Source organism: Musca domestica, unplaced genomic scaffold (assembly GCF_030504385.1).
Source record: "Musca domestica strain aabys unplaced genomic scaffold, Musca_domestica.polishedcontigs.V.1.1 27, whole genome shotgun sequence".
NCBI classification, from domain to species: Eukaryota; Metazoa; Arthropoda; class Insecta; order Diptera; family Muscidae; genus Musca; species Musca domestica.
This window is the reverse complement of record NW_026712286.1, coordinates 7,378,021-7,450,109: the sequence shown is the minus strand read 5'-3', so window position 1 is coordinate 7,450,109 and position 72,089 is coordinate 7,378,021. Positions and strand designations below refer to the sequence as shown.

The following is a 72,089-nucleotide window of genomic DNA, read 5'->3' as shown; positions in this document are numbered from 1 at the left end:
CCTTTTGTCCTTTAAAAAATCTTTAAAAATGCACGTTTTGAGGTCCTTGAAAAACATGTATTTAAAAACTTAATTTTTAAAGAGACCTGTTGTCCTCAGAAATTAAAAAAAAATATTTAAAATATTTTTTAAGAGGGTTAAAAGTTCCTAAAAAATCTTTAAAAAATCCATGACTAAAGGTCTTTGAGGCCTTGAAAAATGGCTATGAAAAAAATATATATATGTAAATTCCACTCTGTTTAAGGGGCCATATTGCATTAAAAAAAATTGAAATCCTTGAAACAAAAATTCTTTAAAGGATTCAAGATTAATTTACGGTCTATTATCTATCCTTCTAATTATTCTTAAAAAATCCACGATAAAAAGGACTCAAATCCTTGACAAAAAGAAAAAATACACGGATAAAATCCTTAGAAAACATTTTTAAGAAATCCCCTTTTAATCCTTGAAGTCCTTATAAAAATTGTTTGTTTGCAATAAACTTCATAAATTATATCTCTTTCAATTCCCAACATTGTGGAAAGGGGTAATCCTTTCTATTCTCAAATCTCCATTTCGAAGCAAAGAAATAAATGTTTATTCATTTCAAGTGACGACAAATGCTTGAAATATTCCGAAAGAAAAACGCATAATACAAAGAGTTTTCCATGGAAATGATATTAAATTTCCAGTCCGAACAATTCTCAAGCTCTTGAGAGAAGCATTTAAAATTTTGTTTAGAATTTTGTTATTGTTTAGATTCGGAATTTGTTGCCATAACCAAGCGTTGGGGATGGCCATTCAACAAAATAAACCCAGAAAATATTCAAGTGTCCTCGTGTTCAAGTGCATCAAAAATATGTTTTGTAAGTATGTCTGTCTGTCTGTCGGTATAAGTGAACAAATAAATAATATTTATATTGTTATTTAAGAAGAAGACTGAAGAATAAGCAATTGAGGGGAATTTTGTAAAGAAAACCATTAGATACAGGGGGATATTAGATGGTAGAGCGGGAGTGGAAAGGAGAGAGAGGGAGAGTATAAGAAGGAATTATTTCATGTATCCTTTGTTTGGAATTCAAATCGTTGATTTGAAAAGTATTTATTCGGCAATTTTTTTAAGAAAGGATAATGAAAGGATACAAAGGAATTAATTGTCTGCTACATGGATATAAGTCCGAGAGCATGCTAACCCTGAATATTCAAGGAAATACTTTGAAGAAAGGAGGTAAGAGTTTGTCCTATTCAACTTCAAACTTTGAGATAAGAGAAAATTATGCAAGACCCAACAACTCTCCTAGGATGGATCCCGGACCCCATTGTTTTTATACCCTCCACCATAGTATGGAGGGTATATTACATTTGTCATTCCGTTTGTAACACCTCGAAATATACATTTTAGACCCCATAAAAGAGTATATATTCTTGATCAGCATAAAATTCTATGTCGATTTAGCGATGTCCGTTCGTTTGTCAGTCTATCCGTCTGTGGAAATCACTCTAGCTTCCGAACGAAATGAAGTAGGTTGATAAAATTTTACTCAAATGCATATTATGTCTGCAGGACTTTTGGTATTGAAAATGGGCTATAGGACAGAAAATGGGCCATGTAGGTCCACGTCTTCGTATAGCCCCCATATAACGATACCTCCCGATATTCGGTATTTTGATGATTTTAGCGACATTATTTTCCGAAACTGTTTCAAATTTGGCATTCGAAGTTCGTAATAGATTCCACAGCATAAAACAGAAAATGGGCCACGTAGGCCCACGTCTTCGTATAGCCACAATATAACGGTACCTCCCGATATTCGGTATTTTGATGATTTTAGCGACAATATTCACGGGATTTGTTTAAAATTTGGTATTTGAAGTTCGCAATGGATACTACAGCTTAAGACAGAAAATGAGCCATGCAGGTCCACGTCTTATATAGCCCTATAGCTATATCTCCTTATATGAAGTATTTTGGTGATATTAGCGTTACAAATTATGACAGAAAATTGTCTATGCTGGTCCAGGTCTTCGCACAGCTCCGATATAACGGTACCTCCCTACATACGATATTTTTATGATTTTAGCTACATTATTCACCGTTTATTTCAGGTTCCGAATTTGAATTTGGCAATGACTTATGACAAACAATGCCTATGTGGGTCCACGTCGTATAGATACCAATAAAACGGATATATTCGGTAGTTTTTAAATTTTAACAGAATTTTTTAAAGGATTTCATTTCCAAATTCGTTCCAAATGGTGGAGGGTATTCCAAGTTCGGCCTGGCCGAACTTTATGCTTTTAACTCGTTATTATTAAAAATGATATATATCCTCTTTAGCCATACGGCTGAGGGTATAAATATCAATGGGGACTTTTTAAATATTTTAAAGAAAAAATTTAGGATATGAGAGTCCTTAAATGTGGTTTAATAAATAGTAGGTCGCTGATTTTTTAAACGTTTTTTTTTTAATTATTTATTTTCTTTTTTTTTAAACCAACAACGGGTATTTTTACATAATTTAAAAGAAAAAAATCCAGGATATAAAAGTCCTCAAATATGGTTTAAAAAAATTATCCGAGATATATTTTCTTGCTAGGAAAAATGAGCATAGCAGCAAATTTTCGTTCTGACTTTTCGCATAACATTGAAGGTAAATATTCCTTTTTTTCTCATATTTTAAGTCAGGGGTTTGTATGAAGTTGTTTTTTTGAAACGTGTAGCATACTTTCAGGCGTATCGTTTTTTTTTTTGTCATTGCATTTACCATCAAATGTTAAAATTTTTGCACATTGTTTTTTGGAGCCCCGTTGTTTATTCGTGATATAAATTGAACACAAACAGAATTCAATTATTGACAGCTGTTCGTCAGCTACACTTTGCCAAAGTGCCATGGCACTCACTCATGATGAGGACGAGTACGGCGATGACGATGATGATATTTCCAATTTATTTGGAAAACAATGTTAAGCTGGAACAACATATACATTTGCCAATATGAGAGAGAGGGAGGGAGTGGAGTGGAGAGTCAAGGCATGTTACCTTTTTGAAATTAATTTTTTTGCTACTTGCTATTTATCTGTTGGCTCTGGGCCAATATGGCATGAAAAAAAAAACACGTTGGCTTTATTTTTGATGATGAAGTTCTGCAATATTTTTTTAAAGGTTGTTTGTGTTAAAAATTGAAGAGAATTTATCCCGGAACTTTAAGCAATAATTTTCCAATATTTGCCCCAGTTTATTTTGACCCATATTTTTCTTTAGCAAATTTCCCTACAAATCACTTTGTTTACCAAAAAATTTATAGCTTCCTTTCTTCCTGGCAAAAAACAGAAAAGAGAAAACTATCAATCAAGGAAAACTTATCAAATAAAAGAGGAATGTTACAAAGTTGCAATATTTTCAATTTTTCCTCCTCCCCTCTTCGTCCTCGCACACAACAACAGAAATTTGAAAAGGAAACCATATTCAACATTGTGGGATATTCAAATTTTCCTCCATTATTTTTTTTTTTTTTTTTGGAAAAATTGACAAAATTCTGCAATTCCATGTAAATGTAATGGCAGAATAAACTTGATTTTATGCTCCAAAGTTGGGTCCTTTGTAGATATCTATTTTTAGAACTTCCTGTTTGGCCACCGCACACACAAAAAAGAGACGTCGACCACAACAAATGCATAAACTTTAAGAAGAAGAAGTGTAGTAAATTTTCTTTAAGCAGCAAGGCGAAAAATACGCCAGCAACAAGCTTCCAAAATTTATTGTGGCAAACCATGGCAACGGATAATAACAAGCGACAACAAAAACAACAACAACAACGAAGACACTGAATGGTGCCAAGAACGGATGTGAATGAAAGTTATAAAAGCAAGTTATGGTCTTGAAAGGGGTGAAGATGGCAGGGTAGAATATTAAGATGAGGTAGAGTTTAAGATTTTCATTGAGTTGCGAGGCTTGTAGGTGAGGTGCGGGAAATTTGCCATAAAAGTTCATTTTAGTTTAGCTTTTTATGTGGTCTTTATGATCCCATCAAACTTACATGTTAAAGGGGGGGGGGGGGGGAGCCTAAAACATTGTTGCCACTTCCCTAGAGGAGGGGAAAAGACCAAAAACGCATCTTAAATAAACGTCAAATATTTTTTAATGATAATATTTAAAATAAAAAAAGCATATAAAATAGAGTTCCTAAAAATATATATTTTTAAGGAACATCATACATGGATTTAAGAAAAAAATTGAAGAGGAAGGAAAATATTTTCAAATATTTTTTTATGGATTTAAAAAAAAAAAAACATTAACTATTTTCTAATAATAATATTTTAAATACAAAAAAAAAACATCTAAGATAGAGCTCCTAAAATATATATATTCTCAAGGAACTTCACACGTGGATTAAAAAAAAAATCAAAGGGGATAAAAAATATTTTTCAAATATTTTTTTACAAATTTTTTTTTCAAAAAAAAAAAAAAAAAAATCTAAGGAAGAATTCCAAAAAAGTATTTTTTTTATTAATATCAGATCACAATTAAAAAAATCGAAGAAGGGAGAAAAATATTTTTTTCAAAGGACTACTAAGCACAGATTTTTTTTAAAAAATATTCATATTTTAATGTTAATTAAAAAATACAACTTTCAAAAATATTTCCGTTAAGGACTATAAAACATGGATTTTATTAAAAAAAATATTTTTTAGAAAAATTAAAAATTGTGGATTTTTTATTTTTTTTATTTTTAAAATGTATTAGCAAACATAGATTTTTGTAGAAAATATTTTTAAGAAGGATCGTCGTGCATGGATCAAAAAAATATTTTTTTGGAAATATTTTAAAAAAACTTCTAAGGTAGAGTTTCTAAAAAATATATTTTTTTAAGGAACATCAAACGTGGGTTAAAAAAAATAGATGGGGAAAGGAAAGCATGTTCTCCAAGTTTGATAGTTATCATTTGAAAAATAAAAAAATTAAGATTTTTTAATTTGTAAAAATTAATTAATTAATTTTAAATATATTTTTTTATCAATATCTAAATTTAATTGTACTTCGGGCAAATATTTTTGAAAAAAAAAAGTTTTTTTAATATCAAAATTCGATTGTACTTTTCAAGTCATTCATCCGACAGCTGTTAAAATTATTCCAGTGATAGCTCATTATATTGTTTACAACCGTACAAAAGCATTTTGGTGAGAATTTTCCCGGAAAAAATTTATTCGTGATGGAATTCAAGCGTGATGGAATTGGCTGGAAAACCACAAGTGGCTATCGTTAGAGCACTTCAGCATTTAAATGTGAATTAATCGTTTGCGTCTCGTACCATCGGACGGAAGAAGCAAGAATGGTTCGAAAAGTATAGAAGCGACTTGATCGCGACCCGCATCGCCGTGGCCGAAAAATGGCTCGTGAGGTGAACATATCTCAATATTCCATTCGACAAATATTGAAATATGAGCTCGGGGTAAAGCCATTGAAATTCCAAATTCCAAAAAGTGCAAGAACTTACACCGCAACAAAAAGAAAATAGACTCAGAAAAGCTAAAGAGTTGCTTCACTGGACCGAAAGTGGTGAACTGCCGAATTTGGGTTTCTCCGATCTCCGATGAGAAAACATTCGTTATTCAGCAGTTTATTTACAAACTGCACAAAATGATTGTGTTTACTTGCCAAAGAGGTCAGCTGAAAATGTGCACCTTCGATGGGCCACCAGAACTCAAGCGTCGGCCATGGTGATGGTGGTAATGGTGGTGGGCCGCCATAACAGCCGATGGTCGCTCTCCACTCGTATTAAACGACCTTGGCATAAGAATAAATGCCGAATATTATCGCGGAAATATCCTGGAGGGTATATTAAAGTCTTGGGCACGCAAACATTTTGGCCGCACACCTTGGAGATTCCAACAGGACTCAGCACCATCGCACTCAACACGCACCGCCACCTAAGAATGGTTACAAAATAAGGTTCCTCGCTTCAATTCCAGCGCACAATGGCCACCAAAATCTCCGGATACCAATCCGTTGGAGTATTGTGTCTGGAGTACTTTTTGAAAGCATGGTTGGCACTAAAAAATACCAAGTGTCGATCACCTCAAGCAAGCGCTTCGCCGGGAATGGGCCAAAATAACGCAGAGCAACATTCGGACATCGTGTGACGGTTTCATTGGTCGTTTGAAGGCCATAATTCCTGCCTAAAATTATTTTAAAATTTGATGCTATTTCCGACATATTTTGCTTTCATTCAATAAAATTAAAAAAAAAATGTTAAAATTATGGTGTTTGACTTTGTTGCAGTTTTTTTTATCTCACCCTGTAGAATTTTACTAGATCTTTCATGAAGATGGAACTACTCCTTCTGGGGGTCAAAATTTTAAATAATTATAGCTCTTATAAAACGTCAAATAAGCATCCGATTTTTTCAAGCTCGGCACATCCCAATATTTCTATTAAAATCACATCTCTTGTGAAGATGAAATATAACGGACCACTCCTTCTAGTACCTCCCTCATTGGGGGCTAAATTGTAACTCTCATAAAATGCGAAATGAACATCCAATTCTGTTCAAATTTCACATATTTCAATATTTCTGCTAGCACGAGATCTGGTGTGAAGATAGATTAGAATTAACCACGCCTTCTGGTACCTGCCCCACAAAGGGATAAGCATTTTTAATTATCAAAAAGCTCATAAAATATGAAAATCAAATTTCTCACATCCCTATATTTCTATTAGCACAAGATCTGGTGTGAATATGGAATGTATCGGACCACTCCTTCTGGTACCTCCCCCATAAAGGGTGAAAATTTTGAATATCAATGAAGTTCATAAAACCTGAAATTAACATCCGATTCCAGACTTCAGACTTGGTATATCTCAATATTTCCATCAACACAAGAACTGTTATAAAGATGGTCGAGATCGGAACATTTCTTCTGGTACCTCCCCCATAAAGGATTAAAATTTTGAATAACCAAAACGATTATAATATCTGAAATAAGCTTCTGGTTCTCTCCATATATCACACATCCTATTACTTCCAATAACAAGTAATCTGCTGTGAATATGAAATGTATCAGACCACTTCTTCTGGTGCCTCACCCACAAAGGGCCAAAATTTTGAATATTAATGAAGCTCATAAAAAGTGAAATTAACATCCGATTCCATTCAGACTTGGTATATATCAATATTTCCATCAACACAAGATCTGTTATAAAGATGGTAGAGATCGAAACATTTCTTCTGGTACCTCCCCCATAAAGGATTAAAATTTTGAATAACCAAAACGATTATAATATCTGAAATAAGCTTCTGGTTCTCTCCATATATCACACATCCTATTACTTCCAAAAACAAGTAATCTGCTGTGAATATGGGATATATCTGTCCACTCCTTTTGGTACCTCCCCCATAAAGGGTGAAAATTTTGAATATTAATGAAGTTCATAAAACCTGAAATTAACATCCGATTCCATTCAGACTTGGTATATCTCCATATTTCCATCAACACAAGATCTATTATAAAAATGGTAGAGATCGGGCCATTTATTCTGGTACCTCCCCCACAAAAGGAAACATTTTGATTAACGATATTTGAAAATAAACCACTGGCCCTTTCGAAGGGAATTTTTCCCCATGACTTGTAGTCTTTTAAATTTGGAGTCCAAAGAATGGTTCCTAAGGGACCTCAAGACCTTTAAAAGTGGATTTTTAAAAAAATAAATTTTATTGCTACTCCTAGCCTTTCAAAAAAACATTTTTCAATTTTTTCAATATCTACTTCTCTTCATACCCAAAAATAGCTTTCGATGTTTATTATTAACGATAATGGATGTAGTGGCTTAGGTCTATTATTTTAACTTGTTTATTTTGTCATTTTGTTATCTTTTTTGTCTTTAAATACTCCAAAACTGTCGTCATCTTATCGCCTTTTGAAATCAACAGAAAATTTCATTTATTAGCGTAAGCCTCCCTCTCCGAGCCATTATTTCTATGAGTGTCTCCCATTAAATAAACATGACTTCTCTAATGAATATTTCCAATTTTTTTTGCCTCTTCAGACATTTCTATATAAAATAACAACAACAACAAAAATAATAATAATAAGACATTCCATCATTAAAGTTGTTGACAGAAGATAAACAAAACGGAGGCACACACCTTGACAGTTTGTTTTGTTTGTTTTACGGCCAGGAAGAGTGGCAGAAGGACAAAATTGGTAAAAAAATATTAAACGGATATTAATAAATTAATGGTCTTTAGAAAAAGAATGGAAGAAAGAATGTAACAACAGACGTCACAAATTTAAGAAGAGGTGGGGGAGGAGCAAAAAAACACATCACAACAATGCCAATATGTCCTGATGTTTATTTAAAAGGACAATAATTACATTAGGCCAATGGATGAGCAAAAAAAAGGACTTGAAAAATAAACAAACCAAGGAAAAAAAAAAAATGAAAATGAAAAAAAAAAAAAAAAAAACGGGCAATGGAAAGCTTTGAAACCCAGCCACTACAAAACCTAAACATTTTGGGGATAAAATAAATTTTATTTACAAGGATAAGAAAAAAAAGGAAGCAAACATACGAAGATCATAATAATTGTCTAGTCCTTCGAAATGTAGGTAGCATTGAAAGACACTCCAACCCAAAAAAAAAAAAAAAAAAAAGCAAGTAAAAGCTGTAAGTTCGGCCCGGCCGAACTTTGAATACCTTCCACCATTTGGAACGAATTTGGCAATTCTCAAAAATAACATTCAAATGCGAAACTTAACAAAATCGGTGAATAATGTAGCTAAAATCATCAAAATACCGAATATCGGGAGGTTATATGGGAGCTATACGAAGACGTGGACCTGCACAGAAATTTTTTTGTCATAGGCTGCAGTATCCATTACGAACTTAAAATACCAAGTTTGAAGCATTTCCGTTGAATAGCGTCGTTAAAATCATCAAAACACCGAATATCGGGAGGTACCGATATATGGGGGCTATACGAAGAAGTGGACCTGCATAGACAATTTTCTGTCTTAGGCTGTAGTATCTATTACGAACTTCAAATATCAAATTTGAAACAATTCCGGTAAATTATGTCGCTAAAATCATCAAAATACCGAATATCGGGAGGTACCTTTCTATGGAGGCTATACGAAGACGTGGACCTGCACAGACAATTTTCTGTCTTAGTGTGTAGTATCCATTTCGGACTTCAAATACCAAATTTGAAGCAATTCCGTTGAATAACGTCGCTAAAATCATTAAAATACCGAATATCGGGAGGTACCGGTATATTGGGGCTATACGAAGACGATGACCTGCACAGACAATTTTCTGTTTTAGGCTGTAGTATCTATTTCGGACTTCAAATACCAAATTTAAAACAATTCCGGTGAATAACGTCGCTAAAATAATCAAAATACCGAATATCGGGAGGTACCGGTACATGGGGGCTATACGAAGACGTGGACCTGCACAGACAATTTTCTGTCATATGCTGTAGTGTCCCTTACGAATTTCAAGTACCAAATTTGAAACAGTTGCGGTGAAAAGTATCGCTAAAATCATCAAATACTGAATATCGGGGGTTCCGTTATATGGGGGCTATACGAAGACGTGAACCTATATAGCCCATTTTCAGTTTTATGCTGTAGTATCCCTGACGAAATTCATATACCAACTTTGAAACAATTCCGTTGAATAACGTCGCTAAAATCATCAAAATACCGAATATCGGGAGGTACGGTTATATGGGTGATATACGAAGACGTGGACTTACATGGCTCATTTTCTGTGGTAGGCTGTAGTATCCATTACGAACTTCAAATACCAAATTTGAAAAAATTCTGGTAAATAATGTCGCTAAAATAATCAAAATACCGAATATCGGTGGGTACCGGTATATGGGGGCTATACGAAGACGTGGAGCTGCACAGACAATTTTCTGTTATAAGCTGTAGTTTCTATTTTGGACTTCAAATACCAAATTTGAAGCAATTCCGGTGATTAATGTCGCCAAAATAATCAAAATACCGAATATCGGGAGGTACCGTTATATGGGGGCTATACGAAGAAGTGGACCTACATGACCCATTTTCAATATCAAAGGTCCTGCAGACATAATATACATGTGAGTACAATTTTATCAATCTACTTCAATTCGTTCGGAAGCTAGAGTGATATCCACAGACGGAAGGAGGGACGGACATCGCTAAATCGACATAGAATTTTATGCTGAAATGTATATTTCGAGGTGTTACAAATGGAATGACAAACTTAATATACCCTCCATGGAGGGTGGAGGGTATAAAAATATGGAGTCAGCCATAATAAAAGCTAGTAATTATTTCCCTACCCAAGTAGTCCCCAAAGAACTAATACCATCATAACAAAAGTTTGGCCAAGAGTTTTCCATCTTTTTCCTTCGTGTTTCTGGAGAAAAACTCTTCAGGATGCCCAAATAAAACTTATGGTAATGATGCCTGGAAAATATTGCCTTAGTCTGACTAATATTTTATTAAAGTGGAAAGTTGCTACTTAGGATTTAGGTCACATAACAGGCGATTGGTTGTGGCTAAGTGTTTGTGTGTGTGTGCGTGTGGTTATTGGGATAAGGAGAGGAATATGACCCACCACTTAGCGTAGAGGTCAAGTTTTTGTAACTTCTTTTTATTTTTGCCATCTGCTGTTGTCTGCAACAACTTAAGGCCGAAACAGGGCAGACAGGAAGTTGTTGGCACGTTTCTTTTTTTTTTTTTTTGCTATAAATTTAATATGAAAGGGAAAATTTAACGATTTTTATGGGCGGGGAAATTAAAGTTTTCTGATAGTCCATGGAAGAAAATGCTTTTTAAAATCCTTGAAAAAATCAATTTTTAGAGGGCTTGAAATTCGTGAAAATATTCAAATTAAATCAAGATTTAGGGGACTAAGAATTTTTGAAAAACTTTTTAAAAATCAAAGACTATGAATTATATATTTAAAAAAATTATATATGAATAGTAATAATAATTTTAATAATAATAATAATAATAATAATAATAATAATAATAATAATAATAATAATAATAAAAATAATAATAATAAATTAATAAATAACCCAACTCCTTAACTTTTTCAATTCAAAGGAGATTTTTTACACGAAAACAATTTCTTTAGGAAATAGAGTTCGGAGAAAATTCAATTTTACAAATATTTTGGTCATTTTAAAAATTTGTTGAAAATCCAAGTTTTGGTCCTTGATTTTTTTAAATCTACATGTGGGGACTTTGCATCCATAAAATTAATTCTTAAAACCATTTTTGATACTTGAAAAGTACTCTTGAAAACATCCATAATTGGTGGGAGGGGTCTGCGAAACCCTGAAAATTTTTCATTAAAAAATCCAAGTTTGGAAAAAATATTGTACATTTGGTTCTTGAAAAGTTTTATTAAAATATCAAGGTTTACTACGCAAAATATCCTAAAGAAACTCGTAAGAACTCCATATGTACAGGACAATTTAAAATTGAAAAGGTCTCTTTACAAAATCCACTCTTAAAGGCCTCCAAGTCCTCCTGAAACATTCTTTAAAAAGTAAGAAGATTTTAACCTTTGAAAAACAAAAAATCTGTAAAAAATCCACATGTCATCTTGACAAATACTTTGAAGAATCTCTTATTAAAAAGCTTCCAGGCCCTCTAAGAAATTCAAGTAAAAAAGTCTCCAGGTTCCCTAGAAAATTACTTTAAAATTTAATTTAAAGGTCTCCAGGACCCCAAAAAAAAAAAAAAATATTTTCTTCAAAAATCTACAGGTCCTTGAAACAAATGTTTAAAAAATTTACGTTTAAAGAGCTACAGACCCTTGAAAAAAATATTTAAAAAATCCAAATCCAAAGATGCGAAATGACAATTCTAAAAAATCAGCGTTTAAACAGCTCAAATTCCTTGAAAAATCTTTAAAAAAATTCATATTTAAGAGCTACAGTTTCTTGAAAAGAGTTCTTTAAAAATACCCTTTTAAAGAGCGAAAGGCCCTTGAAAAAATTCTCTGAAATATCCACTATTAAAGAGCTACAGGTCCTTGAAAAAAATGCTCTAAAAATCCATGTTTAAAGAGCTAAGGTTATTTGAAAACAATCTTTAAAATATCCAAATTTCAAGAGTTACAGGTCCTTGAAAAACATTCTACAGGTCCTCGAAATAAAAGTTGAACATTTTTTTTTTAAAAAATGCACCTTTAAAGAACTACAGTTCATTGAAAAGATTTATTTAAAAATCCCCCGTTAAAGAGCTACAGGTCCTTAAAAAAATTCTCTGAAATATCCACTATTAAAGAGCTACAAGTCCTTGAAAAAATGCTTTAATAAATCCATGTTTAAAGAGCTATGGTTCCTTGCATTTTTTTTAAATATCCAAATTTCAAGAGCTACAGATCCTTGAAAATCATCCTTTGCATAATCAACATTAAAAGATCTACAGGTTCTTAAAAAAGTCTACGTAAAAAAGGCTACAAGTCCTTGGATTGTTTTTAAATCCAGGTTAAAAGAGCTACAGGTGCTTGAAAGTTTTTTAAAAAATGCAGATCCTTGAAAATAATCTTAAAAAAATAAGTTTAAAAGAGCTACAGGTCCTTCAAAACAATTTATTTTAAAAAAATCCACATTTAAAGACTTCCAGTTTCTCTAGAAAAAATATTTTAAAAATAAAAATAAAAATTTAAAAATAATAATTCAAGGGCCTTTATATCTTCAGTAAATCTATTAAAAATTTAATGTTTATTTTTGAAAAAAAAAAAGAAAATCCTTAAAAAAGCAAATAATTATGGAAAAAAAACTTTAAAAAATCCACGTTTAGATGTTTTTGGACCAATAAAAATGTTTCTTTAAAATTCACTTTTAGAAACTCTTTTTCAAAAAAAATATTCAAACTCTACGATTAAAAAGCTAAAGGTCCTTACATTTTTAGACGCAAACGTTAACTGAGGCAGAGACCCTACAACAATACTTTAGAAAATCCAGGTTTAGAGGACATTTGATCCTAGAAAAGTATTTTTTTACATTTATTCCTTAAAAAAATATTCTTTTAAGAATAAATTTTTAGAGACATTTATTGTGTTTTTTTGGGAATATATAATCTTTGAAAAATATAACTTAAAAATCCACATTTAAAGGATATTTGATTTTTGAAATCCATGTTTAGAGGACATTTAATTCTTGAAAAATATTCTTAAAAAAATCGACGATTAGAGAATATTTAGTCCTTGAAAAAAGTTAAAAACCACTTTTATAGGATATTTGGCACTTGAAAAAAATATCCTTTTAAACAATTAACCAACCTGGAAAAAATATATATTTAAAAATCCAAGTTTAGAGTTACATGAACCCTTTACTACTAGTTTTAAGTATTCCTACTTTTTAAGTATTCCTATTTAAATCTACTCCAAAAATATATTTTGGGTTCTAAAATACTCGATTTTTTTTGGGTAATTCACGACAAATTTTCTTTTCAAAATATGCGAGTAAAGAACTTTAAATCCCTAAAAAATATTCAAGTTTAGTGGAGAATAAATCCTGGAAAAAATTCTTCAACAAATCGGTGTTTGGAGGACTAGGAGTTATTATTAAAAATTTAGAGTATTGTTTTAGTCTTTGAATTTTTGTTTTTTAATCCAAGATTAAGACTTGTTTGGTGCTTGAAAAGATTCTTAAAAATTCCGGGTTCAGAATTCTTGAAAATATGTTTTTAAAAATCCACATTTGGCCCTTGAAAAATAGTCTATAGCATTCCACTTTTACATGACATTTGGTCGTTAAATTTATTTCTTTTTTTTAAATCCGCATTTAAGAGACATCTGATTATTAAGCACTATTATTTAAAAAAATCAAACTTTAAAGGACATTTGGTCCTTGAGATATATTCTTCAACAATTCCACATTTCGTCCTCTTTGCAAATAGTCTAGACTTTTGTCTATGAAAGCCCGAAAGACAGTCCTTTTAAAAGAACTCTTGCTCCTTGTTCCCTCCCTTCCCTTCCTGTTTTATATTTTCTTACCTTCCATTAATTGTTTATGTTTAATAAAATTAAAACTCCATTTTTTATTTTTTTTTTCTTTCCAAAAACACAGTTTGTATTTTTTTTCTTTTAAACATTTATTTTCAGTTTTTTTGTTGTTATTTTTACGAATTTCTGTTTCATTATTATTGTTATTATTTCTCTTGTGACTTCAGTTTAGTTGTCTTTGTTGATGTTTTTGTTTCTTTATAGTTTTTTTTTGTTTTTGTTTTATGTATATTGTATATATAGATAGGTAGTTGTGTATATAGATGTGTGTATATGTATGCGTATATAGTTTCCTTGTATGTGTTATAATTTTTTTGTAATTGTTTTTTTCGTACGTTTTTCTCGGTATCTGTTTTTATATTTTTTTAAAATTTATTTATATTTGGGGGGAGAAATTGCACAGTTTAATGCACAAGTTTTATGTTCATTGGTTATTTTCTGAGTGTTGTTTGGCATTGGTAATTGCATTGTTTTTTTTTTGTTTTAATTATTTTTTATTTTATTTTTTAATTTTTTACATATATCATTTTAACATATGGCCACTTCAAAAACAATTATAAAAGTTATTATTTTTATTTTTGCAGTTCATTCATTTAGTTAAAGTACAAAAAAGTTACTTTTAGTTATATTGACGCTACCAATTAGTTTTGGATATTTTTGAATATTTTTTTTTTTGTTTTCAAATTTTTAGTGTTTCCTGGAACAATATTGTTTGGAAATGAATTTAAGAAATTTATTTTAATTAAAAAAATACAAAAATATTTTAAAGAGGGAAAAATGAAAGAGAAAACAAAACGAAAGAGAGAGAGAAAAAAGAGGGTGACATGCTGATATCCCAGACTTCGAAAAAGTTTGAAGAACATATGATTTTCACTGAATGGAAAAGTTTTATAGAAGAATGCTTCCAAAATTCTTCTCTAGTGTACCAGCCGGTCAATCCAGATTCCCTGACCCAGCAGAAATTCGACATAGATTCTCTGACCCATAAAATCGTTAAAAATCCAATTTTAGAGGAAATAAGACCTTAAAAAGTATTCTTTAAAAAATCCACGTTTGGAAGACATTTGGTCCTTAAAAAGTATTCTTTAAAAAATCCACATTTGGAGGACATTTGGTCCTTAAAAAGTATTCTTTAAAAAATCCACGTTTGGAGGACATTTGGTCCTTAAAAAGTATTCTTTAAAAAATCCACGTTTGGAGGACATTTGGTCCTTGAAAAGTATTCTTTAAAAAATCCACGTTTGGAGGACATTTGGTCCTTAAAAAGTATTCTTTAACAAATCCACGTTTGGGGGACATTTGGTCCTTAAAAAGTATTCTTTAAAAAATCTACGTTTGGAGGACATTTGGTCCTTAAAAAGTATTCTTTAAAAAATCTACGTTTGGAGGACATTTGGTCCTTAAAAAGTATTCTTTAAAAAATCCAAGTTTGGAAGACATTTGGTCCTTAAAAATTATTCTTTAAAAAATCCACGTTTGGAGGACATTTGGTCCTTAAAAAGTATTCTTTAAAAAATCCACGTTTGGAGGACATTTGGTCCTTAAAAAGTATTCTTTAAAAAATCCACGTTTGGGGGACATTTGGTCCTTAAAAAGTGCTCTTAAAGATATCCACGTTTGAAGGACAATAGGTCATTAAAAAGTATTCTTTAAAAAATCCAATTTTAGAGACATAAGACCTTAAAAAGTATTCTTTAAAAAATCTACGTTTGGAGGACATTTGGTCCTTAAAAAGTATTCTTTAAAAAATCCAAGTTTGGAAGACATTTGGTCCTTAAAAATTATTCTTTAAAAAATCCACGTTTGGAGGACATTTGGTCCTTAAAAAGTATTCTTTAAAAAATCCACGTTTGGAGGACATTTGGTCCTTAAAAAGTATTCTTTAAAAAATCCACGTTTGGGGGACATTTGGTCCTTAAAAAGTGCTCTTAAAGATATCCACGTTTGAAGGACAATAGGTCATTAAAAAGTATTCTTTAAAAAATCCAATTTTAGAGACATAAGACCTTAAAAAGGTATTCTTTAAAAAAATCCACGTTTGGAGGACATTTGGTCCTTAAAAAGTATTCTTAAAAAAATCCACATTTGGAGGACATTTGGTCCTTAAAAAGTATTCTTTAAAAAATCCACGTTTGGAGGACATTTGGTCCTTAAAAAGTATTCTTTAAAAAATCCACGTTTGAAGGACATTTGGTCCTTAAAAAGTATTCTTTAAAAAATCCACGTTTGAAGGACATTTGGTCCTTAAAAAGTATTCTTTAAAAAATCCACGTTTGAAGGAAATTTGGTCCTTAAAAAGTTTTCTTTAAAAAATCCACGTTTGAAGGAAATTTGGTCCTTAAAAAGTATTCTTTAAAAAATCCACGTTTGAAGGACATTTGGTCCTTAAAAAGTATTCTTTAAAAAATCCACTTTTGGAGGACATTTGGTCCTTAAAATGTATTCTTTAAAAAATCCACGTTTGGAGGACATTAGGTCCTTGAAGCACATTCTTTAAAAAATTCACGTTTGGAAGACTCTAGGTCCTTCAAGCACATTCTTTAAAAAATCCACGTTTAGCGGACATTAGGTCCTTAAAACATATTCTTTAAAAAATCCACTTTTGAAGGACATTTGGTTTGCATAGATTCCTTCGCCATTCTGACCCTCTTCAATTTACATCTAAGGACAATCGTGATCATGTTTCTAAGGGGTCTCTTTAGCTCGTCCATTGGGAGGTCCTTCAGCTTCTCTAATCGGCTCCCGCCCGCTTATCTATGAAGACAGCCTATTATAGCTCGACTATAGAGACGATATATATTATAGCTTGACTGTACCTTTAACTCGTCTAAATAGAGACGACCTTTAGCTCGTCTATAGAGACTCGTCCTAGCTCGTCTATAGAGACTCGTCCTAGCTCGTCTATAGAGACGCGTCCTTCAGCTCGTCTATAGAGACGCGTCCTTCAGCTCGTCTATAGAGACGCGTCCTTCAGCTCGTCTATAGAGACGCGTCCTTCAGCTCGTCTATAGAGACGCGTCCTTCAGCTCGTCTATAGAGACTCGTCCTTCGGCTCGTCTATAGATACTCGTCCTTTAGCTCGTCTATAGAGACTCGTCCTTCAGCTCGGCTATAGAGACTCGTCCTTTAGCTCGTCCTTCAGGTCGTCTATAGAGACTCGTCCTTCAGGTCGTCTATAGAGACTCGTCCTTCAGGTCGTCTATAGAGACTCGTCCTTCAGGTCGTCTATAGAGACTCGTCCTTCAGCTCGTCTATAGAGACTCGTCCTTCAGCTCGTCTATAGAGACTCGTCCTTCAGCTCGTCTATAGAGACTCGTCCTTCAGCTCGTCTATAGAGACTCGTCCTTCAGCTCGTCTATAGAGACTCGTCCTTCAGCTCGTCTATAGAGACTCGTCCTTCAGCTCGTCTATAGAGACTCGTCCTTCAGCTGGTCTAAAGTGGCTCATCCTTCAGCACGACTAAATACAGACGACCTTCAACTCGTCTAAATAGAGACGACCTTCAACTCGTCTAAATAGAGACGACCTTCAGCTGGGTTAAATATAGAAGACCTTTAGCTCTTCTAAATAGAGACGACCTTTAGCTCGTCTAAATAGAGACGAATTTTAGCTCGTCTAAGTAGAGACGTCCTTTAGCTCGACTTAATGGAGACTACATTTAGCTCGTCTAAATAGACTCGTTGGCTCGTCTATAAAGACTCCCCTAAAAAGGGAGAATGGAGTCTCTCTTCAGCTCGTCGAAACAAACCACATTGAGGTTGTCGAAAACAACTCGGGGACTTCCTACAGCTCCTCCATAGAGATTGCATTCAGCTAGTCTAAGTTGACTTCCATCAGCTCGTCCATGTAGGCTTCTTCAGTTCGTTTCTTTAGCTCGTCGAAATATACTACCCCCCGCTCGTCTGAGTAGATTTCAAGTAGATCTTCAGCTTGTCTACAAAGGTTCCATGTTTCTTCAATTCGTCACCATGTCTATGCGTAATAGACCTCCAGGCCCTTCAACTCGTCTAAAAGTAGACACCCTGACCTTACACCTTCTGCTGGTTTATGGGGAGAGAATTCCTGACCCTTCAACTCGTCTATGAAATAACGTCCCTCAAACCCTTCAGCTCGTCTAAAAATACACGTCCTTCAAACCCTTCAGCTCGTCTATGAATAGACGTCCTTGCGGCCCTTCAGCGCTCGTCTATGAATAGACGTCCTTCCGACCCTTCAGCTCGTCTATGAATAGACGCCCTCTGGCCCTTTCAGCTCGTCTATGAATAGAGACGTCCTTCCAGCCCTTCAGCTCGTCTATGAATAGATACGTCCTTCCGGTCCTTCCGGCTCGTCTATGAATAGAGACGTCCTTCCGCCCCTTCCGACTCGTCTATGAATAGAGACGTCCATCCGGCCCTTCCGGCTCGTCTATGAATAGAGACGTCCTTCCGGCCCTTCAGCGCTCGTCTATGAAGAGACGTCCTTCCGGCCCTTCAGCTCTTCTTCAACTCGTTTATGGATAGGGGAATCCTTGGCTCTTCAGGTCCTCTACATAGAAGTTTAAGACTCCATGTCTTCTATAACGAATTTTTAGCCTCCCTCTCTTCTCAACAGATGCTCATAAAGTCATCAGACCTGTAGCTCATCAGAAAAGGCTGCCTGACTTCCAACACGCCGCTATGGACTATCTGCCCTCCAAACGGTACATAACGACTCGTGGGGTTTCAGTCGTCTACATTGGTCGCTTGTTATTCAATTTTCTGGGAAATCAATTGAAAAATTAAATTTTTTATAAATTTCCAATTTTTTGTTCGGAAACATGTTTTTGAATTTAACCCCTATCCATTTAATAATTCCAAAAATTCTACAATTTTGAGGTCCTTAAAAGATAGTTTTTTCTTTATTTCTTGCTAATATTTTTATAAAACATTTTTTGAATTTTTGTTTTGTTTTATTTTATTATAATTTTTTTATGTCATTTTATTAATTAACAGCCATTTATAATTTAGTTTATATTTCATATTATTTATATATCATTTACATACATATATAAAAATCAAACCATTAGTTGTTGTTTTTTTGTAATTTCTTATTAATTTTTCTTAAAACTAAGTTATACACTATTTAATAATTTTGAGTATTTTTTTTTAATTTTTTTTTTAGTTACCTTAATTTTATAAATTTTTTATTTTAAATTTTTTTTATTTATAATTTATAATTTTTATTTATAGTTTATTTTTTAATAGTTATCTACCATTTTTTTCTGCAAAATAATGTGTATTCAAATTGATAGTCTAATATCTATAATTGCCTAAAATTGTTGTTCCTTGTTGTAATTTGTTGTTGTTGTTGCAAATTTTGTTCTTGTTCTGTTATCTAAACTTGGTTTGTTATTTGTTTTAAGCAAATATTTCAAATTAGCCTATCAAAACGGGGCTCAATAAACTACATTATATTGCATACTTTTAGGTACTGATAGTTCATTTCTTTTTTCATTTTATTGAATGTTTGTGTGAAATTTCGTTTCACATTTTCTTAAAAATTATTTATATATTTTATATATATTTTATTTTTTAATTGGCCTTATAATAATTTTATTTATTTTTTATATATTTACAATAACTTTTGTTTGTAACATATAACAATTCTATGATAAACAGTACAAAACTATAGACTTAAACTCTAATTATTTTTTTATTTTATTTTAACATTATTTTAATTTTTAATTATTTTTTAAATTTAATTTTTTATGTATTTTACTCATTAATTATTCTCTTTATATTCGTTGCTATTTATTTATAAAGTTTATTATTTTTTTCTCCTTGTTTGGTATCTAAAGAATTTTTCTTTTTTTAATTTTACTTTTACTTATGGATTTCCTTATTATATTATGTGGCTGGTCTTCATTCTCCTCTTCTTTTTTTCAGTTTCTACTTTTACAGTTTAGTTTGTTTTTGCTTTGTGAAAAAATACAAATAATTTTCTTGAGATTTATGGCGTTAAGGGGGTGGGGTGTTATCTTGTGATTTTATCCTGCAGCTGCCATCCTTCTGATTTCAACGCATTTTTTTCTGCTTCTTAAAAATGCGTCTCAATAATCTGAAAATAGAAGGAAGAAATAATGGAAACATAATTAAAAAAATTATGATAGGTTAGAGAAAAAAAGGGAATGGGATGAGAACAACTATCTACTTCAAAGCCACAAAAATTTTTTTCTATAGAAAAAACCCATCTCAGGGACCTGAGGAAATTTTTTCTATAGAAAAAACCCACCTCAGGGACCTGAGGAAATTTTTTCTATAGAAAAAACCCACCTCAGGGACCTGAGGAAATTTTTTCTATAGAAAAAACCCACCTCAGGGACCTGAGGAAATTTTTTCTATAGAAAAAACCCACCTCAGGGACCTGAGGAAATTTTTTCTATAGAAAAAACCCACCTCAGGGACCTGAGGAAATTTTTCTATAGAAAAAACCCACCTCAGGGACCTGAGGAAATTTTTTCTATAGAAAAAACCCACCTCAGGGACCTGAGGAAATTTTTTCTATAGAAAAAACCCACCTCAGGGACCTGAGGAAATTTTTTCTATAGAAAAAACCCACCTCAGGGACCTGAGGAAATTTTTTCTATAGAAAAAACCCACCTCAGGGACCTGAGGAAATTTTTTCTATAGAAAAAACCCACCTCAGGGACCTGAGGAAATTTTTTCTATAGAAAAAACCCACCTCAGGGACCTGAGGAAATTTTTTCTATAGAAAAAACCCATCTCAGGGACCTGAGGAAATTTTTTCTATAGAAAAAACCCACCTCAGATACCTGAGGAAATTTTTTCTATAGAAAAAACCCACCTCAGGGACCTGAGGAAATTTTTTCTATAGAAAAAACCCACCTCAGGGACCTGAGGAAATTTTTTCTATAGAAAAAACCCACCTCAGGGACCTGAGGAAATTTTTTCTATAGAAAAAACCCACCTCAGGGACCTGAGGAAATTTTTTCTATAGAAAAAACCCACCTCAGGGACCTGAGGAAATTTTTTCTATAGAAAAAACCCACCTCAGGGACCTGAGGAAATTTTTTCTATAGAAAAAACCCACCTCAGGGACCTGAGGAAATTTTTTCTATAGAAAAAACCCACCTCAGGGACCTGAGGAAATTTTTTCTATAGAAAAAACCCACCTCAGGGACCTGAGGAAATTTTTTCTATAGAAAAAACCCACCTCAGGGACCTGAGGAAATTTTTTCTATAGAAAAAACCCACCTCAGGGACCTGAGGAAATTTTTTCTATAGAAAAAACCCACCTCAGATACCTGAGGAAATTTTTTCTATAGAAAAAACCCACCTCAGATACCTGAGGAAATTTTTTCTATAGAAAAAACCCACCTCAGGGACCTGAGGAAATTTTTTCTATAGAAAAAACCCACCTCAGGGACCTGAGGAAATTTTTTCTATAGAAAAAACCCACCTCAGGGACCTGAGGAAATTTTTTCTATAGAAAAAACCCACCTCAGGGACCTGAGGAAATTTTTTCTATAGAAAAAACCCACCTCAGGGACCTGAGGAAATTTTTTCTATAGAAAAAACCCACCTCAGGGACCTGAGGAAATTTTTTCTATAGAAAAAACCCACCTCAGGGACCTGAGGAAATTTTTTCTATAGAAAAAACCCACCTCAGGGACCTGAGGAATTTTTTTCTATAGAAAAAATCCACCTCAGGGATTTTTTTTCTGTAGAAAAACCTATCCTCAGGGATCTAAGGAATTTTTTTCTATAGAAAAAATGTCCTCAGGGGTATAAGGATTTATTTTTTGTAGAAAAACCCAACTTCAGGGACTTGAGGAATTTTATTTGCTATGAAAAAAGTTTCCTCCCTCACCAATCATATGCCTCGAACCATCTTTCCACATATTTGTTTTATGCTGAGACATGGAAAAAAAGCGTTCAAACGCCTCTAAAATCATGCATTTAAAGAGAAAATAATAATCCGCCTAAAAGTAGGCCATGTGTCTTGGAGATAATTTATATTTTTATTCTCATTACAGCTGGAAACACTCACAAAGGCTGGCATGTGTGGCCAAAAAGAAGGCTTACCAAATAGAAAAAAAAACAGACAGATCTGTTTTAATTAATTGTTAGTGGTCTTTAATAATAATGGCATGGCACATGTGATTACATTTACAGGGTGACACCAAAATAAACGCACAGTTTTTGAGAGGCAAGAAAAAGTACCAAAAAATAAATTTTAATTAAAATCCTCCAGGACCTTTAATAGCCACAAGAATTCCAGAAATTATTAATAAAATGCTATTTCATTTTTCCTACTCATTACTACAACCCCTCCTCCCTCCTCCTCCGTGCATCCTAACAATATTTCACACCAAAAATTTAACATTTAATTTTGTTGCATTTTTTCTCCCCTCTTTAGAAAAGCCAAGCAAACTAAGTCCTCCCCAAAACTAATCTCTATCGCCATGTGTTGTTCACATCAAAAATAACATTGCCTATATTTAGGCGTTTAATCTTTATTCTTCTGTTTCATGTTTCATAAAATGTAGATCCAACAAAATAACAATAACAACAATAACAATGCCTAGTTATGCTCACATAACAATAACGATAATGAAGTTTTTACTAACAACAATGATAAACTTCATGGGTATGATAATGGCAATGCCTCCGCTCCCCCTAACAAGTAGTGTCAATGTTTTCTTTGATGTAGATAATACAATAACAACAAGTCGAACACACAACCACAACAGTTTTGCCTCATGTGGTTGTGAATGAATGGCTGTTTGACAAGAAGACTCTTTAATACTTAAATGATGTCAGCTCATGCAAAAAATATATTGGATGAATGGTTAAGTATGTCCGGAAGAGTAGGAAAATTTTCCATTTCGTCATAGAGGCGGGAGAGAAAGAATTAAAGAGTCAGGAAATCAAATAGAAATTTAGAGGGATTAGGATTGAGGATCTGTCTGCAGCTGACCGGAGAGGTGAGGGATGTGTCTAGCCATTGACGAGATTAAACAAATTGAATATTTAAAGGGTCTGGAGGGAGTCCACCTATAGGGTAAGATGAAAAAACTACAACCTACTTCAGACTGCTGTCATTTTTAAGCCACTCGTCCGACAGTTGTTAAAATTATTCCTCGTTATGTTGCTTACAAGCGCACAAAAGCATTTTGGTGAGAATTTTCCCACCTCAGAACCTGAGGAATTTTTTTTCTATAGAAAAAACCCACCTCAGGGACCTGAGGAATTTTTTTCTGTAGAAAAAACCAACCTCAGGGTCCTGAGGAATTTTTTTTATAGAAAAAACCCACCTCAGGAACCTGAGGAATTTTTTTCTATAGAAAAAACCCACCTCAGGAACCTGAGGAATTTTTTTCTATAGAAAAAACCCACCTCAGGAACCTGAGGAATTTTTTTCTATAGAAAAAACCCACCTCAGGAACCTGAGGAATTTTTTTCTATAGAAAAATACACCTCAGGGAACGGAGGATTTTTTTTCTATAGAAAAAATCCACTTCAGGGACCTGAGGAATTTTTTTCTTTAGAAAAAACCCACCTCAGGGACCTGGGGAATTTTTTTCTATAGAAAAAACCCACCTCAGAGACCTGAGGAATTTTTTTTATAGAAAAAACCCACCTCAGAGACCTGAGGAATTTTTTTTCTATAGAAAAAACCCACCTCAGAGACCTGAGGAATTTTTTTCTATAGAAAAAACCCACCTCAGGGACCTGAGGAACTTTTTTCTATAGAAAAAACCCACCTCAGGGACCTGAGGAATTTTTTTCTATAGAATAAACCCACCTCAGGGACCTGATGAATTTTTTTCTATAGAAAAACCCCACCTCAGGGACCTGAGGAATTTTTTCCTATAGAAAAAACCCACCTCAGGGATCTGAGGAATTTTTTCCTATAGAAAAAACCCACCTCAGGGACCTGAGGAACTTTTTTTCTAAAAAATCACATATTTTTAAAGAAAAATCTGAAAGCTCTTTCCACCACCATCAATTTGCTGCCAACCGCCAGCAAACACAGGTGTCATAAGCTGAGACATGAAAAAAATATAATAATAATCAGCCTAAAAGTAGGCCATGTGTCTTGGAGATAATTTATATTTTTATTTTCATTACAGCTGGAAACACACACATAGGCTAGCTTGTGTGACCAAAAAAGGCTAGCCGCGCGCGTTGCGGTGATCGAAAAATGGCTCTTGAGCTTAACATATCGCAATATTCCATTCGGCAAATATTGAAAAATGAGCTCGGAGTAAAGCCATTGAAATTGTAAAAAGTGCAAGAACTTACACTGCCACAGAAAGAAAATAGAATCAAAAGAGCTAAAGAGTTGGCCTAAAGGGGTGAAAAGGTGCCGAATTTGGTTTTCTCCGATCTCCGATGATCCGATCTCCCTGACTTTTTAGGTCGTCTATGAATAGACGACATCCTGACCCCTCACCTGGTCTATGAATAGACGATTCCCTAACCTATCAACTTGTCTTTGGATAGAGTCCCGATAGATATCAAGAGGGTATATAACCAAAGACAAGATGAGAGATGAGAAAATCGTCTACTCATCGATGAGGTGAGGGCTGAGGATATCGTCTATTCATGGACGAGAGGAAGGGTCAGGGAGCCACCTGGGTTGGACAGGGGATCTTTATTTTGGACAATGTGTGTGGGGCCTGTCCCTGCTAGAGAATCTGCCTTTAAAACTTCATATCATAGAAGATATCATATTTCTATGAAGTCTTCAATTATAATACTCCCCTCTTAAAAATGTCAAACATCATAGCTGGCAAACTTATTAACAAAACTAAACACATGGAAACTATGGACAAGTCTACCCCCATCCGGACTCTGGCCTCTGTTAACTTTTTTAAACATAAACCAATATTTTATTAACATTTATTATGCAAAAATAATAGGAAAAAATTCACATAGCATAAAGTGAACCTTTACAACGCCAAGGAAAGGACACGAAGAGTCATTCCTTTCGTTTTATCGTGACATTGCCATTTGACTGCCAAGGACCTTAATTTTTTCAATATCGAACTTTAACTTGTTGACACGGAGAGTTTTGTTTTAGTTTTTCTCCCTTTTTTCTTTTTTTTATCCTTCCACAATATTTTTGCTCTTGTTTGCCTCGATATTTATTCATGGGATATTGATTACAATGCATACAAGGATATTGTGGTCTGGACGTTTAGTTTTTTTTTTTGCTGTTGGTAGTGGCCGGCAATTAAAAATACATTAAGCCGGATTAAATATTTATGAAATAAAAACAAACGCGACATAACAAAATTATATGTTGTTATTTTGGATGTTTTGTTATTAAACAATAAATAAAGGAATAGAAGGACAATAACATATTTTCGGCAAAAATTTGATTTTTTTTACCTCACGAAGTTTTTTCTATATAAAAAAGTATACTGGGAACCTCACGAATTTTTTTCTACACAAAAAAGTGCACTGAGGAACCTCAAAATTTTTTTTCTGTACAAAAAAGTGCCCTTCTATAGAAAAATGTGTCCTGAGAAATCTCTGGATTTTTTCTATAGAAAAAAGGTCCCTAAGGAAGCTTAGAAATTTTTTTCTATAGAAAAAAGTGCTCTGAGGATCCTTAGGATTTTTTTATATAGAAAATGTGGCTTCAGGAACCTCACAATTATTTCCACATGAAAAAGTGTCCTGAGAAACCTTAGGGATTTTTCTGTATAGAAAAAAGTATCCTGAAAAACTTCATGGATTGTTTCATTAGAAAATGCGTCCTCAGGAACCTCGAGATTTTTTCTATTATATTTTATTATTATATTTATGGAAAAAAATGTCCTACGGAAAATTTCTTTGGAAATTTTTAAAAATATATTTTTATTTATTATATTATTTTTTTTTATTTTATTTTTAGAATCTGTCGTCTGTTAAAAATGCATTTCAAGGACTTTCTTGACATAAGTAGTAGATTTAAAAAATTTATTTTTCAAAGGTCGTTATTAAAACGTGCATTTTTAAGGATTTTTTAATGACCTGTCGTCCTTTAGACGTGGATTTTTAAAGAATATTGTTCCAAAGATCACTAGCTTTTCAGTATGGATTTAAAAAAATTGAAGGACCTGTCGTCCTTTGAACTGGGATTTTTAAAGAATATATCTTGAAAGACCTGTCGTTTTTAACGTGGATTTTTAAATAATAGTTTTCAAGGACCTGTCATCCTTTGAACGACGATTCTTAAAGTAATGTTTTCTGTGATTTTTAAAGAATATTTCCTAAAGGACCTGTCACTCTTTTAACTTGGATTTTTAAAAAATACTTCTTGAAGGACGTTTGAAATTTTAAATGCAAGGACCCAAAAAATGCAAGGACTTTAAGCCCCTTAAACGTTAATAAATGTATTTTTTTTTGCAAGGATCTTCATGCGCATCATCGGGAATTTTTTAGAGAACGGATTTTTTATGGACATGTCGTCCTTAAAGTGTGGATTTAAGAATATTGTTTCTAATTTTTTACAATGGTCCGTAGTGGTTTACACGTGGATATATTTTTCAAGGACCTTCCGGACTTTTTACCTTTAGAGTGCATCTGAAAAGTATTTTCAGACTAGTATTAAAAGAAATTCGAAGACCGTCAGGCCCTGAAACTTAGATTAAAGATATCAATGACTTTGAGGCCCTTTAATGTAGATTTTTTTAAAATATTTTAAGGACCTTCAGGACCTTGAGTGTGAATTTAAAACAGAGATTTTAGCGACCTTTGGGACTTAAGGTGTAACTTTCAAAAAATAATATTTAAAGTATCTTCAGGCCATTCAAACGTAAGCATTAAGGAACTAAACTTTAAGGAGTTCCAGATCATTAAATGCGGCAAATAAAAAAATTAATAAAATTTGACGACATTCATTCAAACAACTTTCAACCTTCTGAGATGTAAACAAAAATCAATGAACTTTCTTTAATGCAGATTTTTTTAAAAATGTTTTCAAGGACTTCCAGGAGTGATTTAAAAAAAAGTGAATTTATAGATCTTCAGGACTTAAGATGTAAATTTCATTTCAGGCCCATTAACTTTAGATGTAAAAAAATCAAGGACCTTCTAGTTGATTTTTTTTTTTTAAAATATTTTCAAGTACATATAAAGGAATTTTAGGATCTTCAGGACTTAAAGTGTACTTTAAAAAAATTTTGAGGATCTTCAGACTCGGATATTAACAAATATATTTTTAAGGATCGTCAGAATCTAATATTTTTTTTAACAATATTTTTTAAGGGTCTTCTTAAAATATTTTCAGGATCCGTAGACTACTAACGTGAAATTGTAAAAGTATTTTTAAAGGACATTTTAACATGGATTATTAAGATTATTTGTGGGGACATGGATTGTTTAGAATATTTTATGGAAACTTCTGGCTTGGATTTTTGGGAATATTTTTGGCATGTGATTTTTTTTTTGGAGTTTAAAGACGATTAAGGACATAGATTTTTAGAAATATTTACAAGAACGTTTTTATAGGAAAATTTTTAGTTTTCAAGTATTTTTCAAGGACATAGATTTTTAAGTACATTTTCAAGAACGTAATTTTTCTTCATTCAGTAAGACTGTGTTTGCGAATGTGGATCTTTAATTTTTTTTAAATATATTTAATATTTTTAAGGACACGCATTTTTAAGAACATTTAAAGGACTTGGATTTTAGGGATAGTTTTTAAGATCGGGACTTTAACAAATATTTTAAGGACCTAAAGTTTTAAAAATGTTTCTAAGGACGTCGATTGTAATGCTCATTCTTGGAGGACGTCGATTTCTAGGATTTCGTTTAAGGAAGTTAGTTTAAGATAACATTTTAAGCACGTGTATCTTTAAGGTAGTTTTTATGGGCGTTGATTTTTAAGATTATTTGTAAAGGTTTGGTTTTTTAAGAATATTTCCAAGGACGAGGATTCTTAAGGAAATTTTTTCAAGCATGAAGATTTTAAGAATATTTTAATGAGATTTTTTAAAACAAGAATTTTCAACGACATTTTAAATATTAACTTTTTATGCAATTTTTTAGATTATTTTTAAGAATGTTTTATATATTTTTTAAATATGTGTTTAAGAGCATCCCTGTCCCCCTCCCCCCAAATATGAGTTGTTTTGAATAGTTCATCATTTTGTTAAAAAAAAATAAAACACCAACTGACTGGAACTAATTCTTATGAAAAATTATACTAATCCCTTTGGAAATTTCTGTTTTTTTTTTGCCCACTAGAATTGTACATTTCTGGATTCGAATACATCACTCCTAATTATGGTTTCATTTTTCAAAAAAAAATATATGAATGACACTCCGACTAGACTATTTTCCCCGGGGGATAGCCTTAACGAGATCCTAGTTGGAATGGGTATAACTTCTCCTCCAAAGGACAACAAATGCTGGACAACTTTTCTTGTCATGCCTGATGTTGGAAAATCCTGGAAAACTACCGACAAAAAAAAAACTCATGAAAAATGAAATGCCCATTAACAAAAAGGACATAAAGAAGAAATGAACGAAGGGAAGATAAAAATGAATTCAAATGGCAAATTTCACAAGGCATGTCACACACACACACACACAATGTTATAGTTGTTTATTATGTCACATAATAAATGAAATATGAATGTACACATAGACATCTATACACATACATACATACATTTATATGAGTATAAAAAATTTATATTTGCCTATGGGGCATCCTCTATTCTAGGAAGCCAGAAGAGGGCAAATACGGACATCGTTTGGGGATTAAATAATTTTCTGCGTCTTATTTCTTATCTTGAGTTTTTAAAGGCAGTCGCAAGAAATGGAAGGAATGAATTTTTTAAGGCGAATATACCCTTCTTATCCACATAGAAACATATGTGTTTTAGGGGGAAATATTTTTATGAACCTCTTTCCCGTTCATAAAACCCTTGAATTATGGGCTCTAAAACATTTCACTTCCAGTTTAATTATAAAAGAAAATATTCACTTTGTCTTTAAAAATCCCATTACGCAATTTTATTAAATTCCTCAAGAATTTCAATAAATCACCATCACTTCATGTGAGGAGAGAATAATTCTCTTTTTTATTCCAATTATTTTTCCGCGGAAACTCATACATGTATGAGTTGCCCAATTTGCCGCACAACACTTTCCTTTGTTGTTCTATTTTATTTCATTTTCCCTAACACAGTTTTTTTTTCGAATATGAAGCTGCCTTATAAAGACATCATTAAAAAAATGCCTACTGCCTGAGTTTTTGGCAAGTCTCTGCCATCTACAGCCCATAGCTGGAGGAGGCTTTGTAGATTCTTATTTGGTTTATGGTTTGTTGGCTGTCCTTGTACGAAGAAAAAATTATGAAAATTGTTATTATAATCGTTGTTGTCATTTCGTTCTGGTCTAGGGACATCAGTAATGGGTTAAGGAGGCCTTAGAAATTTTTGGTAATGGCATACAGTGGGAGACAAATATCAAAATCGCAAGAAAAACATTTCTCAAGTCCCTGAGGTGGGTTTTTTCAATAGAAAAAAATTCCTCAGGTCCCTGAGGTGGGTTTTTTTTCTATAGAAAAAAATTCCTCAGGTCCCTGAGGTGGGTTTTTTTCTATAGAAAAAAATTCCTCAGGTCTCTGAGGTGGGTTTTTTCTATAGAAAAATTTTCCTCAGATCCCTGAGGATAGATTTTTCTATAGAAAAATTTTCCTCAGATTCCTGAGGATAGATTTTTCTATAGAAAAATTTTCCTCAGATCCCTGAGGATAGATTTTTCTATAGAAAAATTTTCCTCAGATCGCTGAGGATAGATTTTTCTATAGAAAAATTTTCCTCAGACCCTGAGGATAGATTTTTCTATAGAAAAATTTTCCTCAGATCCCTGAGGATAGATTTTTCTATAGAAAAATTTTCCTCAGATCCCTGAGGATAGATTTTTCTATAGAAAAATTTTCCTCAGATCCCTGAGGATAGATTTTTCCATAGAAAAATTTTCCTCAGATCCCTGAGGATAGATTTTTCCATAGAAAAATTTTCCTCAGATCCCTGAGGATAGATTTTTCTATAGAAAAAATTTCCTCAGGTCCCTGAGGTGGGTTTTTTCTATAGAAAAAATTTCCTCAGGTCCCTGAGGTGGGTTTTTTCTATAGAAAAAATTTCCTCAGGTCCCTGAGGTGGGTTTTTTCTATAGAAAAAATTTCCTCAGGTCCCTGAGGTGGGTTTTTTCTATAGAAAAAATTTCCTCAGGTCCCTGAGGTGGGTTTTTTCTATAGAAAAAATTTCCTCAGGTCCATGAGGTGGGTTTTTTCTATAGAAAAAATTTCCTCAGGTCCCTGAGGTGGGTTTTTTCTATAGAAAAAATTTCCTCAGGTCCCTGGGGTGGGTTTTTTCTACAGAAAAAATTTCCTCAGGTCCCTGAGGTGGGTTTTTTCTATAGAAAAAATTTCCTCAGGTCCCTGAGGTGGGTTTTTTCTATAGAAAAAATTTCCTCAGGTCCCTGAGGTGGGTTTTTTCTATAGAAAAAATTTCCTCAGGTCCCTGTGGTGGGTTTTTTCTATAGAAAAAATTTCCTCAGGTCCCTGAGGTGGGTTTTTTCTATAGAAAAAATTTCCTCAGGTCCCTGAGGTGGGTTTTTTCTATAGAAAAAATTTCCTCAGGTCCCTGAGGTGGGTTTTTTCTATAGAAAAAATTTCCTCAGGTCCCTGAGGTGGGTTTTTTCTATAGAAAAAAATTCCTCAGGTCCCTGAGGTGGGTTTTTTCTATAGAAAAAATTTCCTCAGGTCCTTGAGGTGGGTTTTTTCTATAGAAAAAATTTCCTCAGGTCCCTGAGGTGTTTTTTTTCTATAGAAAAAATTTCCTCAGGTCCCTGAGGTGGGTTTTTTCTATAGAAAAAATTTCCTCTGGTCCCTGAGTTGGTTTTTTTTCTACAGAAAAAAAAATTCCTCTGATCCCTGAGTTGGGGTTTTTTCTACAGAAAAAATCCTCTGATCCCTGAGTTGGGGTTTTTTCTATAGAAAAAAATCTTCTCAGTTCCCTGAGGTGTGTTTTTTCTATAGAAAAAATTTACTCAGCTCCCAGAGGTGTGTTTTTTCCTCAGGTGCCTCAGGTACCTGAGGTGAGTTTTTCCTTAAGAAAAAATTCTCTCAGGTGTCTGAAGTGAGTTTTTTCTATAGAAAAAGTGCTGAGGTTAGGTTTTTCCAGAAGATTTTTTCTCTTTGAAAAACATGTCTGCCACTGTGTTCTAATTTCCGTCAAGTGTAATTCCGTTGTCAAGTGTTATTTATGATGGCGTTGCGCGAGACAGCAAAGAGTATTGCTCCCCTCAACCCCAGCCTTACCCTCACCCACAAAACACGAGTAGGACTGTTGTTATTATTATTTTTCATTGTTGGCTGTTGTTATTGCCGCTTTTGGTGGGACAATTTTGATGGCGCGTTATTTTTGGTTGCTCTTGGTTCCATGAAAAATAATCTGTGATAATGTGTTTACTTTGGGAAACCGCACAAAAAAGCAATTACTTTGTAATTTAGGGACCATCAAAAAACAACAACAACAACAACGGTAACAGGAAAAACTGGAAAAAAGATAATAGGGAAGTGATGATGCCATGGTTGTGGGGGAAATCGGGATAATGTGGCGGATGGGGGGAAGCAAGACGTCTGAGAGACACTCAATGTCATAATAAAGCATAGATGAATCATTTTACACTCAAGGATGTGGCTGGATGGATGACTGGCTGGTTGGCTGCCTAGTCGGATGGTTGGCTAGCAATGTTATTTATTGTCAGCTTTATGGCTGGGTTGTTAAAAGAACCGCTTCTCTGTCATCACACATACGCCAGCACACCCACAGACAAAAAGGTTTCAATTAACTCTCTTTTGGAAAATTTTGTTTTCATTTTTTCTTAGTTTTAATATCTTTTCAGCAATTTTTCACAGAATATGAAAGAAAATTGTTTTCTTTTTTTTTTTTTTGTTTTTATTAAATTATTTTCTAAGTTATTTAATTCAATTTGCGGAGAATTTCATTAGCCTGGTTATGACCCTGTTTAATAAGCATATGCTATGCAAAATGCCTTGGCGCAAGGCCACAGGCAGACTGGCAATGACATTTGAAAATTTGAGTTAGTTTCAAGAATTTTGTGAGTCCCGGTTATTTTTAGAACAGAGCTTTCTTGCGTGGCTAATGAAATATGCAGCCGAATAAGTTGGTCATTTTTAAGAATTTTTTGAATATTTTGGTTGAATCCAATTAATTTGGGGGACAATGGGAATAACTAAACATATCTGAACTCAAGGAATTTTTTTGATGGAAAAAGTGGCTCCGGGACATTTTTTCCATAGGAAAACGTGTCTTCACCTGAAAAATTTTTTCTACAGAAAAGTTCACCACAGGGACCTGAGGAAATTTTTTCTATAGAAAAAATCCACCTCAGGGACCTGAGGAAAAAACCCACTTCAGGGACCTGAGGAAATTTTTTCTATAGAAAAAATCCACCTCAGGGACCTGAGGAAATTTTTTCTATAGAAAAAATCCACCTCAGTGACCTGAGGAAATTTTTTCTATAGAAAAAACCCACCTCAGGGACTTGAGGAAATTTTTTCTATAGAAAAAACCCACCTCAGGGACCTGAGGAAATTTTTTCTATAGAAAAAACCCACCTCAGGGACCTGAAGAAATTTTTTCTATAGAAAAAACCCACCTCAGGGACCTAAAGAAATTTTTTCTATAGAAAAAACCCACCTCAGGGACCTGAGGAAATTTTTTCTATAGAAAAAACCCACCTCAGGGACTTGAGGAAATTTTTTCTATAGAAAAAACCCACCTCAGGGACCTGAGGAAATTTTTTCTATAGAAAAAACCCACCTCAGGGACCAGAGGAAATTTTTTCTATAGAAAAAACCCACCTCAGGGACCTGAGGAAATTTTTTCTATAGAAAAAGCCCACCTCAGGGACCTGAGGAAATTTTTTCTATAGAAAAAACCCACCTCAGGGACCTGAGGAATTTTTTTCTATAGAAAAAACCCACCTCAGAGACCTGAGGAATTTTTTCTATAGAAAAAACCCACCTCAGGGACCTGACGAATTTTTTCTATAGAAAAAACCCACTTCAGGGACCTGAGGAAATTTTTTCTATAGAAAAAACCCACCTCAGGGACCTGAGGAAATTTTTTTCAATAGAAAAAACCCACATCAGGGTCCTGAGGAAATTTTTTCAATAGAAAAAACCCACCTCAGGGACCTGAGGGAATTGTTTCAATAGAAAAAACCCAACTCAGGGAACTGAGGGAATTTTTTTTATAGAAAAAAACCAAATTCAGGGAACTGAGGGAATTTTTTCTATAGAAAAAAACCCACCTCAGGGACCTGAGGAAATTTTTTCTATAGAAAAAATCCACCTCAGGGACCTGAGGAAATTTTTTCTATAGAAAAAATCCACCTCAGGGACCTGAGGAAATTTTTTCTATAGAAAAAATCCACCTCAGGGACCTGAGGAAATTTTTTCTATAGAAAAAACCCACCTCAGGGACTTGAGGAAATTTTTTCTATAGAAAAAACCCACCTCAGGGACCTGAGGAAATTTTTTCTATAGAAAAAACCCACCTCAGGGACCTGAAGAAATTTTTTCTATAGAAAAAACCCACCTCAGGGACCTAAAGAAATTTTTTCTATAGAAAAAACCCACCTCAGGGACCTGAGGAAATTTTTTCTATAGAAAAAACCCACCTCAGGGACCTGAGGAAATTTTTTCTATAGAAAAAACCCACCTCAGGGACCTGAGGAAATTTTTTCTATAGAAAAAACCCACCTCAGGTCCCTGAGGTGGGCTTTTTCTATAGAAAAAACCCACCTCAGGGACCTGAGGAAATTTTTTCTATAGAAAAAGCCCACCTCAGGGACCTGAGGAAATTTTTTCTATAGAAAAAACCCACCTCAGGGACCTGAGGAATTTTTTTCTATAGAAAAAACCCACCTCAGAGACCTGAGGAATTTTTTTCTATAGAAAAAACCCACCTCAGGGACCTGAGGAATTTTTTTCTATAGAAAAAACCCACCTCAGGGACCTGACGAATTTTTTTCTATAGAAAAAACCCACTTCAGGGACCTGAGGAAATTTTTTCTATAGAAAAAACCCACATCAGGGTCCTGAGGAAATTTTTTCTATAGAAAAAGCCCACCTCAGGGACCTGAGGAAATTTTTTCTATAGAAAAAACCCACCTCAACGACCTGAGGAATTTTTTTCTATAGAAAAAGCCCACCTCAGGGACCTGAGGAAATTTTTTCTATAGAAAAAACCCACCTCAGGGAACTGAGGAATTTTTTTCTATAGAAAAAGCCCACCTCAGGGTCCTGAGGAAATTTTTTCTATAGAAAAAGCCCACCTCAGGGACCTGAGGAAATTTTTTCTATAGAAAAAACCCACTTCAGGGACCTGAGGAAATTTTTTCTATAGAAAAAACCCACCTCAGGGACCAGAGGAAATTTTTTCTATAGAAAAAGCCCACCTCAGGGACCTGAGGAAATTTTTTCTATAGAAAAAACCCACCTCAGGGACCTGAGGAATTTTTTTCTATAGAAAAAACCCACCTCAGAGACCTGAGGAATTTTTTTCTATAGAAAAAACCCACCTCAGGGACCTGACGAATTTTTTTCTATAGAAAAAACCCACTTCAGGGACCTGAGGAAATTTTTTCTATAGAAAAAACCCACATCAGGGTCCTGAGGAAATTTTTTCAATAGAAAAAACCCACCTCAGGGACCTGAGGAATTTTTTTCTATAGAAAAAGCCCACCTCAGGGTCCTGAGGAAATTTTTTCTATAGAAAAAGCCCACCTCAGGGACCTGAGGAAATTTTTTCTATAGAAAAAACCCACTTCAGGGACCTGAGGAAATTTTTTCTATAGAAAAAACCCACCTCAGGGACCTGAGGAAATTTTTTCTATAGAAAAAACCCACCTCAGGGACCAGAGGAAATTTTTTCTATAGAAAAAGCCCACCTCAGGGACCTGAGGAAATTTTTTCTATAGAAAAAACCCACCTCAGGGACCTGAGGAATTTTTTTCTATAGAAAAAACCCACCTCAGAGACCTGAGGAATTTTTTTCTATAGAAAAAACCCACCTCAGGGACCTGACGAATTTTTTTCTATAGAAAAAACCCACTTCAGGGACCTGAGGAAATTTTTTCTATAGAAAAAACCCACATCAGGGTCCTGAGGAAATTTTTTCAATAGAAAAAACCCACCTCAGGGACCTGAGGAAATTGTTTCAATAGAAAAAACCCAACTCAGGGAACTGAGGGAATTTTTTTTATAGAAAAAACCCACCTCAGGGACCTGAGGAAATTTTTTCTATAGAAAAAACCCAACTCAGGGACCTGAGGAAATTTTTTCTATAGAAAAAACCCAACTCAGGGACCTGAGGAAATTTTTTCTATAGAAAAAACCCACCTCAGGGACCTGAGGAATTTTTTTATATAAAAAAAAACCCACCTCAGGGACCTTAGGAATTTTTTTCTATAAAAAAAACCCACCTCAGGGACCTGAGGAAATTTTTTCTATAGAAAAAACCCACCTCAGGGACCTGAGGAAATTTTTTCTATAGAAAAAACCCACCTCAGGGACCTGAGGAAATTTTTTCTATAGAAAAAACCCACCTCAGGGACCTGAGGAAATTTTTTCTATAGAAAAAACCCACCTCAGGGACCTGAGGAATTTTTTTCTATAGAAAAAACCCACCTCAGGGACCTGAGGAATTTTTTTCTATAGAAAAAACCCACCTCAGGGACCTGAGGAATTTTTTTCTATAGAAAAAACCCACCTCAGGGACCTGAGGAATTTTTTTATATAAAAAAAAACCCACCTCAGGGACCTTAGGAATTTTTTTCTATAAAAAAACCCACCTCAGGGACCTGAGGAATTTTTTTCTATAGAAAAAAACCCACCTCAGGGACCTGAGGAAATTTTTTCTATAGAAAAAAACCCACCTCAGGGACCTGAGGAAATTTTTTCTATAGAAAAAACCCACCTCAGGGACCTGAGGAAATTTTTTCTATAGAAAAAACCCACCTCAGGGACCTGAGGAAATTTTTTCTATAGAAAAAACCCACCTCAGGGACCTGAGGAAATTTTTTCTATAGAAAAAACCCACCTCAGGGACCTGAGGAAATTTTTTCTATAGAAAAAACCCACCTCAGGGACCTGAGGAAATTTTTCTATAGAAAAAACCCACCTCAGGGACCTGAGGAAATTTTTTCTATAGAAAAAACCCACCTCAGGGACCTGAGGAAATTTTTTCTATAGAAAAAACCCACCTCAGGGACCTGAGGAATTTTTTTTATAGAAAAAGACCACCTCAGGGACCTGAGGTAGAAAAAACCCACCTCAGGACCTGAGGAATTTTTTTCTATAAAAAAAACCCACCTCAGGGACCTGAGGAATTTTTTTCTATAGAAAAAAACCCACCTCAGGGACCTGAGGAAATTTTTTCTATAGAAAAAACCCACCTCAGGGACCTGAGGAAATTTTTTCTATAGAAAAAACCCACCTCAGGGACCTGAGGAAATTTTTTCTATAGAAAAAACCCACCTCAGGGACCTGAGGAAATTTTTTCTATAGAAAAAACCCACCTCAGGGACCTGAGGAAATTTTTTCTATAGAAAAAACCCACCTCAGGGACCTGAGGAAATTTTTTCTATAGAAAAAACCCACCTCAGGGACCTGAGGAAATTTTTTCTATAGAAAAAACCCACCTCAGGGACCTGAGGAAATTTTTTCTATAGAAAAAACCCACCTCAGGGACCTGAGGAAATTTTTTCTATAGAAAAACCCACCTCAGGGACCTGAGGAAATTTTTTCTATAGAAAAACCCACCTCAGGGACCTGAGGAAATTTTTTCTATAGAAAAACCCACCTCAGGGACCTGAGGAAATTTTTTCTATGAAAAAAACCCACATCAGTGACCTGAGGAAAATTTTTCTATAGAAAAAATCCTCAGGACTCTGAGGTCAGTTTTTTCTATAGAAAAAACCCACCTCAGGGTCCAGAGGAGTTTTCTTTATAGGAAAAACTCGCCTTAGGGACCTAATGAGTTTTTTTTCTGTAGAAAAAAACTTCCCTCAAGGATCTGAGGCTTTTTTCTATAGAAAGAATTTTTTTTATAGAAAAAACTGACCTCAGAGTCCTGAGGATTTTTTTCTACAGAAAAAACTCACCTCAGTGACCTGAAAGATTTTCTTCCATATAAAAAATCTACTCAAAGGCCTGATTATTTTTTCCAGGAAAAAATTTTTCTCCTGATACGTCTTTTTATTTCCACTCCTGCTTTTTAATTTATCCAACAAAAATCTTTGTAATCCCTGAAATTTTCAAGTTATTCAATTGAATTTTTGGCAAACAAACTTCTTCAAGTTACACATGAATGCATGTGCAATGCCAGGACATGCATGCAGAACTCTCACACACACACATTTTAGAAAGTGTTGCAAACTTTATTTAAAAATGGAGTAAGTTCGATACTGTTAAAAGGTAACTTCATCATGGCCATCATCCTCAGCTGATGGTCCTTGTCATGCTGCAGTGCTGAAACAAATTTTGTAAACTTTTTCTCAGATTATCCTTAACTGCTGTATGCATGATTATTTCAACAAAATAGCTTGGTTTTTTGCGATTTTTGCAGTTTAACAAAAAAACTTCAAAGTGTAAGAGCTGGGAAAAAATCATCAGGATGCTGAATTTGAATCCTGCAACAATTTGCAAAACATTTTTGCCAAGGAAAATAAGTTTGCCGGAAAACTTGTTTTTCTCTTTTGCATTTTCTTTTTTTTTCAGGAAAATTGACTTGTTCATGCCATGAATGGGTATTTATTTACTCAGTTTTCTATGGAATTCATGCAAAACTATTCAAAGGATTCTGTTTTTTTTTAATTTGTTGCGGAAAAAAATCCCCTGAATTGAATGGAAAAGTTTTGCAAAACTAAAGGAGGAGAATAAATTGTTTTATGCGCAACGAGTTTCCAAGATTGTCGTTTAGAATTTCCTGAGCCTCGGAAATAATTTAGAAAAATCATTTCTTTGAAATATTAGCAAGGATGCGTTTCATTTTCCAAAGGATAAAAAGGGAAGAAGAAATTAAAGAAAATAAAAAATAAACACTGAAATTACCTGCAGTAAATGGAGGGTGTTTTCACCTCACTCATCGCTAAGGACATTGGCAAGGACGACCATGATTTTGTAATAAACGTCTAAGTATGATAAGGTCCATTAACAAATCCTCACGTTTTTTCCTCGTGCGAAATAATATCTCATATAAATCCTCTTTCTCAAATGAGCTGGACGTGAAAAACACTTTCCACTTTGAAATCACATTAAGATGATTATCCTCCAGATATTGGTTTGAATTTCGCCGACAATGTAAGCTAGTACCCCAACCTACCATTCGAAACTATTAAAACGGAAAAACATAATTTTCACCTTCCTCACAAAGATCCCGCTCAAAGTAAAACAGCTATTTTGAAATATCCTTTGAGAAGGATATTAAAAAAAGAAGCTCATGAAAATGACTGCACGTAAGCTTTAAGTGTTAAATGAATGCCATAAATCTTTCGTATTTGCACTTCATTTTCCATGTAATTCATGGATGGAGGGGGGGAGAGGAGGGGGATTAATATTTTGAAAAAATCAATATGAAAGAAATGTAGGAACTTCTTGGGTTGCCTAAAAAAACTGACATCCTTCCCTTCAGTCCCTCTCACTAAAATTACAACTACGTCTCTGGTTGAGTATAAGCAGATAAATAAATGTTTTATTAAACATAAAAACAAGACAAATTCCTTATTTCTAAATATTCATGTTTGCATATTCAACAATTAACCCCCTTAAAAAATTAAGGCTACGCCTCTGCTTAACAATTTTCCTTTTAAGAAAATTTATTGCTTCACATAACAGCAAGACAAAGCCATACATTTATACAAAAACACCTCAATTTTTCTTGAAGTCTTAACCATTGGCCCCACCTCGTCAAAGATTCCCAACTACGTCCCTGTCTCCAACATACCCTGATAAGGACACTCTTGTGCAACATAGTACCAGTGAAAACCAATCAAATGAAAAAAGCAGTAGCAGCTGCTGCCGCTCTTTGAAGAAGATGTTTTAACTTCTAATGTTTTGCTCGGAAAGACTACCGAAGAAGCAAAGATAAGACAAAGAACAACAAACACAATAACAACAAAAACATGACGGAATGAAAGATCCTTTGGCAACATAAATCGTCAGCAATAAAGTAGCTCTGGCAACAACAGAAGAAATAAATTAAAAAAGCAAACGAGTATATCAAAGAATGCATGGAAACGGCACAAAACGATTACGAAATGGATATGGAAAGGTCGGAGTGGGAGGAGAAGAAAAGAGAAAAACACAAAAACATATGAGCAGATATTTTCTCAGGTCCATCGAGAAAAAGAGTTTTTCTAAAGAAAAAAAATTCTCAGACCCCTGAGAGCAGTTTTTTTCTATAGAAAAAAATTCTCAGACCCATGAGAAGAGTTTTTTTTTCTATTTTCTGAGAACAGGATTTTCTATAGAAAATTTTTTCTCAGGCCCCTGAGAACAGGATTTTCTATAGAAAATTTTTTCTCAGGCCCCTGAGAACAGGATTTTCTATAGAAAATTTTTTCTCAGGCCCCTGAGAACAGGATTTTCTATAGAAAATTTTTTCTCAGGCCCCTGAGAACAGGATTTTCTATAGAAAATTTTTTCTCAGGCCCCTGAGAACAGGATTTTCTATAGAAAATTTTTTCTCAGGCCACTGAGAACAGGATTTTCTATAGAAAATTTTTTTCTCAAGCCCCTGAGAACAGGATTTTCTATAGAAAATTTTTTCTCAGGCCCCTGAGAACAGGATTTTCTATAGAAAATTTTTTCTCAGGCCCCTGAGAACAGGATTTCTATAGAAAATTTTTTCTCAGGCCCCTGAGAACAGGATTTTCTATAGAAAATTTTTTCTCAGACCCCTGAGAACAGGATTTTCTATAGAAAATTTTTTCTCAGGCCCCGAGAACAGGATTTTCTATAGAAAATTTTTTCTCAGGCCCCTGAGAACAGGATTTTCTATAGAAAATTTTTTCTCAGGCCCCTGAGAACAGGATTTTCTATAGAAAATTTTTTCTCAGGCCACTGAGAACAGGATTTTCTATAGAAAATTTTTTTCTCAAGCCCCTGAGAACAGGATTTTCTATAGAAAATTTTTTCTCAGGTCCCTGAGAAGAGTTTTTTCTATAGAAAAATTTTTCTCAGGTCCCTGAGAAGAGTTTTATCTATAAAAAATTTTCTCAGTTCCCTGAGAAGAGTTTTTTCTATAGAAAAATTTTTCTCAGTTCACTGAGAAGAGTTTTTTCTATAGAAAAATTTTTCTCAGTTCACTGAGAAGAGTTTTTTCTATAGAAAAATTTTTCTCAGTTCACTGAGCAGAGTTTTTTCTATAGAAAAAAAAAATTCTCAGGTCCCTGAGAAGAGTTTTTTCTATAGAAAAAAAATTTCTCAGGTCCCTGAGGTGGGTTTTTTCTATAGAAAATTTTTTCTCAGGTCCCTGAGAAGAGTTTTTTTCTATAGAAAAAAATTCTCAGACCCCTGAGAAGAGTTTTTTCCATAGAAAAAAATTTCTCAAGTTCCTGAGCAGAGTTTTTTCTATAGAAAAAAATTTCTCAGGTTCCTGAGCAGATTTTTTTCTGTAGAAAACATTTTCTCAGATCCCTGAGAAGAGTTATTTCATAGAAAAAATCTTTTCAGTTCACTGATCTCAGTTGTTTCCTTAGAAAAGGTTTCCTTAGGTCCCTGAGAAAAGTTTTTTCTATAGGAAATTTTTTCTCAGGTCTCTGAGAAGAGTTTTTTCTGTAAAAAAATTTTCTCATGTCGCTGAGAACAGTTTTTTGCTAGAGAAAAAAATTTCTCAGGTCCCTGAGAATAGCTGTTTCTATAGAAAAAAAATTCTCAGGTCCCTGAAAATAGTTTTTTCTATAGAAAAAAATTTCTTAGGTCCCTGAGAATCGTTTTTTCTATAGAAAAAATTTTCTCAGGTTCCTGAGAAGAGTTTTTTCTATAGAAAATATTTTCTCAGGTTCCTGAGAAGAGTTTTTTCTATAGAAAAAATGTTCTTAGTTCACTGAGAAGAGTTTTTTCTATAGAAAAATTTGTCTCAGGTCCTTGAGAACAGTTTTTTCTATAGAAAAATTTTTCACAGCTCACTGAGAAGAGTTTTTTCTATAGAAAAAATTTTCTCAGTTTACTGAGAAAAAATTTTCTCAGTTCACTGAGAAGGGTTTTTTCTATAGAAAAATTTTTCTCAGTTCCCTGATAACAGTTTTTTCTATATGTCCTCAGGTCCCTGAGAACAGTTTTTTCTATAGAAAAAAATCCTCAGGTCCCTGAGGACAGTTTTTCTATAAAAAAGAGTTCTAAGGTCCCGAAAGGCGAGTTCTTTTCTATAGAAAAAATGTCCCCAGCACTCTGAGGTGAGTTTTTCCGTAGAAAAGGTTTCTCATAAAATCTTCTCTTAGAAATATTTTCCGAACTTATTTTCTTAGATTTTATATTGCATTTATTTGCCAGCCATATTTCATTTTATTCCGTTTCCCCACCGGAAAGAACTTAATGAACACACATATTTCTTTGTGCCATTTTAACCCCCCCATCCAATACCTTTTTGGGTCGTTTAAGTTTCGTGTGTCTAGGAAAGAGTTCCTAAAAGTTTTTCAATTAAAATGAAAATAAAAACTAAGGGAATTTTTGTCGTTTTTTGTTTTCTGCTATACCTCCCCCTTAAGTTGAGTGTTTGGTGCCCGAAACCACAGTATTTCATTCCGGTAAGTGCGAACTGAATGCACGAATGAACGGAAAATACTTAACCAACCAGCCAGCATAGCAAAGGAATGGTGGCAGGAGGTAGGAAGCTCGCTCACTCCCTCTCTCCAAGCCATATTTTGTTGCGAGCTAAAATGCAATCATTTTTATGTGTTACTCGCTTCCGACTGCTGTTATCAATCACTTGTGCTGAAACGAAAAAGAAGAAGCAGGAGAATTTGTTGCTTCCGATGTTGATATTGCGTTTTGTTGTTGCCGTAACAAAATCACTTAACATCCGGTACTATTTCAACACTCACTCACACACACACTTACACATTTGTCATGAGTGGTTCGGATGAGATTTCTGTGGCCACATCGAAATGAAGTTATTTCTCGTAACCCATAAAAAAAACAAGTTGCCATTATGAAAGCTTTGAAAAGGTTTTCATAAATTGGAATATTGTGGCCAGGCATGGATCTTCCATCATAAACTAGGACATATGAGTCCTACACACACATAGATGGTGGTTGGAAGACTATTTCAGATAATAAAAGTTCATCACTGATTTTTGTATGGGCTACACCAATACATATATACAAGATACTGGCTATGATATACGGGGAGAGAGATGAGAAAAAAGGATATACAAAAAAAAGTAAACAAATATTTATCTGAAAAGCCATAACTACTGTGGAATTTTACATTTGCTACAACAAGGATCTCCTCTTCCCACCCCACCACCCCCCCCCCCCCTCCTAACAGAAAAATGTGATTTATTATTGCTTCATATTTCATTTGCAGCTGTAACGAAAAATGTATACAATTTCGGATCTACTATCTTCACAGAGAACGAGAGAGTGAGAGGGAGAGAGAGGGTTGGAAAGGGGAGGAGAGGGGAAGGATATAACCCTCCTAGCCTTGCCACCCACCACCGATACACAACACATTTATGCAATCTACTTGCCACATTGTGGCATTTTTGGCATGCTCCTAGCAGGTCCTTAAAACTTGTTGCAACAAAGCGGCAGCAGCGGTGGCAGAGGCCGCTACAAGAGCAGCATTAGTAATTTGAGAGTGCTTAAAGTTCGCTTAAATTTCGATCACGTTTGCATAAAACGCCATCAAATGCAGCTGCATTTTTAAGCAACTGCAAAGTACCTACCATGGTTTGATATTACCCAACAAGAGAGACGATAGAAAAGAGGGAGAGGTGGAAACTTTTTCCCATGCAACGTGAGCTGGGTTTTACAGCATCAACAATGAACTGAAAAATTCAACATTAGTTGTTTGGGGACTGCAGTTGCGGTGGTTGCCAGCAAATCTCTAAGGACTTGTGGGAGGATTGATTCAATCCATCCTCCCCATCTCTTGGGTTTTATTTCAGGAGATATTTTCAAATTGCAAAAGAAGGTCATTTTCGCAGATTTTTCAAGCTTTTGTTTTACTTTTAACAAAAACTTTTTTGTTATGGTATTGTTATTTTTCTAATTTACAGCAAATAGTTTTGAACAGAAAAATCCACAATGACCTTTGACAAATGAAAGGGCAAAGTTTTCCGAAAAAAAAATGTTAAGGAAAAGTTCGGAAAATACATGAGGAATACATAATCTACATACATCTACAGAAAAACCCCAATTTAGGAACTGCAAAAATTTTTTTATAAAAAAAACCCACCTCAGGGACCTGAGGAAATTTTTTGCTAAAGAAAAAACTCAACTCAGGGACCTGAGAAAAAATTTTCTATAGAAAAAACTCTTCTCAGTGAACTCAGAAAAAATTGTCTATAGAAAAAAATCTTCTCAGGGACCTGAGAAATAATTTTCTATAGAAAAAAATCTTCTCAGGGACCTGAGAAAAAATTTTCTAAAGAAAGAACTCTTCTCAGGGACCTGAGAAAAAATTTTCTATAGAAAAAACTCTTCTCAGGGACCTGAGAAAAAATTTTCTAAAGAAAGAACTCTTCTCAGGGACCTGAGAAAAAAATTTCTATAGAAAAAACTCTTCTCAGGGATCTGAGAAAAAATTTTCTATAGAAAAAACACACCTCAGGGACCTGAGGAAATTTTTTCTATAGAAAAAACTCTTCTCAGGGACCTGAGAAAAAATTTTCTATAGAAAAAACTCTTCTCAGGGACCTGAGAAAAATTTTTCTATAGAAAAAACTCTTCTCAGGGACCTGAGAAAAAACTTTCTATAGAAAAAACTCTTCTCAGGGACCTGAGAAAAAACTTTCTATAGAAAAAACTCTTCTCAGGGACCTGAGAAAAAATTTTCTATAGAAAAAAACTCTTCTCAGGGACCTGAGAAAAAATTTTCTATAGAAAAAAACTCTTCTCAGGGACCTGAGAAAAAATTTTCTATAGAAAAAAACTCTTCTCAGGGACCTGAGAAAAAATTTTCTATAGAAAAAAACCCACATCAGGGACCTGAGGATATTTTTTCTATAGAAAAATCTGTTCTGTAGGAATTGAGAAAATTTTTTCTACAGAAAAAATCTGTTCTCAGGTACCTGAGAGAAAATTTTCTTTAGAAAAATCTCTTCTTAGGGACCTTAGGAATTTTTTATATTGAAAAAAAAAAGAAAACCTACCTCAGGGACATGATACATTTTTTTCTATAGGAAGAACTCTTCTCATGGTCCGGAGGAAATTTTTTGCGTTACAAAGAACTATTCTGAGGGACTTGAGAAAACTCTTCTCAGCTACCCGAAAAAAAATTTCTATAGAAAAAAACTCTTCTCAGGGACCTAAGAAAACAATTTTCTTTCGAAAAAAACTCCTTACAGGGATCTGAGAAATTTTTTCTATCGAAAAAAACTTTTCTCAGATACCTGAGATTTTTTTCTATCGGAACAATTTTTCTCAAGGTCCTGCAATTTCTATAGAAAAAAATGTTCTCAGAAACCAGAGAATTGTTTTTAATTAAAAAACGGTTCTCAGCGACTTGAAAATTTTTTTCTACGGAAAAAACTGTTCTCAGAGAACTGAGAATTTTTTTTTTATTGAAAAACTGTTCTCAGGGGCCTAATTTTTTTCTATCGAAAAACCTGAGAAATTTTTTTCTGGTACCTGAGAAATTTTTTTGTATAGAAAAAACTGTTCTCAGGGGCCTGAGAACAAATTTTCTATAGGAAAAACTCTTCGGCTGAAGAATTTTTATTCAGTGCCATTTTCAAAGGTATTTTCTTTAACTCACCCTTCCTCAGTTACTTCGCTGCATGCGCTCACTGCTGCCACCGCCACTGCGCTCAGCCTCACAGCTGGTACTTGTCTCCATAATACTGATCTGGGTATTGTTGTCCGAACTGATGAAGGGTGTTTCGTTGAAACGCATCTCAATCGTTTGTTCCTCACACGACTCGTTGTCGAAGTCATCGTAACGATGATTCCGTATGTCATTATCATTCAGCAGGATTTCCACCTGTTTGCTGCACTGGACCAGTGCCACATTGACACCACGATCCAGGCACGGGGAGAGGGCATTGTGGCCATTGCCATAGGTGGGTTCTCGCGGTATGATTAACAACTTATCCTTGGTGGTTAGGGTGGTGTCCTGGGTTATGGCATTACCATCGTCGTGTTCATCGTTTTCCAGACTACTACCTCGGGTGGCGGCACCTCCATTACCATGATGCAGCCGGGGGCCGCAGGTGTTGCGATCGGAACGATTGTAGCCTCGGGTGATGTTGATGATGTTGTTGTTGGAGGGATTGAAACAGGGCAGTACATGTTTGAATTCCTTGCGGAAATTCTCATTTAGCCAGGCATAGAGGAAGGGGTTGTAACACGTGGAGGACATGGCAATGGAATGGGCCACAAAGAAGAACAGGGTATAGAAACGCCATTCATTCGATTTCTCATAGAAGTCGTCAAAAATGTTGACCACATTTAGCGGCAGCCAGGAGAGGCCAAACACCCCCACCATGGCTATAAGCATGCGATTGGTGCGTTTCTTGCGATCCCGATCGGCCTCCTCTTTGCGCGATGACTTGGAGCCGGGCTTGGCCTTGGCCCGGGCATTCAGCTTAAAGGATATCCAGATATAGCAGATGGAAATGATGATGAAAGGCAATACGAATTGCAGAATTGTGGTGACCGAGCCGAAGACCTTGCGATATCGCTCCGTGGGCCAGTCTTCCTCGCAGTAGCTGATGGAACTGCTGGCCACCTCTGCCTCGGATATTGTTGAGCTGGAGGAGACAATTTGCATGTAGGCATCATAGTTCCGCTGTGGGGCATAGGAGGCATTTAGGGGCACAGATGCCGCCGCCGCCGCCGAAGAAGAGGAGGCATTGAAATTAAATTGGGTGGCATTTAGGCCCATTCCCTCCTCCGTCATATTGCCATAGTCATTGACCACCTTCACGTACATGCCATAGGGTAGGGTGGCCAGCAGCGATATGACCCAGATACTTATCACAATGGCTATGCAGGTGGACATTTTCATGCGCGGATGAAACGGATAGATGATGACAAAATACCGGTCAATGGCAATGGAGGTCAGGGTGAGTGTGGAGATATAGATGCTGCAACCCTGGGCGAAGGAGACCAGGTGGCATAGCGTTCGGCCAAAGGCCCACCTGCCCATGAAGGTGTAGAGCGGTGTAAAAGGCACAGCCAGGATGCACAACAAAATATCGGACAAAGCCAAATTCGTGATGAAGATATTCGTGACCGTTTGCATGGCTCGATTTCGCAGCACCACATAGCAGACCAGGACATTGCCAAAGACCCCCAAAATGAAGACGGTTGTGTAGAGGATGCAGAAGAATATCTGCACGAAATTATTTTCTATGAGGTCATCACGTTCTCGGGGTGCCTGGATGGCTGGTTCGGAGGTGGTGGTATGGCTCGCCGGCATTAGATCTAGCACCGGATGGTGATGACCCGGTTCGTGGTGCATCAACGTTGTGTGGTTATAGCTGTGATATGCCATATCGGAGACATTGGGTTTTTGGGCCACCATGGCTGACCAGGTGGCGGCGGCCATCAGGGAGGCGGGGGTGGTCACTGAGATATTTGGCATGATGCGTACAAGGGTGGGATGGGCTTCGAAGAGAAGGGACTACAATTTGTTAATCACTCTTTGTTTTGTAAATTTTGGAAAATATGATGTCCTTAAGTTTTCCTTTTCAAATCCTTGTGATCCTTACCACCGGCATTATGTTATCATTTTCGGAATATTCAAGCTATTTCCAAATATTTTATTTAAAAAAACCCAGCTGCAATATTTCCCCTCTTTTTTTAGGGTCAGTGACCTCCTTTTGTTGTTATTTTCCGTTTTCTCCTTTGAAATCCTTTTGGCTACACAGAAAGTCTTGCCAGCATTGTTGATTTCTGTGCCCTTTCTCTATGGCCACCTCAGGCCAAGCTTAAGGTCTTATTTTTATTCTCCTTTTCTGCCGTTGTTGGTGTAATCTTTATTGTTGTTATTAAGGTTATTGTTGTTCAGCTGGTAGCTGTTGTCCTCTTGGCCCTCTGTTTTTTTTTTTTTTTATTATCCTGTTGCCCTAAGTCTTATTATTTTTCAGAGTGTTGTAGTTGTTTTCCTTGTTGTTGTGCACTCAAACTGATTTCTTTTCTTAATCCTGAACTGAGATTTTGTAGCTCAGAAAACCCCCAGCCGGTCTGACGGTGTTCTGTCGTTATGATTGTTATTGTTATTATTATTATTGTTATTAAGTTTATTGTTGTTGCTGTTATTCTTGTTGTTGATGTTAATTGTTTTTACCGCCTGGATTCCTGTCTAATTTGAATTTTGCTGTTGTTGTGTTCCTTGTCTTTTCATTGCTGGTTATTGTTAATTGTGGGAGATTTAGTAGTGGTTTCCTTCAATGGGGACACTTTTCTATGGCATGTGGTGTGGTAGAGATCTGTAAGGACGAAATGGACAAAGACAAAAGGAATTAGTATTTAATTTTATAAATGGCAATAAGGATAATTTTAAGGATATTTTTTAGAGGAAAAAATTTTTGAAATATGTATTTTTAAGAACCCTTAGAATTTAGAACTTAAAAACAAAATTTTAACCACTATCTTTAAACAAAACACATGTAAGCTTTTAATAATTATTATAAAATATGGACGTGGACTTCCTAAAAAATATTTTTGGGATAAAATTTCAGATTTGGATTCTTAAAAAAATTTTGGGAAAGATCCTCCGACGTGGATTTAAAAAATATATATTTTTTTAAAGGATCATCAGACGTGGATATTTATAAAAATATTTTTCAAAGGATCATCAAAAAAAAAAATATCTTCATTAAAAAATATATTTTTTTTCAAAGGATTATCAGACCTGGATATTTAAAAAAAATATTTTTCGAAGGATCATCAGATGTGGGCTTAAAATAAAATATTTTTCAAAGTATCGTTAGACGTGGATAATTAAAATATATTTTTCAAAGAATACTTAAAGAAATATTTTTCAAAGGGTCATCAGAACTGAATATTTAAAAAAATATTTTTCAAAAGGATCATCAGTTATGGATATTTAAAAAGAGTATATTTTTTAACGGATTATCAAACCTGTATATTAAAAAAAACATTTTTCAAAAGGATAATGAAAAATGCATATTTAAAAAAAAAATTCAAAGGATCATCAGACGAGGATATATAAAAAATATATACTTTGTAAAGAATCATCAGACATGGAAATTAAAAAAAAATAGGATCATCAGACGTGGATATTTAAAAAATATTTATCAGAGGATCATTAGACCTGGATATTCAAAAAAAAAATTATTTCGAAGGATCATCTGATGTGGATATTAAAAAAAATATTTTTCAAAAGGATCATCAGACGTGAATATTTAAAGAAATATTTTTTAAAGGATCATAAAACGTGGATATTCAAAGAAATATTTTTCAAAGGATCATCAGATATGGATATTAAAAAAATATTTTTCATAGGATCATCAGACGTAGATATTTAAAAAAAAAATTTTTTAACGGATCATCAAACCTGGATATTAAGAAAAACATGTTTCAAAAGGATCATGAGACCTGCATATTTAAAAAAATATTTTTCAAAGATCATCAGATGAGAATATTTAAAAAATATTTTTCAAAGGATCACCTGACCTGGATAATAAAAAAAATATTTTTCAAAAAAAATCATCACCTGCATATTAAAAAATATATATATAGGATCATCAGACGTAGATATCTAAAAACAATTTTTTAAAGGTTTATCAAACCTGGATATTTAAAAAAAAAATATTTTCAAAGCATCATCAGATGTGGGTTTAAAAAATAATATTTTTCAAAGGATCATCAGACGTGGATAAATAAAAAAATAATTTTTTCAAAGAATACTTAAAGGAATATTTTTTGAAGGATCATCAGACGTGGATATTAAAAAATACTATTTTTCAAAGGATCATCAGACGTGGATATTCGAAGACATATTTTTCAAAAGATCTTCAGATATGGATATTTAAATAAAAAATATTTTTATTTAAATATCCATATCTGAAGATCTTTTGAAAAATATGTCTTCAAATATCCACGTCTGATGATCATTTGAAAATATTTTTTTTTTTAAATTTAAATATATATATATATGTATATATATAAAATTTAAAAAAAAAATATTTTCAAAGGATCATCAGACGTAGATATTTGAAGACATATTTTTCAAAAGATCATCAGATATGGATATTTAAATAAAAAAATATTTTTCAAAAGGATCATCAGATGTGGATATTAAAAAAAATATTTTTAAAGGATTATCAGATGTGGGTTTAAAAAATAATATTTTTCCAAGAATCATTAGACGTAAATAATTAAAAAAAATAATTTTCAAAGAATACTTAAAGAAATATTTTTTAATGGATCATCAGACCTGGATATTTAAAAAATTTATATTTTTCAAAGGATCATTAGACATGGATGTTAAAAAAAAATATTTTTCAATGATTCATCAGACCTGGACATTCAAAAAAATATTTTTCACTGGATCAACAGATATGTATATTTAAAAAAATATATATTTTTCAAAGGATCATCAGACATGAATATTCAAAAAAAAAAAAAAAAAAATTCAAAAATTCATCAGACCTGGATATTTTAAAAAAAAAATATTTTTGAAAGGACCATCAGATTGGGATATTAAAAAAGATTTCTCAAAGGATCATTCATTTTGGATTTGAAAAAAAAAAATATTTAACTATCATCAAACGATGGGTTTGAGAAAAATATTTATTTGTTGGTATCGATGGTATTTCATCGCATTCGGAATATTGCCAAAATACTTTTTTATAAATCATCCGAGAATTTTTTTAATATATTTTTTTTAATTATTTTTTTTTTAATTTTTTACTTATTACTTATTCACCCAATACCAAATATTGTACCATTTAGTACAATTATAGTACGCATTTTCATAACCAACTACTTTTCCCGACCTCAGGCACATTATAATAACAAATTTGAGGATTTCAGCTCAATACCTTTACCCAGTACACATATAGGACGCATTTCCAAACCACTGCAAAATTTCAAACAGAGAACCTATCAGTGAACTTAATATATACATTCAGAACTTTATCTCTATCCCTTCACTCAATACCAAATATAGTACCATTTAGTACTTTTCATACAAATCTAGTACACATTTTCAAAACTATCTCTATATGCCCAGGCTACACACGAAGAACAACCCTAAAATCAAATTTCAGATTTCAGAGCACTATCTATTTACCCAATACCAAATTGTACCAAATTTTGTACTATTTAGTACTTTTCGTATGCTTCCAGTACCCATTTCCATATTCAAAAGTACCTTCATATAACAAACTTACTTTCCTAGTTTCAAGTTTTTAAATATTATTTTATTAGATATTCACACTTAAGAATAAAACAATAAAAATTAAAAAAAAAAATGAAAAATTTATTTAAAAAAAAATATTTTTAATTTAATTTTTATTACAAATTCAATAATGTGTTGTTCAAGTGTTGTTTTTTAAATTCAATTTTTTTTTCATTTATAAAAAAACATACACTTTTATTGTACCGCACCTAATCAAAAAAAAAAAAAAAAAAAAAAAAAAAAAACACCAACTCGAATCCCTACAAATTCCATTAATTAAATCAAAATCATAACAAAATAAACCTCAAATTTATTTCCTTGCAAAGAGAATTCTAATTAACTTTCTTCCTCGAACCTCAAAGGCTTCGTTCTGCATCGGTGTCCTTGTGTTTAACCTTAAAATTACAAAATTTCGTTACGGAAACTTTTTCAGATTTCTTTCGGGGCTGCCTCCCTCTTACACTTGTAATGGAATTTATTGTTGATTATTTAAAAAAAGGAAAATATTTACTTAAATGATGTTTTTCCCTGTTTCAAGGACTCCTTTGTGGGTTGTTCAAGAGGGAATACAACATGTGCCTGAATTCACCCTCCTCCCTCTCCTTTCCCTTTTGCTGGGAAGAAGCAAAAATTACAAATCTAAACAAAAGTTGATTATTAATTAACTCTTGGCAACATTGCTAGGGAATTTTCAACACATCATTTAATTGCTAAGGGTGTTGGAATTTATGGTAAGAAATGTGGTGAATTTGGGGGTGGAGGGGGTGTTGTGTAGGGGAAACAAGAAAAAATTCAGATTGCCCGAGGATAATTGTGTTTTGGTAGAGAATGATGTGAGATTGCTTAAAAGGGCTTTGATTAAACTCAACATTTTTGATTAAATTTTTAAATTCGAAAATTAGAGCAATTTTAAATTGAATTGAAAAAAAAATTTTTTTTTTTTTTTATTTTCATCCAGTTCAAGATTGAGATATGATCTGACCTCTAACTGGATGAAGTCAAATTATTTTCAAGGTAATTAAAATAGTCGAAAATAATCAAAAAATTATTTATTTTAAACATTTTCCCCCTCTCCCAAATTTCATATCTCCCAACTCTCTTGAGATGCCCTCCCTTTGGTTTGTTTACAACCCAAATGTCCAACTGTCTGTAGTTGTTGTCCAACTCAGACTCTGACGCTGTCTAACGAAACTAACAAACCAATCGAATTTTTCGGCCGCATTCAGCCAAGCATTTCACTTTTAATTGGCATTTGAAAAACGCAGAAAATTTCAAGTGCCAAATTTATTTTTTGTTTTCCAAAAAATACGCTTTTTCAAAATCTCCTCTGCAAATAACTCAAAATCATTCAGGCGTTCCGATGGACATCAAGCATGAAATGCATAATGAAAATTATAAACAAATTAAAAAGCAAAACCATCGACAATAAAAACAATAACAACAATAGAAATCACAACAATTGATTATTAGCGGAATTAAATCAAATTGACGTCAAGTGGATTACAGTGGGACCTGGATAAAATTGGCAATTATAATAGAATTCAAAATGTCAAAAAGGGCGTTTTCGCATCTCTCGGGCCAGATAACCAATTTAAAATAATTTTTTAAAATGTTTTTGCTTAGAGAGGTCCCACTGTATTTCATTAAAGTTAGGTCGAATTTGTTGTTTTTATTCTGCTTTGTGCAAATATGAAATATTTGGTTTCTCCAAAGGTATTAAAATAAACTTTAGCTAATATTGATTTAAATATAATTAATTTCATCAGCCAGACACTGGAAAACATTTTGTGGCAAGGCGAATTTCACACACACGCCACAGGGTGGGTGGATGCAACAAATTCCTAATATACATATATAATTAATAAAATTCAAGTGTTTGTTTTCTCTTTCGAGACGAGCTTAATGATCTGAAATTTGCAGTGAAAAGGAAAGCCAGATAGACACTATCACACACTCACCACTATGCGACGCGTTTCGCCGTTGGTTAAGCGGCTCATCAGGCATATTTGATGTGGATGATGGCTTACAAGGGCCGTTCTCTGGAAAGTAGTATATATTTCGAACTTATTGCAAATTAGCATATGCGAATTATACACTAGAAACTCTCCAGGTTCGACTCAAGTTCTATTGGCAGATCTTTTTCACAGCAACGTTTTGTTTTTGTAGTGATGGATTTTTTGTCCACAACAACTACATTGCTTCCAATGCATACACTTGTTTTAGTGCGTCGCATAGTGGTGAGTGTGTGATAGTGTCTATCTGGCTTTCCTTTTCACTGCAAATTTCAGATCATTAAGCTCGTCTCGAAAGAGAAAACAAACACTTAAATCATAAAACATATGATCTTCGCCTTAATAAGGCAAAACTCATTAATAAAATTCTTTAAAAATTTATTTTTGTATAAAAAATATAAAATTATTCTTATCGTAAATATTTTTTATCCGCGAGGTAAAAAAACACCTATAACAAAACAAGTAAAAAGCTTTAAGTTCGACCGGGCCGAACTTTAAATACCCTCCACCATTTGGAACGAATTTGGCAATTTTAAAAAAAAAAAAAAAAAAAAAAACACATTAAAGAAAGTCTTAAAGTCGGGCGGGGCCGACTTTATGATACCCTACACCACTTTGCTAATTTCGTGAAGCTCCGCATAAAAATTAAAAATTTTTATGGGAGAATTCAATCATACAAGCTATGATTATAATTATTTGTATCTTTTATATTCGGACTTGTATTGCCAATTTGGTGCACAATTAATTTGAAATCGGATAAAGATATATATGGGAGCTATATCCAAATCAGAACCGATCTCCATAAAATTTTGCAAAGATATTTCTGAGCTGTATTTGATATATATCCCTGAATATCGTTGTTACGGAGTGCATATTACGGCTGTGGGTAACAAATATGACAAATCGGATGAACAGTATATATGGGAGCTATAGCTATATCTGAACCGATCTTCAGCAAATTTGACATAATAGCTTCTAGACTAAATTCGTTCCTAAGTGCCAAATTGCATCCCATTTGGACAAATATTAGACGTTTGGTGCACAATATAACGTAAATCGGACGAAGTTATATATGGGAGCTATATCCAAATCTGATCCCGATCCCGATAAAATTTTGCACATGTATTTCTGGGCTGTATTTGATATATTTCCCCAAATATTATTGTTACAGAGTGCATATTACGGCTGCGAAGGACAAAAATAACAAATCGGATGAACAGTATATATGGGAGCTATAGCTATATCTGAACCGATCTTCACCAAATTTGACATACTAGCTACTAGACTCAATTCGGTCGCATGTGCCAAATTCCATCCCATTTGGACAAATATTAGACGTTTGGTGCACAATCAAAGGTAAATCGGACGAAGTTATATATGGGAGATATATCCAAATCTGATCCCGATCCCGATAAAATTTTGCACATGTATTTCTGAGCTGTATTTGATATATTTCCCTGAATATCTTTGTTACGGAGTGCATATTACGGCTGTGGGTAACAAATATAACAAATCGGATGAACAATATATATGGGAGCTATAGCTATGTCTGAACCGATCTTCACCAAATTTGACATACTAGCTTCTAGACTAAATTCGGTCGCATGTGCCAAATTCCATCCCATTTGGACAAATATTAGACGTTTGGTGCACAATCAAAGGTAAATCGAACGAAGTTATATATGGGAGATATATCCAAATCTGATCCCGATCCCGATAAAATTTTGCACATGTATTTCTGGGCTGTATTTGATATATTTCCCCAAATATTATTGTTACAGAGTACATATTACGGCTGCGAAGGACAAAAATAACAAATCGGATGAACAGTATATATGGGAGCTATAGCTATATCTGAACCGATCTTCACCAAATTTGACATACTAGCTACTAGACTCAATTCGGTCGCATGTGCCAAATTCCATCCCATTTAGACAAATATTAGACGTTTGGTGCACAATCAAAGGTAAATCGGACGAAGTTATATATGGGAGATATATCCAAATCTGATCCCGATCCCGATAAAATTTTGCACATGTATTTCTGGGCTGTATTTGATATATTTCCCCAAATATTGTTGTTACAGAGTGCATATTACGGCTGCGGGTAACAAATATAACAAATCGGATAAACAATATATATGGGTGCTACAGCTATATCTAAACCGATCTTTACCAAATTTGACATACTAGCTTCTAGAATAAATTCGGTCCTAAGTGCCAAATTCCATCCCATTTGGACAAATATTAGACGTTTGGCGCACAATCAAAGGTAAATCGGACGAAGTTATATATGGGAGCTTTATCCAAATCTGATCCTAATCCCGATAAAATTTTGCACATGTATTTCTGGGCTGTATTTGATATATTTCCCAAAATATTGTTGTTACAGAGTGCATATTACGGCTGCGAAGGACAAAAATAACAAATCGGATGAACAATATATATGGGAGATATAGCTATATCTGAACCGATTTCGATCAAATTTGGCATATATATTTTCAGGCCTAATTTGGGTGTATGTGCAAAATTCCATACTATTCGGACTGATATTACACGTTTCGTGCACAATAAAAGGCAAATCGGACGAAGATATATATGGGAGCTATATCTAAATTTTGACCGATTATCTCCAATTTCAATAGGGTTCGTCCTTGGGCCAAACAAATGATTTGTACAAAATTTCATCTGGATAGGACAGTAATTGCGAACTGTACTTTGTTTACAAACATACATGGACAGACGGACGGACGGACGGATATTCATAAATCGACTCAGAATGTGATTCTATGCAGATCATCAAAAGGAACTATGGGTCTATCTCGTTTCCTTTTGCCTGTTACAAACAAATGCACAAAGTCATAATACCCTGACCACCTTGTGGTGTTGGGTATAAAAATTATTTGGCTTTCATAGGCATAGAAAGAAACGCCAAAATGTTCTCTCTGCACATAAACCCTTCTGTATGTAGTCTATGCTCCTTACACCCTTCTCAAAATAACACCAAGAATGCCAAAAAGGATAATAAATAACCCAATAAAGGTAAACATCATTCATTTCAATTTATATTTGAAAACGGTTAATAAAAGTTTGTTTTAAAACTAAATCCCCCGCCTACGCGGAAATGCTTTCGGGTCTGTTTATTTTGGGTTTTCCATTTCGGAATTTAAGTTTTGTTCGTTTTTTGCTTTTTTTTTTTTTTTGTTTAATTACATTTTATTGAAATACTTGGTTGTTGTGAGACTGCCAAGGTAGCAGGGTGTGAGAGAGAGCGAGAGAGGGAGAGAGAGAGAGAGGGAGAGGGAGAAAAAAAAAGCAAAAATTCGTTGATTTGATTTTTTATGATTTGGCCAATATTTTGTTGGGTTTTTGTTTTGTTTACAAAATTGGGGCCAAAATAGAAAGAGCCAAACTTTTTCTCACAGTTTTAACATTTTTTGTGTGTTTTTTCAGAAACATAAAATTATTTTCTATTAAGAGGGGGAGAGTGAAAATACTTTGCGTTGAATTGGAGAACGAAGCCTAAAACTATGCCGACCTTTTCAGGTTCCAAATATTAGACCAAAACGCCCCTCCCCACACACCACCCATTTACTCCCACACTGTATAACTTCCTACACAACCGGGAAACAAGAACTCTTAATTGGAAAATATGTTTCCCCGTTGCTATTGCTTTTGTTGTTGTTATTGTGGTGTGCTGGGAATTTCCTCCTATTTACGGAATCTCTGATTTATTAATTTGCCAATAATTCCACGGCACAAAGCCAAACAAAAATTGTTTGGGCAGACAAGGCGGAACATTAAATTTAGCTGCCACAGGCACAATTCAACGCAATTTGAAATATTTATGAGCAGATTTGAGGGGTACACATCGTAGCCCACGAGAAAATTGATTTGTTTACATTGGAAATTTTTTGGCATTTATGAGATTTTTTTTGTTTTTGAGCGTAACGAGGTTTCATATTTCGTTTTAATTTTATGATCATGTTCTAAATATCTTGTTAGCGGATAATAAAAGACAGCATGAAGGACAGTTATTGGAAAATGTTGAATGTATCTATGGTATCTAGATGATGTGACTAATGTATCTACCCTATTCAGATGAAATGGATATTGTATCTTGGTCTTCGATATGAGGCGGAAAACGTATCTAAGTTATATAAATGGTGTAAATAATGTATCTACATCATCAAGATGTATCTATGTTATCTAGATGAATCGCAAAATGTATCTACGTTACCCAGATGAAGTGGGAAATGTATCTTCATTATCCACTTGAAGTAGATAATGTATCTACATTATCCAGACAAAGTAGATGAATAGATAATCTATCTACGTAATGTACATGAAGTGGAAAATGTATCTGTGTTATCTGGATGAAGTGGAAAATGTATCTATGATATCTAGATGAAGAGGAAAAAGTATCTATGATGTCTAGATGACGAGGATAATGTATCTACGTTATCCAGATGAAGTTGATAATGTATCTACGCTTTCCATACGAGGGGGAAAATGTATCTACGCTATGCAGACTAAGTGAAACTTGTATCTACGTTATCTAGATGAAGTGGATAATGTATCTACGTTATCCAGATGAAGTAGAAAATAGATGATGTATCTACGATATCTACATGAAGTGGAAAATGTATCTATGTCAGGTAGATGAAGTGAAAAATGTATCTATATTATCTAGAGGATGAGGATAATGTATCTACGTCATGCAGATGAAGTAGATAATGTATCTACGTTGTCCAGATGAAAAAGAAAATGTATCTACGTTATGCAGATGAAGTGGATAATGTATCCATGATATGCAGATGAAGTGGGAAAATGTATCTACGTTCTCCAGATAAAGTGGATATGTATCTATGTTATCTAGATTAAGTGGAAAAGTTATCTAAGCTATCCAGATGTGTTGGATAATGTATTTACGCTATTCAGATGAAGTGGGATATGTATCTACATTATCCAGATAAAGTAGATGAATAGATAATGTATCTACGTTATCTACATGAAGTGGAAAATGTATCTGTGCTATATAATGAAGTGGATAATATATCTATGTTATCTGGATGAAGTGGAAAATGTATCTATGATATCTAGATGAAGAGGAAAATGTATCTATGATATTTAGATGACGAGGATAATGTATCTACGATATCCATACGAGGAGGAAAATGTATCTACGCTATGCAGACGAAGTGAAACTTGTATCTACGTTATCTAGATGAAGTGGATAATGTATCTACGTTATCCAGATGAAGTAGAAAATAGATGATGTATCTACGATATCTACATGAAGTGGAAAATGTATCTGTGTCATGTAGATGAAGTGAAAAATATATTTATTTTATCTAGAAGATGAGGATAATGTATCTACGTCATGCAGATGAAGTAGATAATGTATCTACGTTGTCCAGATGAAAAAGAAAATGTATCTACGTTATGCAGATGAGGTGGATAATGTGTCTACATTACCCAGATGAAGTAAATAATATCTCTAAGTTATCCAGCGGATTTGAATGATGTATCTACTTCATCCAGATGTGTTGGATAATTTATCTACGCTATCCATACTGGGAGGAAAATGTATCTTCCTTATCCAGATAAATTGGATAATATATCTATTTTATCTAGATGAAGTGAAAAATATTTCTACGTTATCCACATGACGTGGATAATGCATCTACATTATCCAGTTGAAGTGGATAAATTATCTACTTTATCCAGTTGCTGTGGATAATGTATCTATGTTATCAAATGATGTGGATAATGTATCTACGTTAGGCAGATAAAGTGGATAATGTATCTACATTATGCAGATGAAGAAGAAAATGTATCCACGATGTCCAGATGAAATGGATAATGTATCTACGTTATCCAGATGATGCGGGTAATGTATCTATACTATGCAGATGAAGTGGAAATGTATCTACGCTATCTAGATTAAGTGGAAAAGTTGTCTAAACTATCTAGATGTATTGGATATTGTATCTACGCTATCCATACTAAGAGGAAAATGTATCTACGTTATCCAGAAGATGCGGATAATGTATCTTTGTCATCTAGATGAAGTGAAAATGTATCTACATTATCCTCATGAAGTGGATAATGCATCTAAATTATCCAGTTGAAGTGGCTAATGTATCTTCTTTATCAAGGTTATGTGGATAATGTATCTACGTTAGGCAGATGAAGAGGACAATGTATCTACGTTATCTGGATGATGTGGATAATGTATCTACGTTATAAAGATGAAGAAGAAAATGTATCCACGTTGTCCAGATAAAATGGATAATGTATCTACGTTATTCAGATAAAGTGGAACATGTGTGTAAGATATCTAGATGAAGTGGAAAAGTATCTTTGCTATCCAGATGATGCGGATAATGTATTTCTGCTATGCAGATGAAGTGGAAATGTATCTACGTTATCCAGATGAAGCGGATAATGTATCTATGTTATCTAGATTGAGTGGTAAAGTTGTCTAACCTATCCAGATGTGTCGGATAATGTATCTACGCTATCCATACTAGGAGGAAAATGTATCTTCCTTATCCAGATAAAGTGGATAATGTATCTATGTTATCTAAATGAGTGGATAATACATCTTTGCTATCCAGATAATGCGGATAAAGTGAAAAATGTATCTACGTTATCCAGATGATGTGGATAATGTATCCACGTTGTTCAGATGAAATGGATAAAGTATCTTCTTTATCCAGATGATTTAGATAGCGTATCTATTTTATGTAGATGAAGTGGAAAATGTATTTACGTTATATAGAGGGAGTGGCAAGTGTATCTTGAAGTGGATAATGTATCTACATTATCCAGATGATGTAGATAATGTATCTTTGTTATGTAGATGAGGTGGATAATGTATGTACACTATCCATATGAGGAGGAAAATGTATCTACCTTCTCCAGATGGAGTCGATAATGTATCTATGTTATCTAGATGAAATGGAAAGTGTGTCTACGTTATCCAGATGATATGAATGATGTATCTACGTTATCCAGATGACGTAAATGAGGCTACTATGTTATCTTGAGTATGTTGAATATATATTTACGTTATCCAGGTGATTTGGATTGTGTATCTAAGCTGCCCAGATGTCAAGGATAATGTATCTACATTATAGAAACGATGTTATTTTTTGCATCTATGTTATGGAGATATCTTGGATAATGTATCTGCGTTATCCAGATGAAATGAATAATTTATCTACGTTCTCCAGATGACTTTTATAAAGTCTCTACATTATCCAAATGAAGTGGATGCATAAAATCTCCTAGAAGTCTTTCATGGCTACACATTTTTATTCCAAAATAGGATTAAATCCAAAAACCTTTATCCTGCTCTCCAAATAATCCGATTTGTTGTTTTCTTTATCAACTACCCACTTTTCCATAATTCTCAATCTTAACATCTGTGAGTGAGCATGGCATGGAGTATAAATCAATATTTCCCTTTCTCAGTGGCACCAGCAACAACACCAGCACCACCAACCCGATGACTGGTGTCATCATGGCCCATGTTTTGATTGGGAAAATATTTCGATTTGTTTTTCCTTTGATTAACGCATGGCATATTGTGGGCTTGTTGCTGTTGCTGCTGGTGTTGTTTGGTTGTTATTTTTGTTTAGTGATTTTTCTGATAATATTTCCCATTCTGCTTGTTATTGTTGGTGGTTTTTACACTTTGTTGTTATTGTTGTAAATCTCGAACGAACAACAAAATGGCAATGATTTATTACAAAGCATTCGATGATTTATGGCCAGGGGGGCCGTATGTGAAGTGTGTATAAACATGTGTGTGTTTGTATAGAAGAGGTATTAGTTTTATACACTTTAAGAGTTTTTTTCTCGACAGGGTTAATCTGTGGTAAATCTAAGGTCAGACATGTTATCTAGAAATGTGGAGGGAAAATTTAATGGATTTTTTAAGTATTTGAGGACAGATTGTTCGCTTCAATTTTTTTTAATAGTTTTAATTTGGAATCATGTAAATTCTGAACATGTTGTAATAGCGGGACAAGGCTAAAATAATTTTTCAGTAAATTGGTTTTTTATTTAATTATTTATTTATTTATTTATTTTTTTTTTTTCTTTGTGAATTTGAATAAAAATGCAATTTTGAACATTGAACCAATCAAATGCTAATTTTAATAATTCCAATTGCCAATAATGAAATAATTTCCAAATTGCCATAAATTCAATTTTTCGATTTCAATATGAATTCTCCCGTGAAGATGGACTATCCCCCCACCACCATGGTGATTAAATTAACACCTCATTAAATTAGCAATAATCATTTGTTGGTTATTGGCTTCCACGCTCTCTCTCTCCCTCTCTCTCTCTCTCATTCTCAAATAAAACAATATTTATTTATTGCAAAAAAAATCTTGGCAAATTTTTTCCCGATACTTTCATATGATTTATTTATGATTATTATGCATGAGCATATCTTCCTTGGTTGGTTCTTGGATCACGCCCAGCAGAAAAGCTACACCTGATGATTAATGATTCCGGAACGAAGACAAATTTTTACTTCACTCACACACAGATGGGTACACACGCACACACATGAATTTACCTTTATAGGTCGCATAACGAAATTCATAAACAAATCAGTGGTTAATGTATGCGTAACACATGCCAAGATGGCCAAGATTGAGCAAATAGGTCGAATCACAGGAAGACACGTGAGGAATTTGTCATGCACATGAGGAGGCTCACAGAAGGTGTTCTGCCTTAAGAGGCTATCTAAAGACAAATAAATGTGATTTTTAAAGAATATTTCCCAGGATCAAACAAATACGGATTTAAAAAAAATAATTTTGCAGGGACCGAACAGAAAAAATTCAACGAACAAGCCAATGTGGATTTTTTAGAGAATATTTTTTCAAAGTCTCTACAAACATTTGATTTGATAATATTTTATGGTACATTTTTTTCTAGGATAAAAAAATCGACCAAATTGGATTTTTAAAAAAATACTTCTTAAAGACCAAATTAACTTGGATTTTTAAAAAAGAACAAATTACATTGGACTTAAAAAAAATTAAGGACAAAATCAACCTGATTTTAAGAAAAATATTTAAAAAAAAAATATTTTTACGTACCAAATTAACATGGATTAAAAGAACAAATTAATGCAGATTAAAAGAATATATATTTTTAATGGTCAAATTAAGACGGATTTAAAAAAAAATAGAATAAGGACGAAATAAAAGTGATTTAAAAAAATATATTTTTAAGGGAAAAATAAAGTGGATTTAAAAAAACATTTTATAAGGACCAAATTAACGTGAATGTTTAAATAAATAATTGTTTAAAAGACCAAATAAACATGGATTTTAAAAAAATAATTTTTAAAGACTAAATAAACGTGGATTTTTAAATAAATAATTTTTTAAAAGATATTTTTTAACGACCAAATAAACGTGGATTAAAAAAGTTAGGACCTAATAAACGTCGATTGTTAAAAAAAAATAATATTTTAAAGACAAAAGTAACGTGTTTAAAAAAAAAAAAAAAAAAAAAAAAAAAAAAAAAAAAAAAAAAAAAAAAAAAAAACAAGGAAAAACTAAAATAGGGTTTTTAAAAAAATATTTTTTTAAATAACAAATTAACGTGGATTTTGGAAAAAAAATTAAGGACCAAATAATCGTGGGTTGTTAAAAAATATATATTTTTTTTAAATACCAAATTAAAGTGGGTTTCCAAATTAAGGACCAAATAAAGGTGGATTAAAAAATATTTTTTTTTCAAGACCAAATTAACGTTTTTTTTTTAATTAAGGACCAAATAAAAATGGATTGCTAAAAAAACTAAGACCGAAAACAAACGTAGATTGTTAAAAATATTTTTTTAAAGACCAAAATTACGTGGATTTTTTTTTAATTAAGGACGTAATAAAGGTGGATTGTTAAAAACGTGTTTTTTTAATGTTAAATAAATTAAATATCAAATAATCGGGGATTGTTAAATATATATATATATATATATATATATATATATATATATATATATATATATATATATATATATATATATATATTTTTTTTTTTTTTAAAGACCAAATAAACGTGGATTGTCAAAAATGTCATACCCATTAGACATTCCGAACCCGTAGTCAACATAGAATTTTTAAAGAATATTTTTTCTTTTACCGACAATTGTATTTTGAAGAATATTTTCTTAAACACCAATTATGTTTCTTATTATTATTATTTTTATTATTATTATTATTACTATTATTATTATTATTATTATTATTATTATTATTATTATTATTATTATTATTATTATTATTATTATTATTATTATTATTATTATTATTAGTACTATTATTATTATTATTATTATTATTATTATTATTATTATTATTATTATTATTATTATTATTATTATTATTATTATTATTATTATTATTATTATTATTATTATTATTATTATTATTCTTATTATTCTTATTCTTAATATTATTATTATTATTATTATTATTATTATTATTATTATTATTATTATTATTATTATTATTATTATTACTATTATTATTATTATTATTTTTATTATTATTATTATTATTATTATTATTATTATTATTATTATTATTATTATTATTATTATTATTATTATTATTATTATTAGAACAGTGTAGCTTGTTTGTTCGGGATACCGTGGTATTTTGTTGTAGCAAAATGGTCAGGCTTATCCCTTTATTGTTGTTTTTTTATAAAAACAACGTTTGTTTATTAGTGGAGAACGATGGTAATGTTTACCAGGGGGTAAGGCAGGTAAAAAATGTTTTTTGTCATAGAAGTTATTTTTAGATAACTTCTGGGGAGAATATCCCAGACAAAAAACAAGGGAACAGATGAGGATTGGTGGCTCTTTCCGAAACCTAGGTATTCCCTGCCTTACCCCCTGGTAAAAATTACCATCGTTCTCCACTAATAAACAAACGTTGTTTTTATAAAAAAACATTTTATAAGGACCAAATTAACGTGAATGTTTAAATAAATAATTGTTTAAAAGACCAAATAAACATGGATTTTAAAAAAATAATTTTTAAAGACTAAATAAACGTGGATTTTTAAATAAATAATTTTTTAAAAGATATTTTTTAACGACCAAATAAACGTGGATTAAAAAAGTTAGGACCTAATAAACGTCGATTGTTAAAAAAAAATAATATTTTAAAGACAAAAGTAACGTGTTTAAAAAAAAAAAAAAAAAAAAAAAAAAAAAAAACAAGGAAAAACTAAAATAGGGTTTTTAAAAAAATATTTTTTTAAATAACAAATTAACGTGGATTTTGGAAAAAAAATTAAGGACCAAATAATCGTGGGTTGTTAAAAAATATATATTTTTTTTAAATACCAAATTAAAGTGGGTTTCCAAATTAAGGACCAAATAAAGGTGGATTAAAAAAATATTTTTTTTTCAAGACCAAATTAACGTTTTTTTTTTTAATTAAGGACCAAATTAAAATGGATTGCTAAAAAAACTAAGACCGAAAACAAACGTAGATTGTTAAAAATATTTTTTTAAAGACCAAAATTACGTGGATTTTTTTTTAATTAAGGACGTAATAAAGGTGGATTGTTAAAAACGTGTTTTTTTAATGTTAATTTTATTGTTAAAAAATTAAATATCAAATAATCGGGGATTGTTAAATATATATATATATATATATATATATATATATATATATATATATATATATATATATATATATATATATATATATATATATATATATTTTTTTTTTTTTTTTTTAAAGACCAAATAACGTGGATTGTCAAAAAATGTCATACCCATTAGACATTCCGAACCCGTAGTCAACATAGAATTTTCAAAGAATATTTTTTCTTTTACCGACAATTGTATTTTGAAGAATATTTCTTAAACACCAATTATGTTTCTTATTATTATTTATTTTATTATTATATATTATTATTATTATTATTATTATTATATTATTATTATTATTATATTATTATTATTATTATTATTATTATTATTATTATTATTATTATTATTATTATATTATTATTATTATTATTATTATTATTATTATTATTATTATTATTATTATTATTATTATTATTATTATTATTATTATTATTATTATTATTATTATTATTATTATTATTATTATTATTATTATTATTATTATTATTATTATTATTATTATTATTATTATTATTATTATTATTATTATTATTCTTATTATTCTTATTCTTAATATTATTATTATTATTATTATTATTATTATTATTATTATTATTATTATTATTATTATTATTATTATTATTATTATTATTATTATTATTATTATTATTATTATTATTATTATTATTATTATTATTATTATTAGTACTATTATTATTATTATTATTTTTATTATTATTATTATTATTATTATTATTATTATTATTATTATTATTATTATTATTATTATTATTATTATTATTATTATTATTATTATTATTATTATTATTATTATTATTATTATTATTATTAGAACAGTGTAGCTTGTTTGTTCGGGATACCGTGGTATTTTGTTGTAGCAAAATGGTCAGGCTGGTTACCATCGTTCTCCACTAATAAACAAACGTTGTTTTTATAAAAAACAACAATAAAGGGATAAGCCTGACCATTTTGCAACAACAAAATATTATTATTATTATTATTATTATTATTATTATTATTATTATTATTATTATTATTATTATTATTATTATTATTATTATTATTATTATTATTATTATTATTCTTTTATTTATTATTATTATTATTTTTTTTTTTTTTGAAAATATGAGTTTTATTGGATTTCTTGACGATTCTTAAAGATTTTTCATAATTTTTTTTTTTCATAAATTTTAATTTTTTTAGTTTTAGTTTTGGATTTGACTTTTTTTTTAATTTTGGATTTAATTTTTTTAATTTAGGATTTTCCTATAGGCGTGGCTTTTATAAAGGAAATTTTTTCAAGGACCAAACAAACGAGAACCTAGACAGATAATTTTTGGGAAATAGTTAATTTTATTTGAAATTGTGAATTTTAAAGGATTTCTTGCCGATTTTTTAAATTTTTTAATGTTGGATTAAATGTTTTTCTTGGCTTTAAAATCGTGGATTTTTTCTTAATATAGGATTTTTCCTTAGGAGACAAGTTCTTTGTTGTAAAGAACGCCATGATAATCATCGTTCTTTAATTCCTCCCACACTGAGGATTTTTTATACAGAAATGATCCTTAGTCATTAAGGACCCAAAATAACGTGCCCAGTCTGGGTGGACAAGACTTTTTTCCCAAAATAGGTTCTTAGAAGCCCAATTGGAAACTCCTCTATATAAAGGATGACTTTGTGAAGTTCCTTAAATCTCACCCTCTCTTGCCGCTGTTAAGAGAATGGAGTTATCCATCAACTTCATTTTTCACATCATAATTTTCGTGCATAAAATCTGCAACCCTCCATCTGTCACTGTGATGATTTAATGTGTAGCACATACATGTGTGCTACACATATGTAAATGTTATGTACATCCATCCGCCACATATTATGTCATTCATTTCGTCTTTCTCATCTTATTTTGAGACATTCTGAAGTATTTTCCACACACACACACACACACACATATGGCATGCAATGCCAACCATGCCCCATTGTTTGTTGGGAGCATGTGGCTGTGTGGCAGATGTCAAGTGGAATATCTTAATTTCAGCTGAATTAATAATTCCCTTTCGAGAACCATTCACATAAAAGAAAAAAAAAAATAACAACGAAAAAGAAGCCCCTCAAAAAAATGACAGACTTATTACGATGTCGTGGCTGATAAGCATTTCCAGCTGCTCCAAAATCCAGAATCCAGGCAAAAGTGAAATAACAGAGGCCAGACAAGTCAAGTTGTCCAAAAATAAAATTTTTCGTATTTTTATTAATTTTATGTGTGTATGTGTGTTTTTTTTTTTTTTTTGATGCTGTTGTTGCTCTTCAAACATGTTTTGTTGGGCGGTAATTGTTCATTGACGATAATTGCCGGTGTTCGTGGAAGTCCTTATAATTTCGTTGCCCCGGGCAACCTTTTTATTATGAAATATTTGGAGGAAAATGAAAAAAAATATAAGAAATTATGGAAATATTTTGGCAATTTCCGAATGCGCACTAATACAAGAAAATCTAAAATTTGTATCCAAATCTTATGCGAAATCATAAATACCATATTCATCTCAGTTCTGTCGGTTCTGTAGAGAAATATTTAAATATAGCAAAGTTGAAAAGAATCGCTGCCTTATTTCGTAAGTTATGGCAGATAAAGTATGGAATATTGTGACCCTATGTGTATGAGGTATCAGAAGTGGTTCGCAGATATATATCATCTTCGCAACAGGTCTTATGTTACCAAAAATGTTTGTATGTTTGAAAATTGAAGAGAATTGAATGCTTATTTTGCTTTCTTTAAACGTTTTGTTTTTCAAAATCTTGAACCCTATGTGGGGGAGTTACTAGAAGCAATGGTCCGATCTCTACCATCTTTATAACAGATCTTGTTCTGATAGAAATATTGAGATGTATCAAGTCCGAATGTAACCGGATGTTAATTTAGCGTTTTCTGAGCTTCATGGATATTCAAAAATTTGACCCATTGTGGTGGAGGTACCAGAAGGAGGGGACTGATATATCCAATATTCACAGCAGATCTTGTGTTAATAGAAATAATAGAATGTGTGAAATATAAAGAGAATCAGATGCTTATTTCGGATTTTATGATCGTTTTGGTTATTTAAAACCTTGACCCTTTGTGGGAGAGGTATCACAAGGAATGGTCCGATCTCTACTATATTTACAGCAGATCTTGTGCTTATAGAAACATTGAGATATATCAAGTCCGAATGGAATCGGATAATAATTTCGTGTTTTATGAGCTTTATGGATATTGAATATTTTGACCCTTTTGTGGGGGAGGTACCAGAAAGAGTGAACCGATATAATCCACCATCACACCAGACCTTGGGATAATAAAAATATTGGGATGTGTGTAATTTGAAGAAAATCGGACTCCTACATCATATTTTGTAAGAATTATAATCATTCAAAATTGTTACCCTTTTTGGGGGAGGTACTTAGTGGAGTGGACCGATATTGCCAATTTTCGCACCTGACCTAGCACGTATGTAAATATTATGATTTGCAAATTTTGGAGCAAAATCGGATTATCCTTTCTCTTTCTGTGCAATAAAATGTATTTTTTTTTTCTTTTTTTTTTGAAAATATCGACCTTTTGCAAGGGAGGTACTAGAAAATCGTTATTTCGATGAATCACATTTTGCACGTATCAAATGATTTGTGCCCTCTCTAGCCCTATGGCTGAGGGTATAATTATCGATCATTGGCTGACTTCGGCAAAACTGATTGATGCGTATAACTTTTACTTTCAAAGGCCCACTATATACCCAAGTCCTTCTAAAAGTTATTCTAAGACCGGTCGCTTTCCAAAATATTTTTGTATAGAACGAAGGCCTTATAAATATTTGCTAAAGGCCAGAGACTTATTAAAGTCCTCCGGAAGACTGGAAATGTTTTCATTGTCCTTGGTCCAGAGATGGAAGATTTATTTTAAAAAATTCGTGACTTTTCGAAGGGTTTCTTTCAATAGGAGATTATTAAGAAGTCTATCAATAGGAGACCTTTAAAAGGTCTTTTTAAGACCGGAGACTTTCCGAAAAGTTTTTTTTTATAGGACGAAGGCCTTTTAAACATTTGCTGAAGGCCAGAGACTCTTTAAAGTATTCGGGAAGACTGGAAATCTTTTCATTGGAAGACTGGAAATTTATTTTCAAAAATACGTGACTTTTCGAAGGGTTTCTTTCAATAGGAGATTATCAAAAGGTCTATCAATAGGAAACCTTTAAAAGATCTGCTCGCAACGGGAGGCCGAAAAAAAACATCTTTGGTCCTTTGGTAATGGGTCCTTTATATGTCTTTAAAGCGGTTTCATAGACCTGTGATCAATTTTAGATCCTCTACAGACATGAAAACTTTCAAAGGTCTTCTAGGGACCCGAGATCTTTAAAGTGTTTTTCTTTTTTATGGAACTAGATCTTTCTAATAGCCTTTTTTAGATCGGGCCTCAAAACATTTTCTCTGAATTGAAAATATATTCTCCAGGCCTTGAGAGATTTTTCATGGCCCAGTGATAAATTTTAGGTCCTCTATGGACATGAGAACTTTTAGCGGTCTTCTATGGACCCGAGATCTTTCAATAGTCTTCTATAGACCTGAGACCTTCAAAATAATTCCTCTATAGATCGAAGACTTCCTAAAGGATTTTTTCCCAGACCGGAGGTCCCTCATAGTTCCAAAGACCCTGCAGAGTCTGGGGTCTTTACAAGGTCTTTTAAAAAGCGAAGGTCTTTTAGAGATTTTCTAAAGGTCAGAGACTCTTTGAATATCTTGTAATAACCGCAAATCTTTTCATTGTCCTTGATACGCTGATGTATGTTTTTTATTAAAGCTATGACATAAATTTTCTTTCTGGAGAACATGAGGGTATCTCGAATTTCTTTCTTCCATAAAAATTGAGACTCCATTGTTTATTTTTCTCCAAGGTTGTTTTGATTTTTTCCTGGATTAACCCAACTTTTGAAACCTGAAAACCACTTTCGGGGCATTTTTCATGAACCAATTAGCGCAAAACTGATAAAGGGACATACCCTTGATAGAATTTTTAAACACAAAATTACCACCGTTACATTAACGATTTATTTTTGTTACACTGTGTAATTAATAAATATATTTTTCTGATTATTAAAGAAAAAATTGCCATAATCAGCAAATATTAATTGCCATGTTCTCCAAGCCAAACCAAGACCATGTGTCCTGGCATGAAATCCAAAAATCGCCGACTTGGCAAGAAAACTGAAACCAACGAAGCTTCACGTTCTCAACGTAGCAGCCACCGATGACTCCTTGTTGTTTCGATGTTACCCAGCTATTTTGGCTCATAAGCGAACAAGTCAACTGGAAACTTATTACCCAACCTCCCTGAGGGCTATGAGCATTGCAGCTCACACACATCCTTTGTTAGGAGAGCAAAAAAATAAAATATAAAATACAGCGAAGTCAAAGCCCTCTTTCACACTCGGAGAAAAGGCAGACACACACATCATTAGAGCCAAAGTGTTGGAAAATCAATTGCCATTAAAATTAATGGTAACATACTGTAAACACACACATACATGGTGGTATGTATGTGTGAGAATGTTCTCCTCTCCATTTCGCCCAGTTTAGTTGGGTAAAAGGCGTGACCCAAAACAATGCCATCATAGTTCAATAAACGTTTACATTGCAGGATAATAATAATAATAATGCGAAGGAAGATGATGACGATGACGACGATAATGATGGTGTAAAGAAGTTTGTTGACTCATGTTTAGCGAGCGAACAAATGAGGCAAAACGGAACATACATGCCATGTATGTGTGGACACATGTTGTGGGGATGAATTTTTTTCCATTGAATTGCCATAAAAGAAATGTGACATTTATAGAAATTGCTGAGTATTATTGGTCTAGAAGTGCTTTTTATTGCCACAATAATTGTCGGAAAATTCGATAATTATTTTTTGGGATCAATTTTTTTTTTTGTTTTTGTTACTCTGGTTGGGGAAATAGGGGAGCAGGGCAGCTTTTTGCTTTGTTTTAAAAAATTTATTAGATTGAGTTATTTTCTCACTCCATAAAAGACAGAACTGCAAAAATTTACAAAATTTTACTAAGATAACCGATTTTCCTTTATGATATCGAAAAAAAATCAATTAAGAGATTCCTTTAGGTTCTGTAACAAAGCATCTGTTTACATTTAATGGTCAGATTCTTACCGTCCATTTTATTGAAAAATTTCTTGGAACAAATCCATTCATTCGAAACGAATTTTTATTAAAAACCTTTACATTTCTCATGGAAATTCTTCCTTCCTTATGGAAAACGCACCTTATACCAATACATTTTTTTTTATTTTATTTATACACTCAGTCATATGGCTAGAGAGGGTACATATCGGTTTTAGACCCTATGTTTCTTCGGATCAAACCCGTTTCAGGTCATTTGTAATTGATCTAGCGATGTCCGTCCGTTTGTCTATCTGTCCGTCAGTCTCTCTGGCTGGCTGATGCTCACGATAACTCTCGAAGGGAGTATCCGATTTGGGCCATCGTAATATTATTATCAAATTTAGATCGAGTTTGGATATGGACAATATCGGCCCACTCCTTCTAGTACCTCCCCCACAAAAGGTCGTAATTTTCAAAGTAATATTTTAAGTTCCCATGGCCATAGAGGACTTAAAATTGGTCTCTAGTCCATAAAAAATACTCTACAGGGTTTTTATGAAAATCTCCGGACCTTTGGTCTATAATGAACATTTGAAAGTTCCCATGGCCATAGAGGATTTAAAATTGATATCTGGTCCATAAAAACCCTCTAAAGACCTATAAAAGGCCAATGAAAGACCTATTAAAGGCCTCCTATGCAGAAATTAATTTTTTGAGGGTTTCTCCTTAAGAAAAGACATTTTCAAGGTCTCCTATTGATAGACCTATTAATGATCTCCTAATGAATAAAATATGTCGAAAAGTCTCGACTCGAGAGAAAACTTAAAATGATTCAAAAAAAAAAAAAAAAAACAAACCGCTTGGTCCTTGAAAAAAAATATTTTTAAAAATTCAGAGCTTCTATTGGTCCTTGAAAAAAAATATTTTTAAAAAATCCACGCTTCTATTGGTTCTTGAAAAAAATATTTTTAAAAAATCCACGCTTCTATTGGTTCTTGAAAAAAATATTTTTACAAATACCAAGCTTCTATTGAACCTTAAAAAAATATTTTAAAAAAAACCAAGCTCCTATTGAACCTTAAAAAAATATTTTGAAAAAAACCACGCCTCTATTAATCATTTAAAAAATAATTTTTAAAAAATCCACGCTTCTACTGAACCTTGAAAAAATATTTTGAAAAAAACCACGCCTCTATTAATCATTAAAAAAATATTTTTTAAAAAATCCACGCTTCTATTAATCATTAAACATTTTTTTTAAATCCACGCTTCTACTGAACCTTGAAAAAATATTTGTAAAAAATCCACGCATCTATTTATCCTTGAAAACAAATACACTCGTCTGTTAATATTTAAAAAATATTTTAAAAAATTCACGGCTTTGTTAATCCTTAAAAAAATATTTTAAAAAATCCACGCCTTTGTTAATCCTTGAAAAAATATTTTAAAAAATCCACGGCTTTGTTAATCCTTGAAAAAATATTTTAAAAAATCCACGCCTCTGTTAATCTTTGAAAAAATATTTTCAAAAAGGCAAACTTCTGTTGGTCGTTGAAAAAAAAATTAAAAAATCAACGCATCTATTGATCCTTGAAAAAATATT

General features: G+C 32.9%; 1 protein-coding gene across 1 annotated transcript; it reads right to left on the bottom strand.

Annotated features, from left to right (window-relative positions):
- Nucleotides 1–19,767: 19,767 nt before the first annotated feature.
- LOC101898027 (neuropeptide Y receptor type 6) lies at nt 19,768–46,955 on the bottom strand. The gene is made up of 2 exons (XM_059124206.1): nt 45,012–46,955; nt 19,768–20,080 (listed from the first exon to the last, which is right to left on the bottom strand). Exon 1 carries the CDS (start codon nt 46,839–46,841, stop codon nt 45,018–45,020), a length of 1,824 nt encoding a protein of 607 aa, XP_058980189.1. The 5' UTR covers nt 46,842–46,955; the 3' UTR covers nt 19,768–20,080; nt 45,012–45,017.
- Nucleotides 46,956–72,089: the final 25,134 nt, after the last annotated feature.

Excerpts from the sequence above, each read along its gene's own strand:
- LOC101898027 (XM_059124206.1), bottom strand. The coding sequence starts at position 46,841 with ATGCCAAATATCTCAGTGACCACCCCCGCCTCCCTGATGGCCGCCGCC.